Raw genomic sequence first — 72,089 nt, 5'->3', positions numbered from 1 at the left:
AAGTCGGCACACTTTATTCCTATTGTGACTACGTATACTTCAGAGAGGTTAGCCCAGATATATATTCAGGAGATAGCTCGGTTGCACGGTGTGCCAATTTCTATAATATCAGATAGAGGCCCTCCGTTTACTTCATATTTCTGGAGAGTAGTACAGTGTGAATTGGGGACCCGTGTACAGCTCAGCACAACCTTTCATCTGCAGACCGACGGGCAGTCAGAGCGGGTAATTCAGATTTTGGAGGATATGCTCAGGGCATGTGTGATTGACTTTGGAGGTCAGTGGGATCGTTTCTTGCCTTTGGCCGAGTTTGCTTATAATAACAGTTACCAATCCAGCATCGAGATGGCTCCATTTGAGGCTTTGTATGGTCGGCGATGTCGTTCACCCATCGGGTGGTTTGAGCCCGGTGAGGATAAGTTATGTGGTACTGATTTGGTGAAGGATGCCTTGGAAAAGGTAAAGTTGATTCAGGAGCGACTTCGTACAGCACAGTCTAGACAGAAGAGTTACGCAGATCAGAAAGCGCGTGATTTATCCATTATGATGGGTGAAAAGGTTCTCTTGAAAGTTTCGCCGATGAAGGGAATCATGAGATTTGGGGAAAAGGGGAAATTTAGCCCAAGGTTTATAGGCCCATTTGAGGTGTTGAAACGAGTTGGGGAGGTTGCTTATGAGCTTGCATTGCCACCCAGTCTATCGGGAGTTCATCCAATTTTTTATGTATCTATGCTCCGAAAGTATCAGGCTAACCTATCACATGTGTGAGACTTTAGCACAGTCCAGCTAGATAATAGCTTGGGTTATGAAGAGGAGCCAGTTGCCATTGTTGATAAACAGGTTCGGCAGTTGGGGTCCAAGAGGATTTCTGCAGTAAAAGTCTAGTGGAGGGGCCAACCAGTCAAGGAAGCGACTTGGGAGGCTGAGGAAAACATGCGGAGCAGATATCCAAACTTATTCAGCACTTCAGGTATAATTCTAAACCCGTTCGAGGACGAACGCTTGTTTAAGAGGTGGAGAATGTAATGACCTAACGAGTCATTTTGACTTTTAGAACCCCGTTTACTAAAATAAAACTTCCTGTATGTGCTTTTAATGATTTATGACTTGCGGGGATGGTTGGTTCAGGATTTGGAAATATTTGGGTTGAAATCGGAACACTTGGTTCCTTAAGTTGGCTTTAAAAGGCCAAGTTTGACTTCAGTCAACATTTTGAGAAAATGACCCCGGAATAGCGTTTTGACGATTCTAACAGCTCCGTATGGTGATTTTGGACTTAGGAGCGTGTTCGGAATTTTATTTGGAAGTCCGTAGTTAAATTAGGCTCGAAATGGCTAAAATATGAATTTAAGTTTGGAAGTTTGACCGGGGAGTTGACTTTTTGATACCGGAGTCAAAATCCAGTTATGAAAATTTTCATAGCTCCGTTATGTCATTTATGACTTGTGTGCAAAATTTGAGGTCAATCGGATTTGATTTGATAGGTTTCGACATCGAATGTAAAAATTGGAAATTTTAAGTTTCATTAAGCTTGAATTCGAGCATAATTCGAGGTTTTAGCATCGTTTGATGTGATTTGAGGTTTCAAATAGGTTCGTATGATATTTTAGGACGTATTGGTATATTTGGTTGAGGTCCCGAGGGCCTCGGGTGAGTTTTGGATGGTTAACGGATCAAGAATTGAAGCAGGGAGACTGCTGAAGTGAGTTTTGCTGGTTTTTGGCTGATCTGGTTTTTTTCCCCTTTATCTATCAAAAATCAGACTCCATGACCGAGGTACAAAATCGGACTCCAAGGTACAAAATTGGACTCCATGACCGAGGTACAAAATCAGACTCCAAGGTACGAAATCGAACTCCATGACGAAGGTACAAAATCGGATCCATGACCGAGGTCCAGGACTGAGGTCCATGACCGAGGTCTAGGAACGAGCTCCATGATCGAGCTCCATGATCGAGTTCCATGATTGGACTCCATGATCGAGGTCTATGATTGAGGTTAGCCTGGACAGATTTATAAGTTATAAAAACAGGGGACTTCGTCCCATTTGCCATTTTTGACGAATTGGAGCTTAAGGAGAGGCGATTTTGATATATTTGCAAGAAAAAACATTGGGGTAAGTGATTCTAACTCGTATTTGGTCAATATAAAAAAATATATCATTGTTTTCACCATTTAATTAGTGTTTTGAGATTGAAATTTGGGAAATTTTTAGAAATCTCATAGAAACGAATTTTTGAGATTTCGGTATCGATTCGGAGTCGGATTTGAGTGAAACTGGTATGGTGGGACTCATAATTGAATGGGTTGTCGGATTTCATAACTTTCACTAGATTCCGAGATATGGGCCCCACTGACGAATTTTTAATTAATTTCGGGATTTTATTGAAAATGTAGTATTTTTTTATAGAATTGATTCCTATAAATTTTAGTGATTGCATCAAATTATTTTTGGTTAGATTCGAGCCAATCGAAGTTGGATAATCGAGGAAAAAATGCCTACTAGTGGATTAAATTGGAGCAAGACGAGGTAAGTCTCTTGTCTAATCTTATGAGGGGGAAATTACCCCATAAGTGAATAAATTAAATAATTGTTGTTAATTGCGGGGGCTACGTACGCACGAGGTGACGAGAGTCCGTGCGTAGCTACTATTAATGCTAAAGTTCGGGTAGTTTGGGACTCAAAGCATGAATTACTTGTGTAAAGTGTATTCTTTATTTTTTATATATATATATATATATATATATATATATATATATATATATATATATATATATATATTGTGAATTGTTAGGGAAGATATTAAAAAATAGAAATCTCATATGCTTAATTTTATGTTTAAATTAATTAATTGTTAAAAAAAATTATTCATCCTCTCGAATTGATCTCATAATAAATATACTCTCCTTCCGGAGATATATAAGAAAATGTTCTCCTTTCTTGTAGAGCGGGCCGAACGCCTCGGCAGAATATATGCATCTATGGATCGTATCGTACGTCCCCCGGCAGTGTACATGACACTCTGGATCGGGTCGTACGACCTCGGCAGATTCGTGCTTAATAATAATAATTACACGATACTTTGATAGTTTATTGCAGCTTGTGAAGCTAATCGATAAAGTGGAAATCTTTGAAATTTAATGAATTATTATCCCTGCTTGTTAAGGAATTATTGTTATTCCTGTAAATGAGACTAATTGATAAATTGGAAAATTATTGGGAACTGAAGGAATTTAATTAATATATTGAGAATTTTTTAAATTGAAGGAATTTAATTATTTCTGTTGGTCAAATAAATTATTGTTATATTCTGTGAATCATGTTGATTTAGATATTCTAGTTTTATTTCAATTATTATTATTGACCCATAGTGAGTGTCAAAGTCGGTCATCTCGTCTCTACCGATTCGAGATTAGGCTCGATACTAACTGGGTACACGTTGTTTACGTACTCATGCTACACTTGCTGCACTTTTTGTGCAGGATCTGAGACAGATACTAGTGGAGGATCTATTATCGCACATCCTCGTTATCCAGGGGCGTAGTGGTGAGCTGCCTTTCTGAGCCATCCTGCAGCTACCAGTGTCTCTTCTTGTATTTTCAATTCTGTCTATTTTCATTTCAGACAGTATTTGGAGTTTGTATAATCTACTAGATGCTCATACACTTGTGACATCAGGTCTTGGCACACACATTGGTAGAATTTGGTATCTTATTATTTTTCTTGGATTTAATTTTTATCGATATATGTTTAATTTATTAGTTGGCTTGCCTAGCTATAGTGTTGGGCGCCATCACGACCTATAGGTGAAATTGGGTCATGACAAACTCGTTCCTCCAATATATTCATTTCAATCAATTCTGTTGCGGCGTGCAACCCATTCCTCCAATATATTCATTTCAATCAATTCTATTGCGGCGTACAACCCGCTCCTCCAATATATTCATTTCAATCAATTCTTATAAAAAATAATTACTCCAATAAATGCAACAATTAATATGAAATTATAAGACAACATGCATACAATAATTATGATTTATTAGAAATAAGTGATGACAAATAGTAATTAATTGTGAAAATTAAGGATGTAATAGGCAATTTAATATTTAGTATGCTAAATGTCAAGTAGAAATTAAGTCACATAAATCAAATAAGCATGTAGCAATTATAACATGGATTCAAGGTATAATATTGAGCATGGAATATGAGAAAAATAATTAATACAATAATTAATTCATGATTTAAAATAATTTATGATTTTCAAATAATTATACAAACAATTAATTTGATGATGTATCGACACTTGTCACCTCGCCTATACGTCGTTCACATGAATTTCACATAACAAATAATTCAAGGGTTCTATTCCCTCAAGTCAAGGTTAACCACGACACTTACCTCACTTCGCAATCAATTTCAAGATTCCAATAAACCTTTGCATCGCGAATTCGTATCCAAAAGCTTCAAATTTAGTCACAAACAATTCAATATACTCAGCACGAATCGTAGGAATTAATTTCATATGAATTCACTAATTTTTCGGATAAAAGTCTGGAATTCATGTTAAAATTCGACAGTGGGACCCATCTCTCGAATCCCCCAAAAAACTCACAAAATCTGAACACCCGTTCCGATACGAGTTCAACCATATAAAAATTATCGAATTCCGACATCGGATTGACCTTCAAATCTTCATTTTACATTTTGGGAAGATTTTGTAAAAAATTAATTTTTCTTCCATAAATTCATGGATTCATGATATAAATGAGAATGGAATCATGAAATATAATCAATATAGGATAAGGAACACTTACCCCAATATTTTCCCGTGAACATCGCCCAAAAATCGCCTAAATCGAGCTCCCTAAACCCAAAAATGAGTAAAAATGGCTAAACTCCCCGTTTTATGGGATTTTTATGTCCAGGGCGCCACATGTGGCATGGGGCGCTGCCTTTGGCGCCATGTCCAGTACCTCAGATTGTCCCGGAACCAGGGATAGCGCCCCACGCTACCCTGGATGCTGACGACGATGGGAAATATTTCCTAACACGGAGTTGGGCATAACTCTCTCATATGATGTCCAAATTCGACGATTCTTTTTGCTATGTCCCCGAAATTTCGATACGGATCTAATTCTTCAATCAAAACTGAATTTGGAGCTTATTTTCGTAATTTGATACCACTTATTCTTGAAGAAACAACGTCGAAACTACAATTCACTCCTCGATTCAGACTTATGAGTTTCAAACTTTTCACATTACAAAACTCGTGCCGAAACGTATTAAATGATTCTGGAATGATTTCAAATTTGGCACACAAGTCATAAATGATATAACAGAGTTATCCCAACTCTCGAAATCTTAACCTGAGTCCGATATCGATAAGGTCAAATCCGCGGTCAAACTTTGGAAATCTTTAGCCTTTAGATTTTTAGTTTCTGTTAAATGAAGGTCATCACATTCTCCACCTCTAAAACAAACGATCGTCCTCGAACGGAATTAGAAAAATTACGTCGGCTGGTGAAAAGGTGTGGATATCTATTATGCATGTCCGACTCGGACTCCCATGTAGATGCTTCTACAGGCTGACCACTCCATTATACTCAAAGTGATGGATAACTCTTAGACCTCAATTGTCGGACATGCCGGGCAAGAATAGCTACCAGCTCCTCCTCATAAGTCAAATCCTTGTCCAATTGGACTGAGCTAAAATCTAATACATGGGACGGATCACCATGATATTTACGGAGCATAGACACATGAAACACCGGATGAACTGCTGATAAACTAGGTGGTAGTGCAAGTCTGTAGGCTACTTCACCCACCCTTTCAAGAAGGGCCCAATATACCCAGGGCTCAACTTGCCCTTCTTTCCGAATCTCATTACACCTTTCATAGGTGAAACCCGGAGAAATACTCTTTCTCCTTCCATGAATGCAACGCCACGAATTTTATGGTCGGCATAAATCTTTTGCCCAGACTGAGCTGTGCGAAGTCGATCCTAGATAATCTTGACCTTATCCAAGGCATCCTGTACCAAATCAGTACCCAACAACCGAGCCTCTCCTGGTTCAAACCAGCCAACTGGCGAACGACATCGCCTCCCATATAATGCTTCATATGGATCCATCTGAATGATCGACTGGTAGCTATTATTATAGGCAAACTCCGCAAGTAGAAAGAACTGATCCCAAGAACCCTCAAAGTCTATAACACAAGCGCGAAGCATATATTCTAATATCTGAATAGTGCGCTCTGACTGTCCGTCTGTCTGTGGATGAAATGTTATACTCAACTCAACCCGCGTGCCTAACTCATGATGTACAACCTTCCAGAAGTGAGAGGTGTCAGAAATGATAGACACGGGCACACCGTGAAGGCGAACAATCTCGCGAATGTAAATCTCAGATAATCGCTCTAAAGAATAGGTAATGGCCACTGGAATAAAATATGCTGACTTGGTCAACCTGTCCACAAACCCATATTGCATCGAACTTCCTCTGAGTCCATGGGAGCCCAACAACAAAATCCATAGTGATACGCTCCCACTTCCACTCGGAAATTTCTAACTTCTGAAGTAGACCACTAGGTCTCTGATGCTCGTACTTGACTTGTTGACAACTTAGACATCGAGCTACATATGCAACTATATCCTTCTTCATTCTCCTTCACCAATAATGTTGCCGAAAATCTTGATACATTTTGGCGGTACCCGGATGAATAGAATATCGGGAATTATGGGCCTCTTCAAGAATTAATTCACGAAGCCCATCCACATTAGGCACACAAATACGACCATGCATCCATAGAACTCCATCATCCCCCATAACAACCTGCTTGGCACCATCGTGCCTCACCGTGTCCTTAAGGACAAGCAAATGAGGATCGTCATATTGTCGCTCTCTGATACGCTCATACAAGGAAGAGCGAGCGACTGTGTAAGCTAGAATCCGACTGGACTCTGAAACATCTAAACTCATGAAATGATTAGCCAAAGTCTGAACATTTGCAGTTAACGGCCTCTCACCCACCGGAATATATGCAAGGCTGCCCATACTTACAACCTTTCTACTCAAAGCATCGGCCACCACATTGGCCTTTCCGGGGTGATACAAAATGGTGATATCATAGTCTTTCAACAGCTCCAACCATTTTCTCTGCCTTAAATTGAGATCTTTTTGTTTGAACAGATACTCCAGGCTACGATGATCAGTAAATACCTCACACGAGACACCGTAAAGGTAATACCTCCAAATTTTTAGCGCATGAACAATGGCTGCCAATTCTAAGTCATGAACATGATAATTCTTCTTGTGAACTTTCAATTGTCGCAACACGTATGCAATCACCCTGCCATCTTGCATTAATAATGCACCAAGCCCAATGTGAGATGCATCACAATATACCGTATAAGATCCTAAACCTGTGGGCAGTACCAACACTGGCACCGTAGTCAAAGCAGTCTTGAGCTTCTGAAAGCTCAACTCACACTCGTCTAACCATCTGAATAGGACACCTTTCTGGGTCAGTCTAATCAATGGGCTTGCTATTGATAAAAACCCTTCCACGAATCAGCGATAATAACCCGCCAAACCCAGAAAACTTCGTATCTTTGTAACTGAAGTAGGCACCTAGGCCAGTTATGAACTGCCTCAATTTTCTTAGGATCCACCTTTATGCCTTCTGCCGATACAACATGCCCCAAAAAGACAACTGAGTTTAACCAAAACTCGCATTTTAAAATTTTGGCATATAACTGATTATTCTTCAAAGTTTGAAGCACAATCCGAAGATATTGCTCATGCTCCTCTCGACTGCTGGAGTAAAACAAGATGTAATCAATGAATACAACCACAAATGAATCCAGATAGGTCTTGAACACCCGATTCATTAAATCCATAAATGTTGTTGGGGCGTTGGTAAGCTCGAATGACATCACTAAGAATTCATAATGCCCATGCCGGGTCCGAAAATCTGTATTAGGTCAAATAAAAATTAAGTCACATAAATCAAATAAGCATGTAGCAATTATAGCATGGATTCAAGGTATAATATTGAGCAAGGAATATGAGAAAAATAATTAATACAATAATTAATTCATGATTTAAAACAATTTATGATTTTCAAATAATTATACAAACAATTAATTTGACGATTTATAGACACTCGTCACCTCGCATATACGTCGTTCACATGAATTTCACATAATAAATAATTCAAGGGTTCTATTCCCTCAAGTCAAGGTTAACCACGACACTTACCTCGCTTCGCAGCCAATTTTAAGATTCCAATAAACCTTTGCCTCGCGAATTCGTGTCCAAAAGCTTCAAATCTAGTCACAAACAATTCAATATACTCAACACGAATCGTAGGAATTAATTCCATATGAATTTACTAATTTTCCGGATAAAAATCCAAAATTCATGTTAAAATGCAACAGTGGGATCCACGTCTCAAATCCCGAAAAAACTCACAAAATTTGAACACCCGTTTCTTTACGAGTTCAACCATAAAAAATTATCGAATTTCGACATCGGATTGACCTTCAAATCTTTATTTTACATTTTTGGAAGATTTTGTTAAAATCTGATTTTTCTTCCATAAATTCACGGATTCATGATGTAAATGAGTATGAAATCATAAAATATAATCAATATAGGATAAGGAATACTTACCCCAATATTTCCGCGTGAACATCGCCCAAAAATCGCCTAAATCGAGCTCCCCAAACCCAAAAATGAGTGAAAATGGCTAAACTCCTCGTTTTATGGGGTTTTTATGTCCGGGGCGCCACAGGTGGCGTGGGGCGCTGCCTTTGGCGCCATGTCCAGTACCTCAGATTGTCCTGGAACCAGGGATAGTGCCGCACGCTACCATGGACGCTGACGACGATGGGAAATATTTCCAGACACGGAATTGGGCATAACTCTCTCATACGATGTCCAAATTCGACGATTCTTTTTGCTATGGCCCTGATGCCCAAATTAGCTTAATGTGATACCACTTATTCTTGAAGAAATGACATCGAAACTATAATTCACTCCTCGATTCGGACTTATGAGTTTCAAACTTTTCACATTACAAAATTCGTGCCGAAGCATATTAAATGAATCCGGAATGATTTCAAATTTGGCACACAAGTCATAAATAATATAATGGAGCTATCCGAACTCTTGAAATCTCAACCCGAGTCTGATATCGATAAGGTCAAATCCGCGGTCAAACTTTGGAAATCTTTAGCATTTAGATTTCTAGTTTTCGTTAAATGGCGATAATTTGAGCTAGGGACTTCCGAATCTAATTCCAGGCATACGTCCCAAGTCCCAAATCACTATACGGACCTACCGGAACTGTCAAAACATAGATCCAAGTCCGTTTGCTCAAAATGTTCACCAAAGTCAACTTAGTTGAGTTTTAAAGCTCTATTTCACATTTTAATCCATTTTTCACATAAAAACTTTTCGGAACAGTTTACAGACTACCGCACGCAAGTCAAAGAAATTTGAATGGTGCTATTCGAGGTCTCAGATCAAAGAAATGAATGTTAAATTTAAAGATGACCTTTCAGGTCATCACATTCGGCCTTTTGTAAAACTTTTGAACATAAATAAATATAAGGCTTTTCTTACCCTTCTGGTTCTTGTGTTTTTCCTTTGTTTTCTGTATTTTACAAAGGTCGAACATGCCTTAGCTTAAAATTGTGTTCGAGGGTTCGAACAAACCTTTCCTTTATTTCCTTTATGCCTTATAAAATTATGAAGTTGTATTTTAAGGTCCGAGGTTTAGACAATTTGATTGAAACCGAACTAGTATAGCCCTTAGACTTTACGATCGAGTGAGTGCTTGCTCGCACTCGAAGTAAGTTAACCCTTAGGTTTTTTATTTGAGCGAGGATGGTCTCTCGAACTCAAAGCAAAAAAAACAGCCCTGAGGCTTTTGTAAAAATATTGTTTATGGCTTTCTCCCCTTTTCGGCTTAAAAAGGTTTTTTATCATTTCTATTTGCGAAACTTGTAATAACTTAGCATTAAATAAGGATTTGTTCGAGAGTTCGAACAATTTTGTACTCATTAGAGTTTTCGAGGCTTGATATTATCAAAACCTTTTATGATTTTGCTGGGGGTAGCCATTTTGTCCGGTTTATGAAAGGATTCGAAGGCCTGTTTTGTTACGAAATTTGGACGTCTCCGACCCGTGTTAATTCGGTCGTAGCCTTTTTAGTTTGAGATTTTTCCCTTGGGCTTATTTTCCTATTTTACTTCAAGCTTGCCTGAAGTGTCAGTCCCCGAGTGTGGGGGTAATTATCCGAACTCTGGTCGTGGTCGGCCCTTAAGCCTGTTTACATAATAGATCGAGAGTATGAAATTGTAAAGTAGAAAAGTTTTTCTAAGGCATGAGATATCGGTAAAGAAAAATACTTCTCTTTATAAATGATTATACATGCATACATGTTCTGTGCTATGGCTCGAGCAAACTACGCGGGCATGGTTCGTTTGACCGTTTGGCCCTTACAAATTTTTCCTATCGAGACTTTGCTGTCATGAAGCAATTTTCCTATCGAGACTCTGCTGCCATGAAGTAATTTTTCTTATCGAGACTCTGCTGCCATGAAGTAACTTTTCCTATCAAGATTCTGCTGCCATGAAGTCACTTCCTCGCATCAAAGTTGATATTCGAGGGCAATGCCCCCTAGTATTCGAGGTTGATTGTAAAGAGGCCTCGGATACTGTTGAATTGTTCTAAGTTAGCACGACCAATGGTTGCCTCATTAAAAACCTCATTGAAAACCTATTTGGGACAAAACCGGTCTAAGGGAAAAAGAGTGTAACGCGTGCTTTCAGACCTAAAGGCTTCGTGTGGAAGAATCCATCGTTGTTTTCTGGTCGAACACCTGCAAGGATTAGTTTAAAATATAAATGAAAATGGAAGGGACCAAACCTTAGCAGTAGTATCGTTTTAGGTGTGATACGTTCCAATTGTTCGGTAGTTATTCACCATTTATCGTGCCGAGCTTGTAGGATCCTTTTTCCGATGATATCAAGAACTTGGTACGGTCCTTCCCAGTTCGGACCCAGTTTCCCTTCATTCGGATTTCAGGTGTTGGGGGTGACTTTTCTTAGCACAAAGTCCCCGATGTTAAAATGTCGAAGATTGGCTTTTCGATTGTATACCTTTCAATCCGCTATTTTTGGGCGGCCAATCTGACGAGAGCGGCTTCGCGTCTTTCATCCAATAATTCTAGGCTTGTATTCATGGTCTCATTATTCGACTCCTCTGTTGCATATCGAAACCTGATGCTAGGTTCTCCTACCTCTACCGGGATCAGAGCTTCGGCGCCATAAACTAACGAGGACGGTGTTGCTCTGGTACTGGATTTTGATGTTATGCGGTATGCCCATAGAACCTCGGGTAGTATTTCTCTCCATTTTCCTTTAGCGTCGGTCAATCTCTTCTTAAGATTTTGGATGATGGTTTTGTTGGTCGATTCGGCTTGTTCGTTCCCACTGGGATGATAAGGTGTTAATAGGATCCAGACTCCCGAAGATGTACCTGATTTTATCAGTAGTTCCTTTTCAATTTCGGGTACGAAGGACGGCATAAACTCAGCCACGAAGTCCGCCAAGATTTGAGATTTGATGGCGGTTCGGAGTCGATACTCAATATCGTACCCACTGATTTCTATGGCCCATTTGGCCAATCGACCCGAAAGATCGGGTTTGTGCAAAATATTTCAAAGAGGATAAGTTGTTACAACACATATTGGATGACATTGGAAATATGATTTTAGTTTCCTAGAGGCGCTTATTAAAGAAAGCGCTAATTTTTCTGAGTGTGGATATCTGATTTCGGCCTCACCTAAGGTCCGACTGACATAATAAATAGGGAATTGCGTACCTTATTCTTCTCCGACCAGGACTACACTCACCGCTATCTCCGAGACTGCCAAGTACATGTAGAGATGTTCGTCCACTTTAGGGGTATGAAGCAGCAGCGGGCTCGATAAATACCGCTTTAATTCCTCAAAGGCCTGATGGTATTCCGGAGTCCATGCAAAATTGCTCTTCTTCTTACGCAGCGAGAAAAATTGGTGGCTCCTATCTGAGGATCTCGAAATAAATCGTCCTAGGGCAGCTATCCGTCCCATCAGCCTCTGCATGACTTTACATTATCCACTATCGTGATATCCTCGATAGCTTTGATTTTATCTAGGTTGATTTCGATTCCCCGATTAGACACCATGAACCAAGAAACTTACCCGAGCCAACCCCGAATGCACACTTTTTGGGGTTGAGCTTCATATTGTACTCCCTCAGTACATCGAAAGTTTCCTGCAAATGCTTTAAATGGTCCTCTGCTCGTAGGGACTTAACTAACATGTCAATAATATAAACTTCCATTGATTTTCTTATATGTTCTTCAAACATTCGGTTTACTAGGCGTTGATAAGTTACACCAGCATTTTTTAGACCGAATGGCATTACGTTATAACAGTAGGTACCGTACTTTATGATAAACGAGGTCTTGTCCTGATCCTCTGGGTTCATCTGTATCTGCTTGTACCTGGAGTAGGCATCAAGAAAACTGAGAGTCTCGTGGTCGGCCGTGGCATCGATCATACGATCGATATTAGGCAAGGGAAAGAATCCTTGGGGCATGTTCTATTCAGGTCTTTATAATCTACACACATTCAAAGTTTGTTTCCCTTCTTAGGGACTACCACCGTGTTTGCTAACCATTCGGGGTACTTTACTTCCCGAATGGATCCTATTTTGAGAAGTTTGGTTACCTCATCCTTGATGAAGGCATGTTTGATCTCAGACTAGGGCCTTCTTTTTTGCTTCACCGGATGGAATTTCGGATCCAAGCTCAGTCTATGAGTGGTGATTTCCGGTGGGATCCCGGTCATGTCAATATGGGACCAAGCAAAATGATCCATGTTAGCTATAAGAAATTGAATAAGCTTTTTCCCGAGCTCGGGATTTAACCCCATGCCCAAGTATACCTTTCGTTCGGGCAGATGTTCGATTAGTGTGATTTGCTCCAGTTCTTCGACCGTTGATTTGGTAGCGTCGGAATCATCGGGGACCACGAAATCGAGGGATCCCATAATCATCATCTTCGCCAGTCTCCTGCTTTTCTAGTTGGGTCGAGGCTGGCGTTTGTGATTGCTATTTAGTATCCTATTTTTCCTTTGAATTTGACCCCTTTGTCGATGAGAGTGATGATATCAAAATCACTTCGTCGAAGGCAAACATTTCCTTTGCGGCTGGTTGCTCCCTGTATATTATTTTGATTCCCTCTGGTGTTGGGAATTTTAGAACCTGGTGAAGGGTCGAGGGTACTACTCTCATGTTGTGGATCCACGGTGTCCCGAACAGGGCGTTATACCTCATGTCACCCTCGATCATATAGAACTTCATTTCTTGGATGGTCCCGGCCACGTTTACTGGCAGAGTTATCTCGCCCTTAGTAGTTTCACATGCCATGTTGAATCCGTTTAGTACCAGGGCTGCGGGCACGACCTGGTCCTGTAGACCGAGTTGCTCTACGACCCTCGACCGAATGATGTTGGCCGAACTACCTGGATCAATTAATACACGCTTAACTTGAGTTTTATTCATAAGTACAGATATTACCAGTGCATCGTTATGTGGCTGCATGATTCCTTCTGTGTCTTCGTCATTAATGGACAAGGTTCCTTTTGGTATGTAATCCTGAGCTCGAGATCGCTTCTCTCTTACAATCGACACCTTAGTGCGTTTAAACACTGGCCCTTGGGCGACATCGATCCCTCCGATGATCCTGTGGATAATGCATTGCGGCTCTTTTTGTTTGTTTTGTCTATTGAACTCTCTGTTTTGAAGTGATTCTTGGCCCGATCACTTAAAAACTCTCGAAGGTGCCCTTCATTGAATAACCGGTCCACTTCTTCTCTCAACTGCCTGCAATCTTCCGTTCTGTGGCCATGGGTGCCATGATACTTGCACATTTGATTGGGGATTTCTCTGGACTGGATCAATCTGCAGTGGTTGAGGCCATTTAGTATCTTTGATGCGTCCGATAGCCGATACGATGGTAGGTGCATCGATGTTGAATTTATACTATGACAATCATGGTGCTTCCTTAGGTCCGGTATGCCTGTCGAAACCATTCTTGCTCATCAGCCCTCGAGACCCTTGTCCTTGGTCACTTCTACTTTCACCTCGTATGGAGTTGTGCCCTGGTCCGCTGCCCCTACGATATCTATTATACAACTGGTATCGGTCCCTGTTCAACCTCGGTTCTCGGTCAATGTCCCTTTTGGTAACGGATCCAGAAGGGGCCCCCAACTAGTCATCTTCGACTCTAATCTTCGATTGATATCGATTATGTACATCGGCCCAGGTAATAGCCAGGTACTCAATCAAGTTTTGCTTCTACTGCTGTGAAGCCACCAAGCTTCGTTCGTTTAGTCCTTGGGTAAAAGCTTGAACAACCCAATCGTCTGTGACCGGTGTAGATCCATTCATTCCATTTGGAAATGAGATACAAACTCTCTTAGCATCTCATTCTCTTTTTGCCTTTCCTTGAAAAGGTCTGATTTCCTGGTTTCGACCTTTATGGCTCTGGCGTGTGCTTTTACAAAAGAATCTGCAATCATGGCAAAAGAATCGATAGAGTAAGGTGGTAAATTATGATACCATATCATTTCTCCCTTTGACAGGGTTTCCCCGAATTTCTTTAATAATACGGATTCGATCCCGTCATCCTCTAGATCGTTCCCTTTAATGGCACACGTGTAAGAGGTGACATGTTCATTGGGGCCGATCGTTCCATTATATTTAGGAATCTCGGGCATACGGAACTTCTTGGGGATCAATTTTGGAGTTGCGCTCTGGGGGAAAGGCTTTTGTACGAACTTTTTGGAATCCATACCCTTCAATATTGGTGGTGCCCCCGAGATCTGATCAACCTTGGAGTTATAAGTTTCTACTTTCTTGTCGTTTTCTTCAATCCTCTTTTCTCCTCACTCTATCCATTTTGTCAGTTCCTCGAGCGTCTTTATAATTTTGGGGTTAGTCCCCGATTCTTGTTCATTTGACCTTACTATAGCTGGCCCCGTCAGTGGCTGACTTCTTGGGGTGGACTGGGCTCAGGCCTGCTCGGTGCCTAGGTTTGGCTTTGCAACTGAGCTATCGCTACCTGTTGAGCTTGCAACATTTCGAAATTATACGCAGGTTGATCCCGTCCTCTCCAATATTTTGGGTATGTCGAACTGCATATCGAGTTCTAACATGAATGCTATTTTCGGGGCCGGAATGTTGGTTCGCTTCAATGGCCACATGCGAATTTACATCAATTAGACCCATGGCCCGAGTCCCAATGGGGTCAACGGGCGGCCTTTCATCCCCAGGCGTCATGTATTTATTCTCATCTTGATGGCCAGAATCGTTGTCAATAGGTAGAGCCATTAACTGAGAATTTGTCATTCTTAGCCTGAAATCAAAGACACTTCCAAGAGCAAGTGTAAAATAGTGTGTTTTACAGAGATTTGTATCAAACAGCCACTATTATACTTAGCCCCACGGTGGGCGCCAAACTATTTACCTAAAAAAATGGATAGTAATTGAATTTATACGTGGTATAACTTGGTACAAAATGGGAAAAATAAGTACATGAATATCGAAATTAGCTATAAAAGAAATGAATGCAAACCGAATGAATTAGTTAGCCTAAGCCTTCAAGTTTTATCACCTTCAAATTGAATGGAGAGTGACTAATAGAAGAACAATATGATTTAATTATCAAAACCAGGAAAAAAATAGTATTTGCTTTACGTTCTATATATCTCAATGAATCTGTCCCCTTCTATAAATGATAACAACCCTTAATATAGTGGGAAAAATTATATTTTAGATATAATTAAAAATACATAGTGAGGATCTCATGATAGATTAATTAATTAGTCTTTCTTTGATTTGTGCCGTGATTTTCGCCGAGATTCTCTCCCCAATTGCGGATATAACGGCTTTTTGTTTCTTGGCTTGATCTCGATCTTGGCCGATCTCATTCTTGATCGGTCTTTGGGTCTCGAGGTCGGTCTTGGACGATCTCGACATTGATCGGTCTCTTGCCCGATCTCGATATTGATCGGTCTTTTGGCTCGATTTCGATATTGGCCGATCTCGATATTGATCGGTCTCTGGATCTCGAGCTCGGTCTTGACCGATCTCGATATTGATCGGTCTCTGGGGCTCGAGCTCGACAACCTAACTTCGCATCATGGCTCGATATTACAATGATGAACCTCGAACCATCATGTTCCAATCTCGATTAGTCATACGAAGGGCAAACTCGGTTTTAACCGTATACACTCCAGTTTTATAATTTTATTATTTCAAGTTCACAAGTCATCATGCTTCTTTTTTAGTCTCTTGGCCTATTGCGCCAGCCATCTCTCTCTGTCTTTCTTTCTTTCATATTCTTAAAAAATTTCTTAGTTATTTATTTTATTTATTGAGTGTAGTTTTTAAATATTATACGAAAACCCGATGAATAGAAAAGTATTTAAAAAATGAATTTAATATACTGAACAAGAAAAATGAGTAAATGATAATTTTTTTCAATATAAATATATTTTTAAATAGTAAAATATTGGTCAATATTATGCATAGGGGCTTCATGTGTTTATCGAATCAATTAATCTAATAATTGCTTTACACAATTAGATAAATTCATAGTAGATACATGAAATATACTACATATGAAAAAAATGAATTAGTTTTAGAGTCTTTGTATGTAATTATGGACTTGAAACTCATGTTCCTACTCGTAGAGCAAGAGTCTTTTTCTACTATAAACTTCCTAGAACGTATGACCTTTTAATTAGTTAGGATACTTAACAAAAGCATATATTTCTAAGTTTCTTCCTGTCTTTTTATTTCGTTAGAATTAATTCAATCATATTTGTATCACTCTAACTTTCCTAAAATACTTGAAATTTTTAATTAATTAAAATATTTTATTTCCTTGTATGTGAGGGGACATCAATGACTACTCCTAAATAGAAGAAAGTTAATTAAGTGATTAATTATTAAATATTATAAAAATAATCAAATGACTATTTTGTCCAGTGTGAACTATATTTTAAAGGGGCAAAAAAGATGAACGACATTTCACTAAGGGCATTCGTGCTTTTAATATAACTAATATCTATGAACGTGCGTTGCACGATAATAATAACACGGGATAATTTAAATATTTATTTATATGAAGGAGCAATTAAATTTAATTAGTGAGAGAAATTTTATAAATAATAATACGACAATCGTCTAAATACCGAAAATATTACTACATGTCACGACCCAAACTCCCACCACAGGCATTGTGATGACACCTAGTATCTAAGACTAGGTAAGCCGATTTCTATTACATTTTGAGGCCATTTTTTTTAAGACTAGGTAGTACTGAGTCACGAACTCTAACTGAATACATGGAATGATCACGAAAGACCGAATATACAATACTGTTTGATTAAAACTTAACAGTACAATAAAATGAAAAGACTCCAAGGGAGTGCGACGACCAAGCAGGTCTACCTTGAATCCTTACGGTCCAACTTTAACTCTGCTCAAGTCCGATATCTCCAATACCTGGCTCTGCACAAAATGTGCAGAAGTGTAGCATGAGTACACTACGGTCGGTGCCAAGTAAGTATCAAGACTAACCTCAGTGGAGTAGAGACGAGGTACAGTCAAGACACTCACTAGTCTAATAGCATGTGCAATATAATATACAAGATAGTAGAAAACAGATAACAATAAGAACATCATAAAACAACCAGTGATATGCACAGCAAGACAACAAAATACCATTTAATATTGCTCAACAAATAATAAATACAAGTACACCAAATTAAATCATAGTCTTCAAATAAATGTCCTTCACATATAATTCTACCAAATAACTCTCTTTCAAATATAATATTCCTTAAATAAATATCTTTCAAATATAATTCTTTCATATAATACTTTCTAAATAAAAATCCTTCCAAATAAATATTTTGAATATAATTCTTCAATTAAAAAGTCACCATGTGACACCTCATTTCATAATCATAAAAATACGGGTCTCAACCCATTTTCATATCTCCACGATACTCTGTACCCATAATTAAATCATCATATTTTTCCAGCACCTCGTGCCCTCATTTCATATCACAATTGCATGGACAATTCACATGCCAATATCCTTAATGTATCTAAGATCCACATGATCAATTTATTTCCACTAAAGTGAGTTTAGAAATTTTATATCAAGTAAGAAATCAACAAAGAATTGAATTTTTTTTAATCATTTGGGTGAAGAAAATAATATTGCACTTAAATTAAAGCATCTGATAAACTTCTGGTTTGATTGTAAAACTATTTAATTTAAAACATAATAATAATTTTTATTATTTAAATCAACTCAATCATTGAAAATCAGTAAGAAAAACTAGAATTATACTTCTTCAGAATGGGAGCCTTCACATTTAATTTTAAAGAAATTATTTTTCCCGAAATAGCATCCCATGTTTTAGCCATCCTTATCACACTGCATGACTTCTAGTAGTTCCCCTACTAGACACGCGTTTCAAGCCAACCTTATCTCACCGCATGCGTTTTAACACCCTGACCTTATATCATCGCATGACTTCTAGTAGTTCCCCTACTAGCCACGCGTTTCAAGCCACCCTTATCTCACCGCATGTGTATCAATATCACAGTATTTCACAAATCGCACCTCAAGTGCCTAAATATCACAGCATAATACAACTTGCACCTCAAGTGCCCAAGTATTACAACGTTTCACAAATTGCACATCAACTGCTCAAATCTTACAACATATCACAGATTGCACATCAAGTGCTCAAATCTTACAACATATCACAAATTGCACATCAAGTGCTCAAATCTTACAACATATCACAAATTGCACATCAAGTGCCCAAATATTATAACTTGCCACAGAAATCAACAATACATTATTTTCCACAATAAGGAGCTCATGGCTCGACCATAATGTGCACAACACCCAAAAACAATCAACAGAGATAGAAATTACTCAACATAAAGCAAAGTCTTTATTAAATTAAAATTTTCAATAATTATAAAAATACCTCTTCTTAAGCTCATTTAATTAATTATTTGCAGAGGAAAAATCCATAATGAAATTAAATTTCAATAATTATCAAACCAACAAATTCATGAAATTACATAAATAATCAAGTAACAATCACATCAAATTGTCATATAACAACAGATTCAACAATAACAAGAATTTAGACACGACAAATAGATGATTAAATATATACCAACAATTGTCCAATTTATCATACAATATGCTCAAGACTTTAATTCAATAAAATTTACACATATAAGCTCGAGTACGTACTCGTCACCTCGCGTACACGGCTTTTCACATTTCACAAATGGCACATAAGACTCGATGCTTAAGGGGTAATTCCCCCACTCGAGGTTAAGCAAGACACTTATCTTTTTGAAGTTAGGCCGATATTCTAAAATCGCCTTCTTGCTCGAATTGACCTCCGGACCGCTTAAATCTATCCAAATTAATTGCATAACTTTATTAAAATTCATCGGAAACAATTCTGGATAATAATACGTCGACTTAAAAATTTATTCCAAAAAGTCAACAAAAGTCAACGCGGGGCCCGCCTCTCGAACCCGACATAATTTTTACGAAATCCGATCACCCATTCCGATACGAGTTCAACCATACTAAAATTATCATATTCCGATGTCAAATGGATCTACAAAACTTAAATTTGTGGTTTATGAAGTTTCTATAATTTTTCCCAAATTTTCATCTCAAAGTACTAACTAAATGATGAAATCAGTGATAGATTCAAGTATATTAACCAAATCCGAGTTAGAATTACTTACCCCGATGAATTTCTTGAAAAAATCGCAAAAGATTGCCACAAACCGAGCTCCCTAGGTCCAAAATATGAAATAATGCCCTAAACCTCGGATATATAGTACATCCTCTGAACTGAAATTTCGCGGTCAGCAAAATTCCAAGTGCGGTCGCGCCCCAAGTCCCGCGATCGCGAAAATTTGGTGTGGCCGCGAAATTCTTGGGGCTGCACTGCCAGACTTCAGTATTTTGGCCATGACATTCTCTACATATGTCCAAATAATGACCTCTTTACCTTTCTGGAAATTGGACACGATGAGCTACAACTTCCGTTTTTAAATCATCTCAAAATTCCTTGTAGATCAAAAGAAGGCTTCCGAAGTTGGACCAGCGGATCTGCAGAACTTCCTGGAGCGCGGCCGCAAACAGAATTGCGTGCGGCCACGAAATTCTGCTGCTGTTCGCGCCCCTCCTTCGCTTCAACGCCCAAAAATGCGCAGTCCGCGCCCCCAAAAGTGCCAGAACAATATTAGAGTGCCGAAATGCCTGGACTCACTCAAAACTCACCCCGAAACTCATCCGGAACCTCCCGGACACAAACCATATATGAATATCATAAAACACACCACGGACCTGCTCGCGCACTCAAAATACTGGAAAGAGGTCGTCTTGACATGATATTGACCATGGCCAAACTCCCAAATTTCTTAACTTTATTAATCTCTCAACCAATGATCCAAAAATACACCCAAGTCCCTTGGGATCTCAACCAAATATACCAACACATCCCAAAATATAATACGAACTTAGTGGAGGCTTCAAATCTTGTCAAACAACGTCAAAATTATGAATCGCACCTCGAATCGAATTATGAGTTTTCGAATCTCCCAACTTCTATGTTTTGCGCCAAAACATATCAAATCAATCCGGAATGACTTTAAATTTTGCACACAAGTCATAAATGACATAATGTAGGTATTCAAATTTTCAGAATCAGATTCCGACTCCGATATCAAAAAGTCAACTCTCCGGTCATCTATTTTCTTTTAAGTTTCTTAAATAAGAATTGTTCTTTTTATTAAATTCCGAATCTTCCAAAAAATCAAACTCGACCACACCCGCGGGTCATAATACTTATTACGAAGTTGCTCGAGACCTTAAGTCACTGAACGGGGCGTTAATTCTTAAAACGACAAGTCGGGTCGTTACACTACATTAGCATAATACATGAATTTAAAATAAAAAGACATCATCAAAACTTATACAAATAATCAACTTTGTCATGTTAGTTGGATAATTATGTATTATAGTTTAAAAATATTTAATGTGATGGTATCTTAACGAACACTTCTTTGTGTATAATTTTTTTTGTGTACGTTTCCTCCTAATGCATTGATTGCTCTGTCTTAACCAGAACTATTGTTCTCTTGAAAGTGAAACATACAGTTGTTCGTACAAGAAAATATATTGCGGTAAATATAGTTTAATATTTTGGATGTTTGTCCTTGTACTTTATTTATTATATTTGCAAAACATAAACATACTAAAAATTATTTTCACACAAATTTAAAAGGATATTCCTTAGTTTCGGAAGACGAAAGTTGAATTTAGGGATAAGAATATACTTAGAAGCACATTGACCATCATCATAATTTTTGCATGTATGAAATTATTGTCAAAACTTCTATATACCATCTGTGTGATGTTACATAAACAATTTTGCGTATCTATATTTTTCAGTAGCATGACCGGCACATTTTTCTTCAAAATCAACCTATATACAATGGAAGATCAATTTTAACTTAGTCTATTATATAAACGGTGACACTAACATACGTAAGAAATAATAAACTTGACAACAAACATGTATAGTAGAAGGTCACTAGGTATTAAAGTATTTAAGTATTCTACAAAAGTATAGTAGAAGATTATTTGGTATTAAAGTATTTAAGTATTTTTCTTGGTAGTAATTATTGGTATCATTTTCTACCGAGTCAAAAATAGAAAAATATTTTATTTTTACTATAAAATTTTACAATCAACCTTTTATTTAGTTGATCAACATATTCATTTATGCTAGCTAAGATATCTTTTTAATTCTATCATGCGATTTGCATAAACTGTATTTTAATCTAATGATAGAAATATTTCTCTTATTAAATGCACCACTATTACCATTGAGATTGATAACCATGTGTTCAGAAAGAACCAAATCATCTTTTATTGGATGCTCTTCTTCGTTTCTGATACAAAGCAAGAAGACACGGAATACTAGATCTGTTCTTACTTTATATTTCTTGTTAGTTGAATCTTTTTCATTTAAGGCTAGAAATATAATTTTGGTAAGCTAGCTTTTACAGCCTATGCTTTTGTCGATTTTGGAACTACTGGTAGTACTTGACATAAATCACATCCCAACCATTAATTTTTCACCAAACAGTTCATTAATATCTAATATATCTCTAGAACTCTAGGCAATTATTTCTATCATTTGACACTTAGCCATAAGTGCTTCATCCCATATTATCAATTTTGCTTTCCTTATAAATTTAACACCATTGCTCTACATTGATATATTTGTGATGGTTATTTAAGTTGTTTAAAGAGGTATATCAAATCTAAAATGGGTGGCCTCATAATAAAATCGTTGTTGGTACACCACTTGATATTATTGCTAACAATGTCATGGCTCTTGATATGATATTTGCAAGTAATACATGGCATGATAATATTATTTCAATTCCGCTAGAGGCATCTACAAAGAATAATCTCGTTATAGCAGAGTCGACTCTTTATAATATAGTATTGAAAGCTTGTTCTTGTTCATGATTTAGTTTTGATTGTACTTCCTCATACACTTGTATAACATTTTGATTCTTAATAATATACTAACCTTTTTACTTTGTGTTCTAACGCTCTTTTTATGAAATAAATTTATGTACCCTAAGATGTTTTTAAACTTGAATAAGAATTTTACTCATATGATGAATTTAAAAAATAATTGAATTGGATTCTCTTGCTAAATAATTAATAAAAAATTTAATTATTTAGTTTTTACATAAAAAATAATTTATTCTATGTTGATTCAGATCTTAATATTAGTTCATTTCTTGTTTTGAATATTTAATCTTAATTATAATTTTATCCACCATAAATTTTATTTTCAAATAGTACAAGATTTATATGACATTTCACTTTTAGATCTTTATGTTTATAGAATCATTAGTGGTATTGACTCTTACCAACCATTTTTTGTTCTCTTTCTCACACATTTATATTCTTAAGTATTTTATTAGTTATTGTTTAATAATTGGATATTTTTCAATATTACACAAAAAATTAATTAAAAAATATTATTCGAGTAGAAAAATAGTACAAATATAATATAAAAATATATTATCGTGGGAGTATTTTTTTTTTCTCAATTTCAACTCTTTATGTAGTCCATTTAATATTACTTTTATTTTTTCTTAGTATTGGACATTATGGAGTGGTAATGTATTGCCAATACGGAGAATTCTTATGAAATTGGTTTTATTAAACCTTCCTACATATTTTTAATAATAATTTAATAGATAAAATTTTATTAATTTTAAAATATTAAATATTAAAAATTAACATAGAAGGTACTGTAGTCCAAAAATAGGTTATTGCAGTTATGTCCTCTTCCTACGAGTTCTTAGGGCTATTTTGATATATTAATATTATATTTATATTTTTATAATAATATATGCTCTCTTTTTTCAAAATGAATTTGGACAATATAATACATTCTCAAGTTAAATTAGTAATAGGACATTATAATATGTTTTCAAATTAAATTAGTAATAGAAGTTTCTAAGAAGTATATCCTAAAAGTAATAGGATTACATGACTAAAGATATTTACTTGTTCAACTTTAAATGAATTAGATAGCCCGAAAGTAATTATACTAATAGGATTCCTAAAGGTAATCATGTAGGATTCCTAACCTATAGTATTATGTCCTAAAACTAATAGGATTATAAGTCTAAAGGTCTAATATCTAGGATTCCGGTTATGTCCTTTTATTATGAGTTATTATGAGTTATTATGCTTAATATTATTAGGTTATTTCTGTAAACCGACATTGTATTCATACTTTTTATAATAATACTAGTCTTTATGTACGTGCCTCGCACGTGTAACAATAGGCGTGCGTAATAACTAACATAAAATTTGTGAATATACTAATTACCGGGAAAGTGTTAATGTCATGCACCTTAAGATACAAAAAATATTTTTACTATTAGCTAATACATTTTCTTATCACTATACTTTTCTTAATTAAATGGAGAAAATGTATAAGGAAGACTTTCATACATATGCAAAGACTTAATTGATTGAATCATGAAAATTTGATTCGTTTTGTGTCTTTTAACTGTACGAAGGAGGACAAATATTTGGTCTCATATAGTCAATATGTGAAACCTATGTTGCGTGTTTCTTAGATTTTTTTCTTGTTTGTTTCTTGTGTATTGACTTGAATTAATTTGTTTATTACTTTTGGCACGTGTGTCAAAATCCGATTCCATTACACTGCGCGAAATACCTGCAATATATAAGTAAAAGCTACAAAATATTATGTAATAGCTGAAAATTAATATTCTTACACTAACATTAGTTGAAATAACACAAACCATTAATCTCTAAATATATACAATTTAAACATAATACTACGTCAATATAAAGAATGATGATATTCGGGAGAAGGTGCATGTGGCTCCCATTGATGACAAGATGAGGGAAGCGAGGCTTAGATGGTTCGGACATGTTTAGAGGAGAAGCCCAAATGCTCCGGTACGAAGGTGTGAGCAGCTGGTTGTGGAGGGCACGAGAAGAGGTAGAGAGCGGCCTAAGAAGTATTGGGGAGAGGTGATCAGGCAGGATATGGCGAGGCTCCAGATTTCCGAGGACATGACACTTGATAGGAAGATGTGGAGGTCGAATATCAGGGTTGTAGGTTAGGAGGTAGTTGAGTCGTGCCTTACTTCGTACCATTGTGGGACTAGCCATGTAGGGTTTTTGTCTAAGATAGCTAGTGGCAATGTTGTGGCTTACTATTTCGCTTTTCAGTGCATGTCCTATTTACTAGCTATCGCTTTTTCTTTGCATCTTTCTTCTAGATTTCATGGTGTTCCTATTTTTCTTATGATTGTTGTGGTGATACTAATATTTACTAATATTGTCTCCCTTTGCTTTGTATTTTTTTGAGCCGAGGGTCTTTCGAAAATAGTCTCTCTACTCCTTCGGGGTAGGGGTAAGGTCTGCGTACACACTACCCTCCCCAGATCCCATTAGTGGGATTTTACTGGGTTGTTGTTGTTGTTGTTGTTATTGTTGTTATTGTTGTTGTTGTTACTACGTCAATGTAAAAGACTTTGATATCTAAAACTAAAAATCACGCCGAAAAATAAAGAAGTACAACACAAAAACAATTACAATAAAAGTTAAGATGTCATTGTTTTTCTCTCTAATTCATATACATAACCCTAAAGCATTACTCAATTATGAAAAATGGGAACTTACTCAATTACGAAAAACGGGAACAATAGAGAGGAACTAATAATACCTTTGGAGAAAATTGCTTCGTTCTACACCAAAACATTTAGAGAATAATGAACAATGTGGAACAATATCATCTTTTATAGGAATAACTGGCTTATTCTTTTCCTACATGGATTCGTGCAATTAAGCTGAATTCTATGGGAGAAGATTAAATAAGGAAAAATATTGTTGTCAAAAAAGGAAAAGGCTACCAAAAAAAAGTTGGCGGTGAGTAAGTTGAATTCTATGGGAGAAGATTAAATAAGAAAAAATATTGTTGTAAAAAAAGGAAAAGGCTACAAAAAAAAAAGTTGAGCTATGTAGAAACCAAATCGGCCATATATCCAACAAAAAGTAGGATAGAAGAAGTATGCCGCAAAGAAAAAGAATTTGACCCAAAGTCAGCTATGTAGCATTAATGTATGCGTAGTTTAAATGGAAAGAAAAATCAGCCTCAGGTAATTTACAATTATATCCTTAAATTATACGAATAATTAAGGTCATAAAAGTCGATCAATATTTCAAGGTTATTTTAGTCGTTCAACATTTAGCATAAATTATTCGTGTTTTTATAATAATATAGATAAATAATATAGATAGATAGATAGAATGATAGATAGATATAGATATTGATATAGATAGATAGATATAAATATGATTGAATAAATTAAGTATTCCGAAAGTGTCAAGCATTTAGATGAAATTGGAAAAGGGAGAGGAAATACTTTTAGAATTAAACACACCCGTTCTCTAACGAAAATCCTATTATTACTTCTAGACCGTAAGCTTTAATGATAGTCATGGCATTCTATGGTTTCTCCATTAATAATTTGGCTTCCAGGATTCAATGTAGAAATAGCATCATGTAACAACTTTTAGATATAATTAGTTTTAAAATTGGCAAACTTCAGACCCGTGGTTGCTTCTTTTTCTTCTTTTCCCGACCCTCGACCTCGAGTATGAAATTATATGCAATGCGAAAGCTAACTTCCAGCCGAAGGTATGAAAATATGAATTTTCTGGACGCAATTGAAACTTTCATATCCAAGGTTTGAAGTTTGATTCGGGATAAAAAAAATTACAAAAATATGACACTTTTTGGGGGTGATCTTTAACTCTCACTTGCCTTATCGGCAGAATTTTAAAGTCAAAAGTTAAAAGTATTGCACATAGGGCAAGTGAGAGGCCAACACTTATTAAACTTGAAGTGCCTCCCATGGGCAAGCAAAGGATAAAAATCCAAGATTCACTTTGAGGGCTATTTGTGTACTTCACCCATTCTGGATGGCTAAATACTAAATACTTTGTAAATTTTATCTATTCTTTAAATAACTAACTGTCCTAAAAACAAGTAAAAATAGCACGGGTTAACCAGTTTTCGGATTGGTAATTAAAAAATAGCCAGCGTTTGCAAAGTCATTGAAAAATAACAACTATTTTGCTGTAACACGGAAAGTTCCAGTATAATATACCGGAGATTGATGCACATATGTATAAATTTCCAGCATATTATACTGGAACTCCAGCGCACGAAAAGTTCCAGTATAATATACTGGAGATTGGAGCTTCCAGCATATTATGCTGGACCAGTATATTATGCTGGAATTTCGGTATATTATGATGGAGTTATATTGGAACTCCATCATAATATACTGGAGTTTCAGCATAATATACTGGAATTGCAGTATATTATGCTGAAAGGTCACATGTAAAAAATTTGAAGAGTATATTCTGCTGGAATATTTTCCAGATCTTGAATAGTATTTTCGTTCAGATTTATCTTTACATGAAAAGTGGCTAAATTTCGATTACTTTTAAAACTATGGCTATTTTTTAATTTTATAAATCTGGCTATTTTTGAATTTCACCCAAAAAACGGCTTTACATGCATTTCACCCGGTTCAAACCCAAAAGGCCCAAACCCAATAGGAAAACAGTCTTGCTTGGTCTCTCGAAGGATCTTTGTCGTCGTCGTTTTCCCTCCGAGAAGTATCAGAGATCGGATTCTCCTCCCGCGGCCTGCTCTCTCCTCCTCTCTCCTATCAAGGTACTTTCTCTCTCTACAATTTACAACTCCTCACATCACTGAATTTTCTTAAATTTTATGATTTTTTCTTCCCCAGGGATGTCTGATTTTTAGCTTTGATCTAATCTCGAACGTTATTTCATTTTTGTATGGCAGTCTTCTAAAATCCCTTTTGAATTGAGACATAGTTGATTGATTGGTTGCAGTATTATAAAATTGAGAAGAAAATATAGAGAAGAAATGGGGGTGAAGCAAGTTCTAAAAGCCCTGGATGCTTTTCCACGTGCGGAAGATCATTTGTTACAGAAGACTAAATCTGGCGCCTTTGGTATTGTTATAATTATTATTATCTCCATACTCCCTGTATTATTTTTGAATAAGGACTAAAGCTAACTGATCAATGTACATGCATCATATGTTTAACATATAGAGCAGCTTTACCACGGGATACCATGTTAATTGTTAAATGTAAAAGGATTAAATGATAATTACCCCGTAGATATATGGAAAATGTAGGTACCAGGGCCAGTTACGTAACTGAACTTCAGATGCCCGGTATTTCCTTTAGAGTGACTGTCAAGCTATATGCTACAAAATGCTAGGTTGTGTATTCTGAATCGTTTCTGTATTTCTTTAAATGTGTTGTGTCTTTATATCTAAGCTGTGCTAGTTCATGTTTGTGCCGCATATGTTTTCAACTAAACTCCTCATAGTTAGTTGATCATAAACTATATTTAGACCTGCCATGACTTTTGGAGATGTTTTTTTTCTTCATTAAAGTTATTGATGCTACGTCTGGTCATTCCTTGGTTGCTGATTCTATAAACGTTTTCCTGCACTTTTGTCAAAAGTTGCTCCTTGCGCCTAGTCAAGTGCATAGGGAATGTTACTGAATTGCGATGGTTGTTGGTTACTTCAGTTGGCGCTAATTTTGAATTGACATTTAGAAGATATCATGCTTACTCTATTCTGCAATTTTTTCTTTTAGTTTGATTCTTTACTAACTTTACTCCTTTGTTTTCTTCTCTCACAAGTTTCCATTGTGGGGCTGGTTATCATGGCAACACTATTTTTGCATGAACTGAGTTACTATCTTAGCACAAATACAGTTCATCAGGTTTTCCTCCTCTTCAATACTGCTTTTCTATCCCACTTAAGAGTTGTTTAAAGGTTTCTGCTCTGACTTATGCTTTTGCAGATGGCTGTTGACTTGAGACGTGGAGAGACTCTACCCATACACATCAATATGACATTCCCCTCTTTACCTTGTGATGGTAAGGAAAATGATCCCCCTTCTGGTCTTATGTTTGCTTACACTCTTTAAGGTTTCATTTTTTTTGTTGTAAATATCTAGTATCTAAATGCTTCAGACATTGACTAATTTCTTCAACCGTGGTAGTTCTAAGTGTGGATGCAATTGATATGTCGGGGAAGCATGAAGTAGACCTTGATACAAACATATGGAAGGTAACTGGTCTTTTTGAATTGAGAAAGTTTGTGCTCTGCCTTACCTTTAACAAAAAAAAAAGGTGCTTTGCCCATTAAATTGAAAAGAAAGTGACCGTGTTTCGCATGACAAGATGAAGCATAACACCTTAGCTTGTAGTATGTTAACCGTACTTTCACTAGCAACTACTATTAGACTTAATCTGGTAATAATATCTTTCTTAGATTTTTTTCCTTTCCGTGTTTGTTTTAGGGTGGGAGGGATAAGATGCAGCAGTGGTGGGGTATGACAATGAAATCAGTGATTCTGTTTTCACTTAGTAATTCACCCTTGTATCTTCTGCCAGACATGTTTGGCATATTTAAGTTGGCTAGTTGCTTTAGTCACATATTAGCATCTGAAGAGAACTGAACTATTAAAAATATTTTGAGTGTTTATGGTTACAAGTTACACTGAAAACAGTTGGCAATAACAATGGTTTGGATTAAGGCTAGTTGTTTTTGTTTATGACAATCCGATGTTTGTGAGAAATCTTTTTTTCTGGTTAGAGACTTGTATGTCTGTTTAGGATTAGCTGTGAGATTTAGAAAACCTCTAGCTTTTGTGAACCCCTAATTTGCATTAAAAGACAAATACCTAGTATTGGAATGGACCTAATTCTGAATAGGTGCAGAGGATTCATGTAGCCAATCCTACTAACCTGTCATTGATGTGTATTTGTTTCGATTTTATAGTTATAAGTTGCAAATTGCAGTACTATAGGTACCATGCTTTTATGCGAGGCTGAAGATACATTGATCCTATAGTAGTTAGAGCATGATTGGCCAAGCTTCTAAAAACTGCTTATTTTGAGAAGTACTTTTGTCAAAATTGCTTTTCTGAATAGTACTTTTGGGGAGTAGTTTGTGTTTGACCAATTCATTTGAGAAGTGTTTTTTTAGTTTTTGATAAATAGATTTTGTTTGGCCAATCTTTCCAAAAAGTATTTTTGGATGTCAAATTACGAGAAAAGACAATATTAAGCTTCATTTTACAATAAGTATATTTAAATAGAGAAATGATTTAAATATTTTTCATGAAGGACTTTAATTAAGTTTTTATTTTTATTTAGTAAAATTTTAAAATAAAATAAAAAATATATTATTTAATTTTATTTAGTTAAAATCTTAAAAATAAAATAAAAGGCGCATAGCCTTTGCTTAATGGTTGAGAGTTTTTGCAGCTTCGCTTGAATAGTGATGGCCATATTACTGGAACTGAGTATTTGTCAGACCTTGTGGAAAAGGAACATAAACATGGTAATGTCTTCCTGTTCTGCTCTGACTCTCGTATAAACTTTTTGTGACTTCACATTAGTGAAATTTCATTATGCTTTTTGTTGGATAAAAATATACCATATGTTTAATAACATGGTTCTAAGTGACAACTTTAACCAGATGACCACAAAGACCATCATGAAGATTCGGAAAACAAAACCCATCTGCAAGGGTTCGATCAAGATGCTGAAAATATGATTAAGAAGGTTAAGCAAGCATTGGCTAATGGGGAGGGATGCAGAGTATGTGCCTCTTTCATTTTTGGTTTATTATTATATTTGTTATCCTTCTCTCTTCTCCTTTATGCCTCAGAATAAGATTAGGAAAAAGGTTTGGAGATTCATACCTTATCCTTGGAAGTATCAAGCTATACCACTTGGACTAAATAAGCAATTATAATTGTATTGTTTATTGCAGGTCTATGGTGTTTTGGATGTCCAACGCGTTGCTGGGAATTTCCATATATCTGTTCATGGGCTGAATATTTTTGTTGCTCAAATGGTTAGCTCTCGTGGATTCTATGTTCTTTTATGGTGTGATTTTTGCAATGATACTCAACCTGTTAAAAGATATTGACTACTCCATTTAACTTTCTTTTCTATTTATGTATGAAACAGCTATCTTTGGAGGTTTCTAGTTGGAAGATGCTAAAATTATAATAGACTTGAAAATAATGACCTTTAGGAATTAGTTTATTGGAAGTTCTTATATAAATCAGATTTGAAATGTTTCTTGTTTTTTGCTTACTCCTGTTTGTATCTGTTTTTAACTACTGCAGATTTTTGGAGGTTCTACTCATGTCAATGTGAGCCATATCATCCATGACTTATCATTTGGGCCCAAATATCCAGGTATTCACAACCCGCTTGATGGAACAGAACGAATTCTGCGCGGGGCAAGTGGAACATTCAAATATTACATTAAGGTTTGAGTAGTAGCCCTCGTTTGAGATTATAGACATTTATTTGATGTTTAGTTTGAATATGTTGCTACAGTATTTGGACATAGCCATACATCTTTCTCGAACTGATGAAACAAATTGTATAACTGCTCGCTTCAGTTATTTTCTGTACTTGTTTTTTAATATTTTTTTTTAACTTTTTATCACTCGTCTTTCTGGAGTCGTTGTGAAAAGGAGATATGCACACTGAATTTAGGTACCTTTTCCATTGTAATGGGGAGCTCCACTTTTGTGCAATTGATTGTTTATACAGATCATAAATCATACTTTCTCCACATAAGAACGACATTAAATAGAATGACTTGGTAATCGGACCTTAAGTGACTTTTTTTTTGGAAATTATAGTCCCAGAATAACTTAATTAGCTTTTGGGCTGCCTACACAGCTGCACTAAATGGGTGAATGCGGTTCGTGGAGACATGCACTGCGGTGCATGATCTTCATATCCACTTTGAACTGAAAATGAGGAGACTATTTTTTCTGCATCAGGCCATGATTGTCAACAGCGTATATATTTAGCTAAAAAATGATCGTTAACAACATATATTTTCATCTGTGTCGTCTGTCCTGTCCTACTTCCATTTTTAGGCTGTCTCAAGATCATATCCACTTGAAATGAGAACTTTTGTTTATCATTATTAATACTCTTTAATTACTTTAGTATTAAAAAAGGTTAATGTGAGACCTATTTTCACTCTTAACAATATTCAATTTTTTTGAAAGTCAACTTTATCTTCACTTTTGGACCCACTTTAATTTAAATATGATAAATTTCCAACTGTAACCTTAGTAGTCGAGTCGAAACTAAATTTGACACCTGCATTTGGACCGAAGGAGCAGTTTTATAAATACACAGTTCTATAACTGGAGTAGTTTCTGTTTCTGGTACCTGCCACTATCCGCAACCAAATTATCTTTTAAGTATACCATAAAGTGTGAGAAATTTCCATGGATTTATGGTGAGTAATTAACATTTAGCTGAAATGTATGGTCTAGTTAAGTTGTGCGGATCTCATACCAAGTTTTTCTTTGAAGCTAATGTTCTGTTGTTTGGCTATTCTGCATTTTGAAGTTCTGGTTTTTGTCTTGTAGATTGTTCCCACTGAATACAGGTATTTATCAAAAGAAGTTTTGCCAACTAATCAGTTCTCTGTAACAGAATACTTTTCTCCCATCAATGAGTTTGATCGGACATGGCCAGGTGCGTCTCTTAACTCTTAAATACTCAACAGACATTCCTTCTATCAATTGTTGCCTTTTCCCTTTATCTTTTGTTGTACTTTTTTGTTTATTGTCTTTCTCACTTAATGCAGCTGTATATTTCTTATATGATTTGTCACCAATCACTGTGACCATCAGAGAAGAACGTCGCAGTTTTCTACACTTTATTACTCGGCTCTGTGCAGTTCTGGGTGGTACATTTGCCTTGACAGGTTTGTCTCCAACACTTAGCTGTAGCCTGTAGGATTTTTTAAAGTTAAATATTCTCTTATAAGCCAGAAGTCCCTGCTATTATTCTACTCTTCTTTTTGCACATACATTCTTGTCATTTGAAGGTTGAACTTAATGCTCTGCATTTTGTTGTGTGGGAAGAAATTGTAAATCATTTGCTCTGGTGTGTGGAAAATGCTTACAAGTATTTTGGTGCCAGGAAATGTGATACTTAGACTTCTTTATTCTTATTTCTTTCTTGCATATTCAGAATGGAGTGTTAATTGCTGGGGAGATCATCTTCTAAGAGTCTCAACCAATTCTTGGGACATTTTCTCCCGTGTTCTATAATCTTTTTTTCCATGTTTGCAGTTGAGGGATCTCCATTCAATTCGCTGAAATAGCATAGACCTGGCATCTGCCAATGATTTGGAGTTTATATTGTGTCTGTCTAGTTAGATACCGATTTTTTTTATGTGGGGGTTATATTGCAGTCATAGGTTTGGGGAGCGGCCTAATATTGGGAAATTTTTAAACTTTCCCTGGGTAGTCTGTCATAGATTTACCTATGGACGACGTGTTTTCCCCTGATTCGTTTGGCTTCCTCTTAGAATCTTTTTTTCTTTGGAATTTCAGGGATATTCCCCTAAAGCTGTTTCTTGCAGTTAAGAAACTGGACTGTGAAATTAGTAGGAAATCTTTAATCTAATCAGTGATCACACATTCTCACATATTTGCCTAATGTTTTGTGTATAATAGGCATGCTAGATAAATGGATGTACAGGTTCCTTGAAGCAGTTATGAAGAAAAACAGCAGAAGTCTTGTGCGATAATTGAATGTTACCTGGTGACATGTTGCACCTACAAAGTAATATTCAGCTGAGGAAATCCCAAATTCCCAGAGCACTATACGTGGAAGCTTTTAGCGAACAAGGGAGATCGATAAATGAGGCTTGTGTATAATTTATTCCCCGTGTATTTTGTTTTTCTAACTTTCTTTTTATCCTTTAATTTTGATAGCACTTTACACAAATATACCATGGTGTATCCAAGCCATTCTAGCTGTCTGAGAAAAGATTTACTTACTGGTCATTTTAACATAATGTAGTCTTGCTCAATTTTAGTTGAAAAACTTGCTGTAACTGAGAGAGATGGACTTCTATGTGATGCTTCTTTATTATGTAACTCTTGTTTAATGCAGTACCTGGAAAGTAGATCGTCTGGTAGATCTTGTAAATCGGAGTCAACCCTATTTCTTCCTTTTATCGGTTTTGGAAAGATATTAGCTGACCAAATACTTGATGCCTAGAGTGGGCAAGCATGCGTCAATACAAGATTGTTACACAAATAGCAGGCCACACAGTTATACACATACTAATTTCTAGACGCGTGCGATGCACGTGTATCTTATGTAAGAGTGTTTGAATTATTTGGATCGAAATGCAGAAATTGTCATGCCATTTTTTTTTTAATATCTACTTCAATTTATTGGAATTCCATTTAAAAGTTCTCATAAATCATGATCTACATGGCTGTCAGATGCGGATCCGGAATTTAAATTCTATGGGTTCAATCTTTAAGATTCTTGACATAAAATCAATTATATATTTAAAGTTAAGTTCACATCTACTATTTTTATAAATTTAGTAGAATTTTACACATAAATTTATACTCTACCATAAAATTACTGGGTTCAGTTGAACCCGGTAACATTATATTGGATCCACTCCTGATGGTTGAGTAGCTATTTTAGAGGAAGAAAACAATATTAAAACAAATTACACGATAAGTAAGAAGTAAGAAGCAAGAAGCAAAAGAAACTTAAAAGACCATGCTCGAGCTGGGATAACAGTTCTGTGCTCTGTAAACGAAAATAACTCAAACGTGGTACTTGTATTGCTATTTGAATATGCATGTAGTAACTGTTTGGACACACTGATTGAAATCCTCTGCGTTACTTTTATCTACAGGTACGTTATTGCAATGTACACAATACATACTATCTCAACCTTTAGAGTTTATAATGTCAATTAGAAGTTTATTCCTTTTAACTTCCAACAATTATTCAAAAGTCATGAAAAAATTATTTCATTTGTGTTCTAATTACATTCCTATAATAGATTTCACTATTCTAGAGGTCTTCCATAGATCATTGTCTTGAGAGTTGAGATCATAAGGCATTACATACCTCAAACAATTCATAAATAATAATGAGAAAAAACATGCATGCTTCAACTTAGTGTTTATTTAAAAAGTTAATATAAGCATGAAAAATAAAAATGTAATAAGATCATAATTATGAACATTTTAAAATTACAAGAAAATTTTAGGAAAAAACTAATACAAATGGCGATGACAGCATAAATTAGTAGAACACATTTCATAAAATATCAAAAGTACTCAAAATTCCCTGCTTCGAAATACTTTCATGATAAATAACTCCAACGGCTACAAGCCCCCTATACTGGCACATTTTCTATGTGGCCTATTCCTTGTGCAGCTAAGTACCAAGTGAATTTTCATGGTACTACTAAAAGTAGCAGCACAAGATAAGGAATTCCTCAAAATACAAAAATGCTTGACCATTAATCAGCATCACATACTGATTTGACTTCAAACTACTTACCCAATGCTGTGAAAATGTTAGAAGTCAGAGTTAAGAACTCTGAATTCTAATCTCTTGCAGCCCTGGATTCTCTGAATGTCCAACAACAGGATTATGCAATGGTTGGTGGTGGTGTTGCTGACTATTATTATGACGTTGTTGGCGTGAGGTGTTGTCAATGTAGCTATAATATCTTTGATCAGGCAGAACGTGTGGTTGCGTGGCACTGGTTGTCTGTGCAGGGGAAGATCGTAGACGTCTGCTTGCTCTCCACCTCAAATACTCTACAAGGAGCGAGTTGGTACTAATTGCAATACCGAAGCCAGTGAAGGAGGAAAGTAGCACTGATAGGATTGCACTAACATTAAGCTGCACATATAGCAATTATGTAAATCTTTATGTATCTGTTATTTTTGCAGGTGAAAACAACAGCAGCCTTCCCCTATCGATCAAACAAGGAACCCCACTCCCTCCCCTTCCCCCTACCCCGGCTGCCAACATACATAAGAGAGAAGGGCGCCAAGAAATGCAAGAAATTAAAGAGTGAAAGATCACTTACCACTGCATAAAATATATGGGCGAACAGGATAACAATTGCAAACTGAAATGAAGCATAAGCCCATATGTAACTCTTGCTGACTGCAAATGGCCAAAGAATGTGTTATAATTCTTGATAAAAGGATTCATCCCTCCAAGAAAAAAAATCAAAAGTAATGAGTAAAGAGTGAGCTAACAACAAAAGTATTTCGACCCAAACAATATCAAAATGATGTAAAGAACATCGAGGAATGAGCCAATAATAAAAACATGTCTAAAGTTTAAAAGACAGAGCCATTCAGTTACTTTGTCTGTCAGGTCAATTTCATTCTATTCATGGCTATATTGATGAGGTATGTATTACAGCATGACAAGCAGTTTGAGATCTTTTTTCCTTTTTTTTCTTTTACTTAGGACTGATCCTCAAAAGAGAGAGAGTCTCCCTTGCAATAGAGAGGATTTTGTGAAAATGGGATAGCTAAAGTGCGAAACCTGAAAACTTTTACCCAAGCAGGCTCTTGGCTAATGACACGAACTGTTTATCCAAACACGTTAACCATGTTTACTGAAGATCAAAATTCCACTATATATGGCTACTTAACAGTCGTGTGTAAGTCACTAAATCCTATAATATAAAGTTCATTTCCAGTTAAGAAATGGTGAAATTGAATAGATTGTGATTTGATAGTTCTTAGATAACTTGATTTCTAAGAGACAAAATCCAACAAACATGCAGCGGATTAACAGCCCCCTTTGTCTCTCTAGCCATAATATATATGAAAGTATTCAATTAAGTTAAAGGAAAAGACCAAGAAGTAGAAGTGTTATATGTGGAATCATTTCAGAGATGACATCGGATGAGAAGAAAATAGAGAAGGGAAAACAATCATACCCATTGTAGAAGCTATCATAGAAGAAAGGAGACCTAAAACACAAGAGAAAGGTAAAGAGATAGCAAGAGCACGAGCGCCTAAGTCAGTCACCTGTCACGATACAAGAAAAGAAAATGATAAACATAATGTCCTACATTAGACAGAAATGTGAATGCTATATGAAATATGATCAAAGAAATGCCAATGTTCCATCTAGGCAGAAGTGTGCAAATTTATATCAGTCTTTTTGATGCTTAACACCTATATTCATTCAAATATTATTTCTTGAAGTAATAACAAGCATCAATTCTCCAACATCTTCCCCTTACCTTCACACAAATTTAGGACGTTTTAATATAGTGCTAATAATCATTTTATTTTAACAATATTGATGATAACGTTTATTTCTTTTTATCTTTCAAGTCCTCAAATTTCCACACAAAAAGAAATGTATAAATGAATATGGTTTTGGAACTCTCAAATGGCTGATCAACAGGAAGTACATAAATTTTGCCAGGGGCGGAGCTACAGTAGAGGGTGCGGGTTCGAGCGAACCCAGTGACTTTTTCCGGAACCCTGTACTTGTATTGAAATATTTACTAAATCTATATAAATATATACTGCCGAACCCAGTAACAAAAGGGGTCTTGGTTCAATGGTAAGGGCTGTGGGTTCGCTGGGAAAGATGGGGGTTCGATTCCCGCTGAAAGCAGTGTTTTATTTTAAAATTTAGAACCCACACACTTCAAATCCTAGCTCCGCCTCTGATTATTTTGCCGTCAAAAGGTAATGTCGTTAGAGGAAGTCTTAGTTTAGCAATTCTTTTAGAAAGTTGGTATTATGTGCACAGACCAAAAAAGTAGGACAAGAAATGCACAAACCCTATAAAATAAGTACAAAAATGCACATTCCGGAACAATAGGACAGAAATGCACCAGCTTAGAAACTACGCACTAAAAAATGCAATTTGGCCCAAAATAAATTGAAATATACTGGATTCCAAAAACTTGTTACGGCCAAACACACTCACGCAAGTATACGTGGTCGTCAAGTAATAAAGTAGTGAATAAAGTATCGTCCCCACGAAAACTTATGATTAACTTTGACTAATTCAAACTCGAATAGCTTATTGATTCAAGATATTTCTAACAAAATATATAATTTTCTAACTTACTACCTGCGGACGATCAAATAATGAATCGCTACGAATTCAACACAACACTTAAATAGTTTTGTTCAACAATCAATAGGATATAATATTCCAGGGTCACGGGTCATCTAACATTCATGTTGCATTCGTATTTTAAAATAGCTAATTGATTTATCTGAATTGTTGATTCACAGGGTTAATTTCACTCGTAAGAATCTGTCGAGTTCTTACTCGCATGCTCAAGTTAACTTAATACCTATATGTCTATGGAATTAAGTTTAACAAGAACTCATTTACAATTCCTGTATTTTAACCGAGTAAGGCAATTAGGTATATGTCTATCCTAATCGCGAATCCTTTCCCCGATGCCCGGGTTTTGAAAACTTACTCTATTTACTTCTATATGCAATCTAGGGTTCCCACTTTCGAGTTCAACTCTAGATTCGTAGATAGTATTTCACTGTTAATTACTCAGCAAAATAATTAGAAACAGAATTAAATAAACAACCCAATATGATAAACCCAACGTCGTCAAATTAAACTTCAAACATCAACATTCATGTATACCCATGACCCTAGAATAATAGGGTTCTTAGCCACTCATATTCAGGCAATCATCCCAAATTTCATAAGATTGCATAAAAATCAATAAAAGAAAGAAAGGATAAAACTCCAGACGAATTCCGTGGTCTTTGAACTTGGTTATAGCCTTTTTTCTTCTCTTCCCCCGTCTCTCCTCTACAAGAGGCGTTTTAAAGCTTATATATTGCGTCCAAAAGTTGTAATCTAGAGTTCTCCTAACTCTAGTCCAAATCGGCTTCAGGGGTTGATGCTAAGGCGGATGCGACGCATCCACCTCGTCCTCCATTTCTTAACTTTGCATGTGAGGGTAGACGCGACGCATCCAGCCTTCTCTTCTACTTCCCAGTTTCGCACGCGATGGCGAACGCTATGGCCCAACTTCACTGCTAAGGTTGCACGCAGGATGATGTTTTCCTATGTTGGATGCGACGCATCCAACCCTTCTTCCTCTGGCTAAACCACCTTTTCTTCATATTTTGCACTCCGAACACCTTAAATCGTCACACATAACTTAATTAGTCATCAAACCAATAATTACACCATGTTGGGAGTTTTAAAGATTAAATAACATCAAGAAGTGGTTAAAACATGGGTAAAGTAACATCAACACATATCGAAATATGCCAAACATCACTACCCCACACTTAAACCTTTGTTCGTCCTCGAACAAACCATCACTATAGTAAACAAAATAAAATTAAGCTCTTATCATTCAAAGCACACTACATCTATGACCATGGTTATTTGCTACAATTAGGCTCTAGACTATGCATCAACACACTTCCCTTTTCTTATGCCCTTCTTTAAACATATTCGAACAAAGACAACATGCTCACAACAATCCTAACCTCAAAAACCGACTCAATGTCACAATGCACTCATGGCTTGAACAACCAACATCATAGAGAAGTCTAATAACGTTACCTATCCCTCGTGAAACCATGTGCCCTCACAACAAAAGCAGAGAGAGTAAAATCAATCCACACATTCGAATCTCATGCTCACAAAGAAAATTGCTCACTCTCACAAAAGAAGTCACATGCATGTAATTGGTACCATAGGCTTGCCCTTAATGTAAATCTCTACTAATGTAAGCTCGCTCGATCTAAAATCAATTAGGACTTTTTCATGGTTGTAATGTGGGCTAAGGGACGGGTAGGATATATTTAAGGAATAGTGACTCACCCTCCTAAGCACTTTAACACATCATCAAATAACTTAAGCGCGAATTCTTCAACACCCTTTCAATTTCACCAATAATATCACTCCAAACAATATTTCCTCTTTCTTTAAGCACTACTTTAATTCATACCCACTAGCAAGAACAAGACAACAATTTATTCATTTATATTTTTCTTTCTTTTTTTTCCAGATTTTTCTCTTTTTTTTTTTTTTCTTTCACTTTCCGCTAGTGGTGTATTATTTTACAAAATAAGTGCACCCTTCTTTCTTTCATTGGTTCCACTCAAAAGTCACCCCACACTTAGTCCCTTCTTACTTCTTTTAGCGCTCATCTAACAATTAAAGTGCTTTAAGAGGTAAAAGGATCAAAACAATGTCAATTAAGAATAAAAAGGGTATAGGCTTGTAATGTGGGTACCAAATAAAAGGTCTACAGGCTCAAAAGGGTTAACTAGGGATAGATTTTATTTGTGATAAGCAATAAGCTCAAAAAGATCAAAGAAAGCCTAAAATCATTTTTCAAACCGAGCATCACCTAAAATTTCGCTTCAACTCACATACCGGGCAAGTTCTAGACACAAGTACACTACATGGACTACACAAAAACCTTACCACACATGGCACATGACTCATTAAGGACGGTCACATTCCGACTCTCAAACAATGCAAGTATTCACGGAGCAACGAGATATTAAGCATTAAGCGCAAAGTGAACACAAGTCAAGAAAATGAGAAATAGGCGCCACAAAACATGCTATCCATTTTAACAAGGCATCATCAATAATTTCAGAGTGAGAAGGGAAGATATTACATATGTAAAAGCCTAAATATGCCATTATCAACCAAGTCAAGGTCACCTAGGTTCATCATTCTTCCTCCTTTTATTCCCTACATTCCTACTCTACTCTAAAAAGAAAACAAAATTACCCGGTTCAAACTACATCCCATGGAAAAGAACCGAGGCACAAAGAAAAACCACAGGGGATTATTACTATCTACAAAGATACTATATATATATATATATATATATATATATTTTTTTTATTTTTTTTTATTTTTTATTTTTTATTTTTTTTTGATAATGATAAACTGATAGTTACTCCATATAGATGAATTTACTGCTATTTTATGCCATTAATCCAGTGAATATTTTAGTACATTCATCCATACATCAAAACATGAATCACCCCCCACCCCACACTTAGGACTGTGCGTTGTCCCCAACGCACACAAACAAGGTAAAGTAGGGTGAGAAGAACTCCCTCAAGTCAAGGTGGAGGGCTCATCCGCAGTCTGTGGAGGAGCATCTGCATCCATAGCATTCCTATCATCAACAACTGGTGCTGATTCTGTATCAGGTGTTACAGCGACCTCAGTAGGCCTGTTGAGTGGAGCCTCAGTGACTATGGGAGGAACAGGAGTGGATGGTCCGGCAGTGGATGATGCAATCAGCTGGGAGATGTCTGTACCTGCACATTGAACCAGAGCTCTGAGGAGTAATGATATCTCCTTCATCATCGTGGCCTGCTCGGTCTGAACTCGGCTTAGATCCGCACGAGTCTGTCTCAACTCATCCCTGGTGGCACTCAACTCGACACGAGTCGCTATCAGCTCAGCCCTGTTCTCTTGCATATCTGCTTGCATTTGCTCAAATAATTGTTGAATGGTGAGCTTAGAAGACCTTCCCTTGTTCGGCTCTAGAACATGAGTGACATCATATGGTCCTGGAGCTTTAGCCTCAATGTCGTCATTCTCCTTGTCCCATAGTACTCCCATCTCTGTCAAAAAAGCCGTTAGGGTATTAGCAAAGAACAGCCTCCACTTGTAATTCATCCTGGTTCGCTGCATTTGATCATGCATGATGGCTCCTAAGTTGAGTGGTATCCCCTCTAATAAAGCATATAATACGAGTGCGCGGTAACGAGGGACATCAGTTTTATGTTGGCATGGCATCAGGCGGTTACATATGAAATTTAGAGCCACACGTGCTAACGCACTCATGAATTCCTTGGCTATAGAGTGGTACTCCATACTCCCATGCTTCCATTCTGCATCCTTCCTGGTAGGGCATAGGACAGACTTAATGTGTGCATAATCTGGTGTTTTGCATATGGAGTCAAACCTATCTGTAAGTGTGTGTGGCACCCTTAAGAAGTTATTCAGAGCTTCAGCTGACACATTAATATCTACCCCTCTTACTCGCACAATGTTTCCCCTGGCGTGACGCCAATTGGCGTAGAGCTCTCTAACAATGGTGAGGTTGGCTTTGCCGTGACCTTTCAAGATGGGTCCCCATTTTTGCACCTCTCGAATTGACTTTAGAAACTCTGAGTACTTTGTCTTAAGTGGTCCGATGTTTATCGGCTTTTCCGGAATATACTTCTTTGAAACCAGTATCTTCTTATAGGCTCGGAATGCCTTCTCATTAACAAAGTATTTCTCCCAATCAACTCGGTCTATGGGTTCACCCTCGTCTTCATCACTCATGTTGACATGTAGGTGGTCATTGTCCGAATCGGAATCGGATTCAGATTCTGTAGTAATCTTCTCCTTCCCTTTATCAGTCGGATCACTCATTTTCGAAGCTTTTCTTTGGTATGTCACAGGCTCTCTTATCTCTATTCCTTTGCTTGGTGTAATACCCTTCTTCACTGTCCTCCTGACTAATGTTTCCTCCTCCTCTTGCTCTGAATCATCACTTAACTGCCTAGGCAGCAGTTCCATTTCCTTCTCCGTCCGCTTCCTTTTTTTCTGTGGATTTGGACCGCCCGCTGCCCTTCCGGTAGGCTTTTTGGGCGGTTGCTTGTCACCATCTTTGTCTTGTTGCTTGGATGGTTTACTCACTGCTGTCATTTTACGAATCTAAGTACCTGCAATGCAAAGAATTCAACAATTAGCAGATGAAACAGCGAAGTTCAGCTTGAAAGCAATTGCAACAGCTTGCCCTTCCAATTATTCGTAAAGTCATGCCATTCACTACTTCATGGAATCGTAGCTCATGACTTTCAGCAAGTATGTGATAACTCTCTTCAAAAATTCAATTTCACATAGCCCCTCACTCGACCCCACACTTATTCTCAAGCATACACCAATGTTGCTCGGTTACTCAGACTTCACCGACGCCTAAATTTTCCTCAGGGACAATTCGTCGAACATGTGGTATGCAACAAGTGTGCCTAGTTCATTCTATCAGTTGAGCAATGCAACTACCCTCCCAAAGTTTGACGAGATGAAGGGAATTATAGTTTATCATCTCGCAACCATTACAACGACCAAGAACGACAGCCCTAAAAAATTTTGAAATTGCAAAACCTACTTGTTGCTACCATTGAGGGAGGGAAGAGAGAAGAATTAGGAGAGAAGCCAACGGAAGAACGAAGAGGATGATGCGTACCTGTCGCGTTTGTATGCGTTGCAATTTCGATTAAAGAAATCCGTTCTGCGTTCGTAGGCGTCGCAAAAAGAGACGAGTGGATGCGTCGCAAGAAGAGTTTTTTAACGAATTCGTTATCTTAAGATGTGTTAAAATATATAGTACTTACCTGTGCGTGCGAGCTTTGACGCGACGCATCCCCTTGTCTTCCTTCAAAAAAATTTCGGACGCGATAGGCAGACTTCACTGCCTTGAGCAATTGGCCCGTCAAAAATTTTTTTTTGCTGAGGGGGATGCGACGCATCCGCCTCGTTTTCTCATATCTGGGGAACTTTTTTTTTTTTTTTTTTTTTTTTACGTCCTACAAAAAAAAAATAAATAAATAAACTAACTAACTTGGGTGGCCTCCCAAGAAGCGCCTGATTTAACGTCGCGGCACGACGCAACATGTTCTTCATGCCTCCACTAAATCCATTGTGGTCTTGTGACGTGCAATGTCACCACCCCAATAGTGTTTTACTCTTTGGCCATTTACCAAGAATGTCGTATTGGACCCCTTATCACACAATTCTATCGCACCATGAGGTTTCACACTAACCACTTCAAACGGACCCGACCATCGAGATTTAAGCTTTCCTGGAAAAAGCTTTAGCCTTGAATTAAACAGTAGAATTTCTTGACCTGGTTCAAACTCACGATGTTGGATATGCTTATCATGCCATCTTTTGGTCTTCTCTTTATACAATTTGGCATTTTCATACGCATGCAATCGAAACTCATCAAGCTCGTTGAGTTGTAGCAATCTCTTCTCACCGGCCAAGTCCATCTCCATATTTAGCTTTTTAATCGCCCAATATGCTTTGTGTTCAAGCTCGACGGGCAGATGGCAGGCCTTCCCATAAACCAACCTGTACGGAGAAGTGCCTATTGGGGTCTTGTACGCAGTGCGATATGCCCATAATGCGTCATCCAGCTTCCCGGCCCAGTCCTTTCTATTCATACTTACTGTCTTTTCCAAAATCTGCTTGACCTCTCTGTTGGAAACTTCTACTTGACCACTCGTTTGGGGATGATAGGCAGTGGAAACTTTGTGCTTGACTCCGTATTTTGCAAGAATATTATTCAGCAGTTTGTTACAAAAGTGAGTTCCCCCGTCGCTTATCAACACTCTTGGGGTCCCAAAACGTGTGAAGATGTGCTTCTTTACAAAGCCTACCACAACCTTTGCGTCGTTAGTAGGAAGAGCAATGGCCTCTACCCACTTAGAAACATAGTCGACCGCCACCAAGATGTATCTGTGCCCGTTAGAATATGGGAATGGTCCCATAAAATCAATCCCCCAAACATCAAAAAGTTCTACCGCCAGAATATTTTGCAAGGGCATCTCGTGCTTCCTCGTGATAGTTCCAGTTCTTTGGCATCTATCACAATTTTTAACGAAGGCATGTGCATCCTTAAACAATTTTGGCCAATAAAAACCTGATTGTAGCACTTTTTGGGCGGTTCTATCCCCGCCGTGATGACCTCCATATGGTGACGCATGGCAGTCATGTAGTATAGCCTTCATCTCTTCCTCAGGAACACACCTTCTCACCAACTGATCTGCACACTGCCTATATAGGAATGGCTCATCCCACACGTAGAACCTTACATCATGTAAGAATCTTCTTCTATTGTCAGCTGTCCATTCTAGTGGCGTCACCCCACTTGCGATAAAATTCACATAATCTGCATACCATGGGGCTTCACCTGAGGTGACTGCTAATATTTGCTCATCCGGAAATGTTTCTTTAATTGACCCTCCTTCAGCTACATGGTCCCGACTTTCTAATCTGGACAAATGATCGGCCACTTGATTTTCTGTCCCTTTTCGATCTCGGATCTCTAAGTCAAATTCTTGCAAGAGGAGGACCCAACGAATCAGCCTCGGCTTGGCGTCTTTCTTTTCAAATAAGTATCTGATAGCTGAATGATCTGTGTAGACGATGACTTTGGTTCCCACTAGATAGGATCTGAACTTGTCAAACGCCCACACCACTGCAAGCAACTCCTTTTCAGTCACTGTATAATTCATCTGAGCTGGATTCATAGTTTTGCTTGCATAATAAATGGAGTGAAAGATTTTATCCCTCCTTTGCCCCAACACCGCTCCAATTGCTATGTCACTTGCATCGCACATCAACTCAAATGGTTGTGCCCAATCGGGGCCAATGATAATTGGTGCAGTCACCAATCTTCCTTTCAGCTCCTCAAATGCTTTCAGACATGCATTATCAAACTTGAAGGTAACATCTTTCTCTAGAAGCCTGCACAAAGGGGAAGAAATTTTCGAAAAATCTTTAATGAAACGACGATAAAAACCTGCATGACCCAAGAAACTGCGAATGCCTTTGATGGATGTCGGCGGGGGCAATTTTTCAATCGTCTCCACCTTTGCTTTATCCACCTGTAGACCATCTTTTGAAACCTTGTGCCCCAAAACTATACCTTCACGTACCATGAAATGGCACTTTTCCCAGTTTAGCACCAAGTTCGTCTCTTCACACCTAGCTAGCACTTTATCAAGGTTCATCAAACAACTATCAAAAGAACATCCAAACACAGAAAAATCGTCCATGAATACTTCTACAAATCTTTCAACCATGTCAGTGAAAATAGCCATCATACACCTTTGAAAAGTCGCAGGTGCATTACAAAGACCGAAGGGCATTCTCTTGAACGCATACGTGCCATAAGGACATGTAAATGTAGTTTTCTCTTGGTCTTCTGGGGCTATAGCAATCTGATTATACCCCGAATAACCGTCCAGGAAACAGTAGTATTCCTGGCCAGCTAATCTATCAAGCATTTGGTCAATAAAAGGAAGGGGAAAGTGGTCTTTCCGGGTGGCATTGTTCAGTTTTCTGTAATCTATGCAAATTCTCCATCCAGTGACAGTTCTTGTAGGAATTAAGTCATTATTTTCATTAACTACTACGGTTATCCCCCCTTTCTTCGGCACACATTGAACGGGGCTTACCCATTTACTATCAGAGATTGGAAATACAATACCTGCATCAAGCCACTTAATCACTTCTTTTCTTACCACTTCTTTCATGATTGGATTTAGTCGGCGTTGGTGTTCTACACTTGGCTTGTGTCCGTCCTCCATGAGGATTTTGTGCATGCAGAAAGCTGGACTAATGCCTTTAATGTCAGACATTGTCCACCCAATTGCTCGCTTGTGCTCACGTAGCACCCTTAATAGCTTTTCTTCCTGTAATTTAGACAAGTGAGCAGAAATAATAACAGGTAAAGTGTCAGAACTTCCCAAATAAGCATATTGAAGGTGAGGGGGTAGGGGTTTAAGTTCCAAATTTGGAGCTTTTTCAATTGACGGCTTTGGTGGGGGGCCACTTGGCCTATTCAGGGGCTCAAACGGGATTATTCCTTGCATGTAACCACATGATGTATCTAGGATATGCATCATCTCCTCAACCTCATCATCCATCTCCAAGCTATCAAACATCATGATTGCTTTTTCTAAACAGTCGTCTAGATATACACTCGTGTCAAGAAGTTTCTCATCCACCTCCACCACAGATATCATAGAGAGCTCCTCATAGTGGCGGGGAAGTTGGATTGCTTTGTAGACATTGAAGACTGCTTCCTCGTTGTCCACTCTCATAATCATTTTCCCTTCTCTCACTTTAATTATTGCATCGCCAGTAGCCAAGAGAGGTCGTCCCAATATGATTGGAACTTGTTCATCAGCCTCGAAGTCTAGAATAATGAAGTCAGCTGGGAAGATGAATTTTCCAATTTGCAGCAGCACATCTTCAATCACTCCTTCGGGGTAGGCTATGGACCTATCAGCTAATTGCAACATCACGGTGGTTGGTCTCGGAGCTCCCAGACCTAATTGCTTAAACAAGGATAAAGGCATCAGATTTATGCTTGCACCCAAATCACACAGAGCACGTCCCACGTCAATATTACCGATTTGTACTGGAATGGTGAAGCTGCCAGGATCCTTAAGCTTTTGGGGAAGCTTGTTTTGGACCCTTGATGTGCACTCCTCAGTAAGTGCAACCGTCTCGAACTCAGTCAATTTCCTCTTATGAGCCACTATGTCTTTTATGTACTTAGCGTACTTTGGAATTTCACGAAGTACATCCACTAATGGAATATTTAATTGAACCTGACTCAACATGGAGAGAAATTTGTTGAACATGCGATCGTCATTCCTTTTCTGCAATCTTTGGGGGAAAGGTGGTGGTGGCCTTGTAACCTCCATTCGCTCTGAACTTGCATCATCTTCCTTTGACTCTTGTGTTGCCTTAGGTGTCAACTCCCCCCAGGTATAGGTTTTTCTTTTATCTTCCTTGGCACTTCCTCTAGTTCCCTCCCGTTTCTAAGTGTAACTGCATTAACTTGAGGGTTCTTCTCTGTATCACTGGGAAGTGAGCCTGTAGGTCTAGTATTTTGGTTTGCTGCTAACTGCCCCATTTGCCTCTCAAGATTTCTGAAATCGGTCCTGAGCTGTTGATTGTCTAGCAACAACTTTTTCAGCAAGTCATTCGTACTTTCTTCCATTTGTTGGGGTGGCTTCTGAGGTTGAGTAAAATTCCCTTGAGGCCTATACTGATTCTGTTGACTTCCGCCCCATGAGAAGTTAGGATGATTCCTCCAGTTTGGGTTGTAAGTGTTCCCATATTGCGCATGTTGATTCATAGGACCTCTGTTTTGTTGCCCCACATAGTATATAGATTCAGGATTCGTGGGGCACATGTCAATCATATGACTGTCTCCGCATAGTTCGCAACAAATAGACATCTGTTGTACATGTTGCATTTGTTGTGTTGTCATTCTATTCATCTGATTTGCCAATTTTGCTATATCGGCTCTCATGGCGGAAAAGTCATCAAGCTCAATCAAACCGGCGGCCTTCTGTTTAATTCCCCTTCGTGAATCCCCCTCTCCTTGCCAATTATGGTCATTAGCAGTGAAATTATTTAGCAAGAGTTGTATTTCACTATACGGTCTTGCCATGCAACTACCCCCACAAGCTGAGTCAAGATTCATCTTTGATGCTTCATCTAACCCATCAACAAAAGTGTGACCCAATACCTCATCAGTTTGACAATGATGCGGGCAGTCTCTGAGTAGCTTCTTGTATCTTTCCCAAGCTTGACGAAGTGTCTCGCCATCCCGTTGTTGGAACCCAAGAATTTGGCTCCTCAGCGACTTTGTCTTCTTAGTTGGGAAAAACTTGATCAGGAATTTCCTTGCTAGATCATCCCAAGTGTGGATAGAGTTCGCGGGCTCCTTTTGCAACCATTCTTTAGCTTCCCCCAACAGTGAAAAAGGGAATAGTGTCAGCCTGACATAGTCCTTGGAGACGTTCGGATAATTGTAAGTGTCCGTGATTTCCAAGAAGTTCTGAATATGCCTCTGCGGGTCCTCATGAGATAGACCCACATATTGTCCTGTGGACTGAATCAGCTGTACCATGTACTGTTTGAGTTCAAAATGCCCAGTGATATCAGGCTTCACAATAGCCTGAGTCATATTCGCAAGATTGGGCCTTGCGGCTTCAATTACCGGACGCTCTTCATTGCCTGCCATATCTATTGGCTGTGGTTGGACTGCGATGTCCAACTCTCTTTCTATTCTCGTTCTAGCTTCGTGTTCCCTTCTCACTCTATGTAGTGTTCGTTCGATTTCTGGATCAAGAGGAATGAGGTTGTTTGCACTTCTACTCCTCTGCATTCGAGAGAAGACCCTGCGTTGACACAAACCAGGCAAACTGAAAATTAAAACTTGAAAACAAATATCTAATAAAAGCTTAACTTAGTCACGTAGCTAATTTCTAAGTCCCCGGCAACGGCGCCAAAAACTTGTTACGGCCAAACACACTCACGCAAGTATACGTGGTCGTCAAGTAATAAAGTAGTGAATAAAGTATCGTTCCCACGAAGACTTATGATTAACTTTGACTAATTCAAACTCGAATAGCTTATTGATTCAAGATATTTCTAACAAAATATATAATTTTCTAACTTACTACCTACGGACGATCAAATAATGAATCGCTACGAATTCAACACAACACTTAAATAGTTTTGTTCAACAATCAATAGGATATAATATTCCAGGGTCACGGGTCATCTAACATTCATGTTGCATTCGTATTTTAAAATAGCTAATTGATTTATCTGAATTGTTGATTCACAGGGTTAATTTCACTCGTAAGAATCTGTCGAGTTCTTACTCGCATGCTCAAGTTAACTTAATACCTATATGTCTATGGAATTAAGTTTAACAAGAACTCATTTACAATTCCTGTATTTTAACCGAGTAAGGCAATTAGGTATATGTCTATCCTAATCGCGAATCCTTTCCCCGATGCCCGGGTTTTGAAAACTTACTCTATTTACTTCTATATGCAATCTAGGGTTCCCACTTTCGAGTTCAACTCTAGATTCGTAGATAGTATTTCACTGTTAATTACTCAGCAAAATAATTAGAAACAGAATTAAATAAACAACCCAATATGATAAACCCAACGTCGTCAAATTAAACTTCAAACATCAACATTCATGTATACCCATGACCCTAGAATAATAGGGTTCTTAGCCACTCATATTCAGGCAATCATCCCAAATTTCATAAGATTGCATAAAAATCAATAAAAGAAAGAAAGGATAAAACTCCAGACGAATTCCGTGGTCTTTGAACTTGGTTATAGCCTTTTTTCTTCTCTTCCCCCGTCTCTCCTCTACAAGAGGCGTTTTAAAGCTTATATATTGCGTCCAAAAGTTGTAATCTAGAGTTCTCCTAACTCTAGTCCAAATCGGCTTCAGGGGTTGATGCTAAGGCGGATGCGACGCATCCACCTCGTCCTCCATTTCTTAACTTTGCATGTGAGGGTAGACGCGACGCATCCAGCCTTCTCTTCTACTTCCCAGTTTCGCACGCGATGGCGAACGCTATGGCCCAACTTCACTGCTAAGGTTGCACGCAGGATGATGTTTTCCTATGTTGGATGCGACGCATCCAACCCTTCTTCCTCTGGCTAAACCACCTTTTCTTCATATTTTGCACTCCGAACACCTTAAATCGTCACACATAACTTAATTAGTCATCAAACCAATAATTACACCATGTTGGGAGTTTTAAAGATTAAATAACATCAAGAAGTGGTTAAAACATGGGTAAAGTAACATCAACACATATCGAAATATGCCAAACATCAATTATATTAGCACTTTAACTCACATCGGAAGCTATATAACCATGAAGAAACAAAAGGAAAGTACCAGAAGCTGCTCCAGAAAGCAAAAGTAGGCAAGCATGCTGACCATGACAAGGATAGGTACGTCTTGCCAGACTCTGTTGATAGTAAAAGAAGAGAGAAACACCCAAATAAGTTGACAAAACCAATTTCCATGTGACATTCGTTAACATTTAGATTAACCTGGTTAAAAGTATCACCAAATAAATGAGAAACTATTGACACCAGTTAGGCAATTATCATGGTATAAAAACTGACAAGACACCAAACAAGTGAAAGTAAAGTTTTAGGTTGATGATTTATATGTATAATCTTCAGAAATCTGAGGGTCTAAATCTTTCTTCACTTTGTCAGATCTTCTACTGATTGAATTTCCTTCCTCAATCTTAATTTATTACTAAATAGCTTTAATTTTTTGGTGTGCACTTTTCACTCTGCTGCCCAAAGCAACACCGAAAAAGGTGCCAAATTTTGTGACCACAACGTTCTCTTCTCTCCCCCTTCCTCATCTTCAAGCATTTTATACACAAGATAGACGGAAACTAATTAGTTTAATCTCATTTTAAAATATGTTCTACACTTGTGAAGAAAACTAGTAATGCTTATCAAGATCCAGGGCATTCATGAGTTCAATATTTGGGAAGGATTCAAGCTAAAGTAAAGGAAGCCGTAAAACTTTATTAGCTGAACTTGCCTGTAGCGAGGCACTTCCCTCTGCTGTGTAACAGTTTGGGACCTTCTGGCAGCAGTTGGAGGATTTTGAATTTTTAATAATGTTACGGGGAGGTTTCGCACTTCCTGCTTGCAAACGTCACAAATCTTGTTACCCTTAATACTAAACCACTTCAAAGTGCACTCCTTGTGAGCAAGTGCAAGCTCTCCTTTGCAGCTGCATTCCATTTTAAACGTTTCACTTTCTTCACCAAGTTCAACAAAACAAATTCTACAAACAGCCTCTTCCTCAGGAATATCTTCACCAGTATTATCCGTGGCTGCAGATAGCGTAGGACAAAAAGCCATTATAGTCACCAAAAGATAATCAGCGAAGATGTCATAGGAAGTACTGGAACAAGGAAAGGAGACAGCATAGGTCATGTCCTTTACTCTTAACTATTGCCTATGATGAAGTATCTACTATCCTACTCGATTCAAGCATTCTGTCTACTCCAATGAGCCAAAAAAAGCGAACATGACCAAATAGAAATTAGTAAATTGCGATAATTAAGAAACATTCACCATTCAGTATTCTTAATCCTCGTAAAGGACTTCCAGTTTAACAGAACCAATTCTATTCCTTACTAACTTAAAGCTCGTTTTTACCAAACTTGTTGGGATAAAGAGCTCTTTAATTGAAAATGTGATCTACAAATGATACTACCTTGACTTGACATTGAGACCAAAATATGACTTATGTATGATGTTAGTGGTAGTGCAACAAAATACTAAAGTAACGGTTGAAATGTTAGTCTTATCACATCAAAATTTCAAAAATTTTAAGTTAATTGAATTTGAATTCTTTAAGTTGTAGAAAACAATAATATTTTTGGATTGGTGTAAAAAAGTTTGGCATGTACCAAATGGAAAGAGCGTCATGTAAATTGGGATTGAGGGAGTAAAACATGAGCAAATAAAAGAAGCTCTAACCATAAAAGGTTGTTTCAGTATAACTTGCCACAAGAGGAACTAAATCATAAATGGATATAAATATCAACAAGCAGAGACATACATATATTTAACATCTCAATAGACAGAAACAGACACGTAAAACAGTTAGTGTTGTAGGCTTGTACCAAGAACCTTTTTAGTCCAGAAAATGATCAAAAGAGATTTTCACATATGCACTATTAAATACACTCGTGAAGAATTAGCAAACTGGAGCAGCTAGTGACGAGTATAAGATTTATAAGAGCCAGGACGAGACAAAATTGGACATACCATTTTCTGTTTCCTGTGGTATGTCTGCTGAGGCATCAGAATCCGTAGTTGGCCGAACAGTTTTGGAAATGACACGGATGAGACTGCCACTAGTATCTGTTCTCCTTAAGCTTCTGCTTTTAACATGTATAGGCACTGAAAATGATCGCTTCATATGCTGTTGAGCTTCAGGTTTCTGTCAGTAAATATATCAATGGTACAAAAAGGAAAAAGTAAGAAAGAGTACACACAAAAATTGCATCCAAATAAAGTAAATATTAGGATATATGACATACAATTAACTCTAACTGAGCACCCAAATGATTGTCCTCTGCAGGCTTTACCAAAGTTCCCATTGGTGTCTCCGGTAAAGAGCGGATTGATCTTGTCGTCGAAGAGAACAAAACTTTATTCAGAGAAAACGATCTTGAAGTTGAAGGCTTATCTGAAAGTGGCGTGTCTGGGATAATGAGAACTGTCTTTTCGCCATCGTGGGTTACATTTTTTGTCCTAGTGCTCTTCTGTGGAATCAGATTCTTCATAGATGACATGAACTTAGCAGAGTGGGGCCTCGGGGGCAACCCTGATCGGGCAGAGTTAGGACTTGGAACATCTATTCTTGTAAAACTGGATAATGCATTTTCCAAAGATCTTGTAGGTATTTGCAGAGAGGAGAGATTTGGCCGTCTTGTTGACTGTTGCCGCACTAAAGTGGCTTCCTCTCTCTCTCCTTTCTATTAACACAAAAGTAAAAATTCAGAACACAAAAGCAACAACCACAAAAGCAAGGAATAATCAGCATGTTTAACTTATATAGCAGCACAAACTGATCCGCCACGAGCGGTTTGAGAACCATAGATCATAATAAGTTGACAAACTGGTGTTATCTAATGACAAATTCATTTATAAGCAAAAAGTTGCAACTTTGTCTAGAACCTTTACTTCTGAAGAACAGTGGATTAAGTAAAACTAAAATCTTAATATAGGTCAGCAAAAATGAGACTCTAGGCCTTCTTGGCATACATTACTCTGATTCTTTCTTTCCCTATATTTCTCTACTTATAAAACGAACAACAACAACAACAACAACAACAACAACAACAACAACAACAACAACAACGACAACCAAAAAAAAAACCACTATAAACCCACAAGTGAGGTCTGGGGCCGTAGTGAGTACGCGGACCTTACCCAAGGACATAAAAGGAAGAAATGCCCGAAAAAAAAACATTGAAGCACCAAATAAGTAATTCCATAAAAATCTCAAACCAGCTAATTCATCAACATTCGAACTCACTTATCAGAAAGGTTTAAAAAAATCAAATCTTTCACATTCCGGCTTCCACCACTACCAAAAATTCCACATCTTTCTTCCTCCAACCACCAAAAACATTAAATTCAAGAAAACCCCACTACAGAAAAAGAAGAAAAATAATTTCTTTATCATTCCTTTAGCAACCCTCTTTACACAAACACACTCACCAACCCTTACAAAAAGGAGATGAAAAACATAACAAGATAAACAGTAAATAAGAAGCATAATATAAAGAAAAGAAAAAAGAAAAAAGAAAAATAGAGAGAGACTTACAAGATTAGAATGAGCAGAAGAATCAAATTCAGCTGAAGGTGGTAGATGCATTTCTTGAACAGAAACAACCACAGAATTTTCCATTTTACAGTCAATGAACAAGTAGCTGCAGTAATAGAAGAAGAATCAAGAACCCCAGATCATAAAATCATTTGGATTTGGTGATTTCCTAAATTTTAATTCTATATTAACAAAGAGAAGCAAAACTGCTCCAAATTTCTGAGACAGTAATGATGAAAACAAGAAAAGAAAACAAAAGAAAAAGAAAAGTTACCTTTTATTTTTAATACTATAGTAATATTTTTGTGTTCATCACCAAAAACTGTCTAGCTTTGTAAGCAAAACAAAACATTTTTACCTTTTCAACAACTTAAAAACAACTTATATTTTTGTATCGATTGTATTATTACCCGCCAACCTTATTTGGTTTTGCCAGCTGAGTTCAGATTCCTTCTTATTTCTTGAGTTTTGTTTTAAATTCTAATATTTGTCCTGTTATTATACTTTTCTTTTGTAGCTTTTTTTCTTATATTATTTGCTTTTGGGTTTTATTGTCCTTTTATTATTTGCTTTTGTTTGACTGTTCTTGACTAGATTACTAGAATTAGTTGCCACTCACTTTTTGCAAATCCATGCATCTTTTTTTTTTTTTTTTTTTGGTTTAATAAAATCAGTGCTGAGGTTGAGAGAACTAAAATATAAAGGCCAAAAAGGAACGTCTACTAAAAATAGAAAATTTACATTTTTAGAATGGAATTCTTAATTTATTTTATTTTTTCTACTTTTTTGGTGGGCATGAGAACTTGTTGTATTAATATTGATCTAATCTTGAAAGTTTTGAATTAATATCAAAATTATCTCTCATAATTACGATTATCACATGCACTGGCAGGGGTTAATCTGCTAATTGAAAATTAATATCTTTTACTGTTAACTTTACTTCAAATTTAAGATTCTCACTTTACTTCATTAGTGTAATAATTAGGCAATTGCACCCCCCTCCCCCCCCCCCCCCCCCACACACACACATCCTCCCTCTTTTCCCAAACTCTCTTTTACTGTCTAGCAAATAAGTTTCAAATTTAGTCAACATACGTTTTTCTTTTTTCATGAGAATCTCAATCTAGATTTTAAAATTATCCACATTGAGTTGAATTTTGAAGATAGTAAAAGCAATCCAAGATAAAATGAGAAATCCTATTAAACACTCAAACCAAATTTGTTAATTCTGGTGGATCCAACACTTGAAATTTATGGGTCAAGTAATATAAAATAATAATTGAGTTTACGTTTAAATATTTATTAATATTTAATAAATTTAAAAATACATATATAAGATACGGACAACAAAAAATTATTGGATTCACGTGAAATCATTACTCTTAAGCTAGGTCTTCATCTCTTAATTTCTCCCTATAAAATGGCATGTGTCAAGCCATATGCAAGCATATACTATTTTAAAAAATTAACTTAAAAACCAACCAAAAGGCATGAATTCTTGATTAGTTGCATTAACCTACTTATTTGTTCGTTTTAGGATTAAAAATGGTTTAATTGTGAAGAATTGCATTACATGCCAACTACTTTCTCTAGATAATGTTCTGACCAAATTCAAATAAATGAATATTTGGTATATAATGTCATTTAATCTGTCCATCTTCGTTCACTATGTCCACTGCTACGAGGTAATTCAAATTGTTAAGTTGTAGTGTTGTGAGGGTTAAAGAAACATTTGTACTCGGCATTTACATCAGATCATATTAATTTATCATAATTAAATAATAAACTAATATCAAATGTGTACTAATTAATGATAATATTGTATATAAAGATACATTGCATGTCGGTTTGAAGTAAATATTTGGTATAATTAAATTTTTCCTGTATTGTGACCGTAAAATATGAATTCTCCAATTTATATTCTTTTTTATTTTTTATTTTTGAAAAAACAAAAGCTATATGACTGAACAGGGAAAATAGATATTAAATTTAAGGCAGACAAATAGTTCCTTTTTGTTATGAAAATGTTCAATATAAGATTTCAAAACATCCGAATGTACATAATTAATTAGACAAACTGTAATAAGAAAATATAAAACCTAAGAGACTTTATAATTTTAGTTTTTCTCTACAAATGACAGGCAAACCTGCCGACCAGCCGAACAGACCTTTGGGACAAGAAGCATATTTTCTGGCAAGTGTTTTTTAATTAGTTTTGGATTAAAATCTTGCTTCATATATTGCCAATAATAATACAATAAACTATATCGTATTCGCACTGTATTTTGATACAGATTTTTTTTTAAAACGCCAAACTATCTCAAGACAATAGCAATAGCAACAAACCCAATGTGGTTTCACAGGTGGGACCTGAGGAGGGTGAGAACGTTTCCAATAAACCCACGGCTCAAGAAAAACATATAAAAAGAAGAATCTATGTACTTAATACAATTACCTAGTGTAACTATTTTTTTCCTTTTGTAAGGACTCTGAACCAGAAAAAACTTACTCGCACTCAATCCGTGGTCGAAACGAGTAAACATACGACATTTGTCTTTCACATAAAGTTTATCACACAATCATAGTTAATTAATATGTACTCTCACCTAATTTTATCAATTAACCAATCTGTATTAATATGCTTTAGCGCATACACATTAAGTTATTTTTAACTCCATAGTTCTGTCTAAAATAAGAGTATCGAAAAATATTGGTTTTGGAAGCGAAAACGCTCACTACTCTGTACATATCGATGCTATAATTCAAAACTGGAAATGCGGCAATATCTCAAAGTGGCCACCTTTAAGGAGACGAATGTAGTAAAGGGCAGCCCGGTGCAAAAAATATCTTGCATCCATTAGGACGTCTATCATGATGCAAGTATCAATAATTAATTTTATGGCTCAGACGCCATGACCAGACAGTTGTTACAAGGAGGCAAATGTAGTGTTTTGTTAACAATAAAATGAAACCATATGCAATGGAAACAAAAGCTGTTTATTTTGGCTTCTAAAATTAACTACTACACTTGACACTTTGTATTCGACGAATTAACCAACGTCAATCAAATGTAAACACTCACTCACCAACAAAGTTTTCCTGACGCACCTTTATCTCATCCTGGAATGAGAAATCCAAGCATCCTTTGTACATTTGGTATAATAATCCGAAAGGAAATAATGATACATAGTTTTTAGAAATTGAGAGTAGAACATCTAAACTGTCTCTACATACTGCAGGATATCAATCAACCGCTCGGATAACACAAGTTAATATCAAGCTTGAGAACAAAAAACTGTTAAACAATATAATAGTAGGCAAGAGAAACACTTTCTCGATAGCTATAGATTACATATAGGTGTTACCAAGTGGATATAAAATGGTTATTCTTATGAAATTCTAAGTATAGCAATTGAGTTATAAAATCTGAAGCTACAGCAACTCTAAACACGGAGCCTGGCAATCAACACAGATGCTTCACAAATTGGACATAAGTCGCGCATTCGTTTCTTTATGGTCATTCCCAAATAGCCATATTCACAGAGTCCACGCCTGTTAAACAAACCAGTGTTCATTACATCAAAACATAGTCCTAGGGGCAAATCCTGAAGAGCCTTCTACAGTGGACATAATAGGATAAAATGCAGCATTTCATTCAAACACGGACAAAGGAAATTATACTATGATTGGCTAACCCCTCCCCCCTTATTTTCTTGAGTAGCAGTTAGCATGGAACAAAATAGGTAAAATAACCACAAGTAACATCTGAGTATGGCTACAGTTGCAGCACATCCACAGAAACTGGTTTAAACTCTTCTCATTTTATATCTGGAAGACAATTGCGAGTTAACCATACTATACTTTTTTAACACTATCACTCTATTCTAAGATGTTTTATGACCTTTTGACAACAGGAACCTTTAGAAAGCTTTTATAGCTGGAACTGTTTCAAATACAAACAACCATTCTTAGAAGGGGCAAATGATTTAAAAGTCATGCATGCCCACCTATACAGACCAGCCTCACGTGCTTGATATATCAGAGACTCACTCTTCTATTTCCACTTTTCCAACTTCTGTGTCCAGTTGTTATTGTTGTTATGATTATTATATTATTATTGTTGTTGAAATAGTAAGTCCTGCTTAACAATTTTTTATACAAGTAGGAACAAGTGGAGAATTATCGATCACCATATGGATGGAAGTATCAAATTCATCAGTGGAGAACAAGGAACTTGCCTTACAGAAAGAACTAGAAAAATTTCCTCCCAAAACCTTGGTCACCACTAGCCTTGCCATCTCCAAAGTCATCAGAACGGCTTGAACGATTTTCATTATCAGAACGGAAACCACCAAATCCACTAGAGCGGCCTGAACCAAATCCTCCAAAACCAGTTGAGCGATCTGAACTCTCGGAATTTCCAAAGCCACCAGTCCGATTTGAACTTCCAAAGCTTCCGAAACCACCACCACGATCTGAACCACCAAAATTACCGAAATCTCCGTGACGATTGGAGCCTCCAAAATTCCCTGAGCGGCCGGAGCTCGGTCCACCATAGCTACCCCCTGATCGTCCAGAATCAGATCCACCAAATCCACCTGTTCGACCAGAAAATCCGCCTTGCCCGCCAAACCTGCCGCCAAAATTTCCATAGCCACCAGAACGACCTGAACCCGAATCACCAAAGCGACCACTTCCCGTGCCTCCATAAGAGCCAAAGCGACCACCACTTCTGCCCATGTCACCGAACATGTCTGCTGCTCCAGCCTCCACTTCTATCCTTGGAAGCTTTTTTCAGCAAATACATGGAAACAAGATAATTTGAAGAAAATAAGAAAATAACCTTGGTTACCACTTTACAATTATCCTAATTTGGCCAAGCAAGAACAGGAGTAATATTTCGCAAGATCTGAAAATTGCTGGACACAGCAGTAAGTGCTTCATTTTCAGCTCTATTCCAGTCTGTATACTCTCGTGTTCAATATCATTGAATAAAATACCCATTGGACTGCCCCCAAGGCTTTGGTCTAGTGGTAAAGCGCAGCATGTGATGTATGGGTTAGACGCACGTGCGTCTAACCCGGCAGCGGACAGAAGGCTGGTATTTAAATGGAGAAGGATAGAGGGATGGGCTCATTATCCAATGAGTTTCAAACCACGTGCTACCGTCCATCAGGATTTCTCGAATATAAAAAAAAGGTAACCATCTAGACCAATGAAGATAGTGATAGAAGCAGCAAATCACTTAATTTGAACCTCACAAAGAAATAAAGATTCAGTCCTGCTTCTCAGACTCTCAACAAAAGGGCAAGAACAGAAGATATAGAGAGTGGGAAATCGTGCTCCATGAAGTAAATGACACAAGAACCTGAACTACTTCAAAGGTCTACATGAAATTTCGTACAAATTTTAGATTGTCTACACTAGCATTCAAATAATTGCACACCACATCTCCCTCACATAGTTTGCATGCCAATGAAGTACTAGATCTAACTACCTTCATTTACAATATGTCCCATCGACACTATCCCCAACATCCCATTTTCTGTGACATTATTTCACTTGGAACCCAAGGTAAAGATATCTGTCTGAGTTACTACATTGAAATCATCAAGAGATATTTCAAAAGTAATAGTAACAGTAACCTTGCCACAAACAAAATCGTAGCATTTAAGCGGAGAAGTGTAGAGGAACGGTCCCATTATCCACCAAGTTTCAAACCTTGGTGCTAATGGTCCTCGGAGATTTCAAAAACATTATAGTAACAGCAAGTGAAAAGAACGTTGAATATGCCTTAAAGATTAAAGTAAAACAATGCATTACGCTATTTCACTGCAATCATAATACATTTGGCAGCAAGAACTTTTGATCTTTATTACTCCCTCAGTCCAAATTTATGTGATGGTGTTTGACTGGGCACAAAGTTTAAGAAAGAAAGAAAGACTTTTGAAACTTGTATTTTAAAACAAGCCATAGACATTTGTGTGACTGTCAATCATCTCATTGAGGGTAAATTGAAAATTTTAAACTTAAATTATTTAAAGTATAGAAAGATGTCATTCTTTTCGAAACCGACTAGAAAGGAAGGAGTATCACATAAATGGGAACATGGAGTAAAACAAGTCAACTTTTTGGACCCCATGAGAAAGAAGGCTTGCAGAGCTACTAACAGTTACAGCAGCCACAACTCATGTGACAATTGTAGTCTTTTACTGCATACAGCTGTTTTCTCCAACTTTTACCATATAAGGTTCACATTCACCAGTGTCATCATAGGTGACAATGAGGGTAAAATATGATTGGAGGACATCAAAGAGTAAGAGCATCAGAGATATTAGCAGTCTAACCTCGACAAATCTGCATCCCACATCGCGTTCAATGCCTTTCACATCCCTATGTTGGCTTGAAGAATATATCAGAATTGCACTTCCTTTCTTCCCAGCACGCCCAGTTCGCCCGGATCGATGAACAAAGATCTCTGATGAGTTTGGAAGCTCATAATGTACCACCTGAGCAGCAAAATATCTACTTTAACTTCAGAAAGAAAAAGACAAAAAGCAGACTGCAATTGAAGAGACTCAATACCATCAGCAGAAGCTTCTCATGACACCTAATTGGTTTCACGCATACAGAGCAGAGATGTCCTCAGAAGCATCTTACATACTCTTGGCAGCATCCTATTTCATTTAATAATTTATCCTCCAGTATGCAATTTTTTTTAAGAAAAGGTATTATCCTCTAATATTCATTATTTTCCTGGTATACACAGCAGACTCAATGCACTGGCCAAATATTGATTTCAAGTTTTTGTTCCTTTTCCCCTAGAAAGTTTCAGAGGACATATTGTAGGAGAAAGCTATGCACACAGAATAACTCGCTCAATAATATGAAGATGGGGTGCAGCTGCTGGGAACAAAAATATAGGAAAGGGAACTGGAGAAATTGCTTAGTTAGCATACAAGTGAAGTTGTACTCAGTTCTGAAATGACGTTTAAACCTTTAAAATGTAAAAGATCAGGCAAGGTTTGATACTTTAATATGCAACTTCCACCTAACGCCTTCTATTACTGGTATCTTTGTTGGGTTGTTTATCAACAGCTCTAACATAAGGTTTTCTGATTATGCTCTCTCTCTTTGTCAGAAAGTGCAGATGAAGAAAAAGAATCCAGGATTATTATAACGTAGCATCGCAAGTAGGAGAATAAAGGACCAACCAGATCAACATTAGGTACATCAAGTCCTCGAGCAGCAACATCAGTGGCCACCAACACATTGAATTGACCTTGGCGAAAACCTGATAGGGTTCTCTCCCTTTGGCTTTGTGAGATGTCCCCATGTAAAGCTTCACATCTGAAACTCTTTTGCATTACATAAGCCAGTCTATCAGCATCACGTTTAGTTTGAGTGAAAACAATGCACTTCCCTTCCTTTGCGTGCTCCTGCATAACAAATGAAATGCTCAATTAGTTTCACAGATTAAAGATTGTCAAAAAAGTAGAAAGCAGAAAGACCATTATCTTTATGGTGGTGGCAAAAAAAATAGAGAACAGTCTAGAACAATATGTTGGACATAAAGTAGGACAGAGAGGAGACTGAAGGTTTATATCCATACAGTTATCAGAGGACCAAGAACTGCTGGTTTTTGATGCATCTCACAAGCAATTGAAAACAAGGAAATGCCATCAGCCAATTTCTGATCAGAATCTCCTACCTGGGATATGCATTTACACACAAATTATTTGAATAATTAGCATCCAGGGTTCTTACAAATTAAGAAGGAAATTTGTATTAAAATGTTGAGCATTTGGCCTCACAAGATCAATGTGAATAGGATTCTTCAGGAACTTGTTGGTAATCTTTAGTATCCAACTTGGCATTGTGGCTGAAAACATCATCGTCTGATGTTTCTGTCGAACATTTTCTAAAATGGTCTCAACATCCTCCGCAAACCCCACATTAAGCATTTGATCAGCTTCATCTAGAACAACAAACTGGATCTCTGACAAATTCAAAGCACCCCTCTTCAGCAGATCAATAACCCGACCTGGTGTGCCCACAATAATATCTACTCCTCTATCAAGGGAACTCATCTGGCGTGAAATGGGGACACCACCATAAACACACAGTGTATCCAGACCAGGAGCGGATTCAAAAAATTCTTTATCCACTTGTTTTGCAAGTTCTCTTGTAGGCGCCAAGACTATAGCCAATGGGTTCCTTCCACGTCTGCACAATTAAAAATAAGCAGAATTTCTCAAGTGTAACAAGTTCCATATTCTCGAGAAATATTCAGAATCATTCTTTAATAACACTTCCCAAACCTAGCAGATGACAAATCTATATATTATGCTGCTAGCACATTTATACTATTAATATATAAACCCAGAAGAGAAAGCAGACTGAACAAACCCATGCTTCTCGTTGAAGCGAATGATCTTATCCATGATGGGAATGCCAAAAGCTAGTGTCTTCCCAGTTCCAGTTCTAGCTCGACCAATCATGTCAGATCCTTGCATTGCTGGTTCCAGAACAGCTCTCTGTACAACCCAAAAAGAATTAAAGTCTGCATCTCTCTTTGAAGACCAAGGTTAAAATCCTAACAGAGACCAAAAAAGAAATACGTGATATCTTCACCTCTGCCTAAGCTGGTGCAAAGTAACCAAGTACCTGTGCTGGTAGGGTGTCGTCTACTAAGTGGAATAATCAAGGTTTATTAAAATAAATATTACGTGTACCTAGTGGAATAGTTAAGTGCCATTATTGAAATAATGGTTAAGTGTTTTACAAATAATGGTTAAGTGTTTTACTATAAAAACTAAAAAAGCCACCCCATGAGAGTACACCATACAACTCTAAGTTACTCATCCCTAGATAATATTTTTAACTTCATTAATAGAAAGACAAGCAAAAAGACACATTAAGGGTTTGTTTGGTAATGGCAAAAATGTTTTCTCCAATGAACTTATATCATGTCGAAGACAAAATTAGATAAATAAAAAAAAAGTAGTCTCTCTAACAACTTAAGCTTATAGACGACGAAATAATCACAGACATATTCAACCAATAAAGGGAAAATGGGCATCATTCACTTTACATCATTATATATCCATATTTTTCTTTCTTTTTCTTTTTTTGTGCACCTCAACTATGTTATTTATTACCAACTCCTAACTCATATAACTTGATACAATCAACACATAGACTTTGTCGTCAACTTCAATACAATTACCGTAACATTTCCACAAAAGCTAAAAGAAGGTAAAAAATTTTGGGGGTCAAAACCTGAATAGGGAAGAGTTTAGTAATTCCTTTTTTTGCCAAAGCAGAAGTGATCTCCTGAGAAATACCAAGTTTAGATATCTCAAGGCCTTCATCATCCTCAGGCAAATCCGCCACAGCATATCCAGCATGTAATTTACCACTAGAGTGAAACCCTCTTACAGAAAACCCAAATTTACCATCAACCCATTTCTCAGTTACTGAAGTAGTAGCAGTGGTAAAGCTGTTAAATTGAGAAGTCGGGAGGGCATTTCCGGAAATAAACTTGTCGCCGGACGACGTTGACGGCGATAATAATAGATGAGTAAGGGCATTAAGAGCAACCCTTTTTGAGGTATTTAAAGAAGATGAAGACTTTTTCAACACAAAAAGACTATTCATTTTTTTCAAAATATGCCAAGAGAGTAAGATCCTGATGTTATAGAGAGGGTTTTATTAGGGTTTATGAAAAAGGAGGGAAGAACTGATTTACCCAAAATGTGAAGGCGGTTGGAGATCTTTGGGTAGAGATATTTTTTTGAGCTATAAAGAGGTTTTGGGGAGCAAGAGAAAGGGGTTTTTGCTGTATCATAACAAATTGTGAAGGGTTTAAGAAGGGTATCTTTACACAAATAGCCGGTCATATTCATTGTTTACTTTTTTAGCCATATATATAGATTATACATTAATTATACATATATAATACATAAATTATGCATATATTATACCTTTACCGGCTATTTCTAGTTTAATTTATTGGGTAGACGACTATTTGAGTTAATTCTTACTTTAAGAAGAGTATGAAAACTAACTAGATTTAGGGTCCAAATAAGATGGGCTGAGGTTTGTTTGCCTTAGAATGGTAAGTTGTGAGGCCTGGCCCACTAGATAAGGCCTGGATTGATTGGAAAAGTTGGGCTTGGAAATGTTTGCAGAAAGATTAGGTGAGCGACTATTTGGTTAATTCTTCAAAGATAATGATGTTTACTTTATCTATACTTGGTGGGTGATTTGCGCAAAAAAGGATGATTTGAGGCTACTATTTATATTTTGTCCTCATTAAGGAAGTTTTGGCAAAAAGGACGAGGCTACATAATCGGAAGAATGAAAAATGTACGCTTGTTTAGTTGTTCATAATATAGAATTTGGTATTGCGATATTTATTTTACCTATTTTGTTAAATTGTTCACAAGTTTTACCAAATAAACAAATCTTGCTTGTATTATCACGAATAAAACTTGATATTATATTTACTGCACTTATTTTAATAAATTTAGTAAAAACAATTGAGGTTACTAATATGCATATTCCTATGTTGTTATAAGTTATAACATAAAATATATAACACATATTTTCATACATGTTGTATATTTATTGTTTTACGTAGTTTTATACTGAAAAAGATAAAATAATATTGTATTTGTAATTTTTTATATTCAGACCAGTAACAAGAATAATTACCAAAGGGTGTGACGATATGGATTTGAATTCCTAGATTTTACGGCATGTGATTTTTGAGGCTTGGTGTTTAACTTTCCTCTCCTTGTTCTTTTGCTTCTTTTCATTCTTCTTCTTATCCTCTGTCTTCCCCATTTTCTTCATACATGTTGTAAAAAAAAAATTAAAACTTATTGCTTATTTGTGATTGGCTTGGATTGATTTTAGTTGAAGAAACTTAAAAATCACTGTTGTTGAATTTTGTTGAGTTTAATCATTAAAGAAGATGAAGCAGATCTATTGATTTTTGAAGGTTTGGACTGAATCTAACCATTAGAAATTAATAGTAAGCTGTTGGATATTTAATTTGGAGTCATTTAAAGTTGAATTGAACTAATTTGGATCAACTTTGAAGGAAAAGAAATGTTGGTGAAACTTCTCGGAAACTCATGGTGATACGCTAGAATTTGTGAATAATTTGTGTTCGCAATAAATTTTTGTAGTACGAAAAATAAACTGCAACAAAAATAATATGAAGAAGAGATTTTATTGATAAATATTTGTGAGTATAATTCTTTGTATTCCTTGATTCTCCTCTATGAAATTCTCCCTGATTCGAGAGCTTGAGAAGCGTCTTTCTCGAATGTAGGACGATTTAGACCTCCTTGTGATGTATTTAATCGTCAAGAACGTCGAGCAAGACTTTGTTGTTCACCAATTGCGGAATGCTCTTCTCCAACTTTGAATGTCCCTATAGCGTTATGTAAACCCTCTATTTATAATGGTAGAGGATGGACAATCCAACTACATATGAACTCTCTTGCTTGATTCTGATTAGCTCGTGTGAGTCATCAAATTTATCACTTAAGCTATGTGATAAGCTTGCTTGTGATTGGCCAAGATATGTCATCTTAGACACTTGGCAACTCTTGATTGGTCACTGTTTTAGACTGGGATTGCCACATCATTTCATGCGTGGCATTATCTTGTTGGCTTTGAGTTTGACCAGATATGCCATGTCACTTGACACATGGCATGAGTCTGGGCTTTAGGACGAAATGGACCTTGGGCTTGAAAATAATAAAAAATGGACTAATTTAATTTGTAAAGTCCAAATTAATTATTTAACTCAATTGAATTAAGATTCAATCCATGGATTAAACTCAATAAATGTTATATGTCTACAGATGCCCCGTACTTCAAAGTTTATCGTAATATGGCTTACCGAGACTTGAAGACAAAACTTGAAGTACTAGTAAATATAACATACTTTTTCTCGAGCAGAGTTAACGTTTTTCATCCAAGCAAGGACCTTTTGTTGGACGAGTTTAACCTGGGATATGGTGTTTTATACTCCAAAAAGAAAACGAAAAATGGTCTTCAATTCAAAGCGTGGCAATTGCCAATTGGCAGTAAGCCAACTTAATTTCAAGGAAACTATCAACTATATACATTTATAAGTAGTTTATTATAAAAAGTGGTCAGTTCACAAAATATTACTAATATTTATTAATTACTGTAGCCAAAAAAATATTAAATTTTTGCTTTCTTTTGAGTGAGTGTCATTAGAATAGATTGGGTATATCTTAATGGGCTTGAATTTCAATTTTGAGATGATTTGATGGAGTTTTGAGTTGGTTTGAATTGAAAATCCAAAGTAGAGAACATGAAAAAATGACATGTGTATCATATATGTATCATATTTATATCAAATGTGTATCACGTATATATTCGTGTATACCTATGTGTGAGATACATGCATGATACATGTTTGATACAAGTATCACTGAAGAATTTTTTGAACTCGATTTTAACTACGACTTTTGATGCCAAATCAGTCCAAATCACTTCTAATATTCCTCAACATTTGTATATTGACTCATCTATATGTTTTCAATGAATTTCAATCGTACCCATTGAAAAAAGGTCCCTTTTTTTCCTTAGATTTTTGAAATCTTATATATATATATATATACATATGATATATCCTTATATATATATATATATATATATATATATATATACATATTTGTATTTCATCAACTTGTTTGCTATCTCATCCATGAAATTTTCTTTCTGTATTGCATCTAATGTTGCTGATCACGATTTAAAATATGGAAGGAAATTTTTGTGTGTGATTCTTGAAGAGAAAGAATCTTATTTATTTGAGTTTTTCAATTTTTATATGTGTTTGGTTAGTTTTAGTAAGTTTATGATTAATGGCTAGAAGTTGGTAAGTTAGAACTTATTTGGGACATTTATATAAGATTCCCTTTGAAATTTTGTTGGAATTTTCTATTGACACCACCTTGGCTTCCACTTTGGGCCATATTTGAAAATTTTATATTTATCTCCTATTGACGTGTAGTAATAGGATAAAATATTGGAGAAAAAACATATGTAGACAATATTTAAGATTTTTTTTCAAATACCTAGCATCATTAGGTATTTTACATAACAGGCAGCTTAATAAATACATCCTTTAGCAGGAAGCTATAAATATGGACCAAGAATCACATTTAAAAAGAAGACCAGAGCATTTAATTCCTTAAAAAAAGGTCCAAAGCAGTTCAATTTCTTTTCAATTCTTTCCTTAAGTCTTCCTAAATTAGCGCCAGAAATGAGGAGATAGCTCGCGAAGAAGTTGAATTTCACCTAAATTGGTAACTAGCTATGCTTTTCTCTTTGCGTACGTTCATATATGAGATTTTTTTTTAATTGCATAGAATAAGTATATACATGACATTATAATAGTATATAATTACATACGAAATTTGTTCTGTTGGTATAAAGTTTTATTTTTAATTGTATATCAACATCAATTTTAACACAGTAAATTATGTATGAGATTTATTCTGTTGGTATAAGGTGTTATTTTTAACTGTATATCAACATAAATTGTTACATAGTATAATGATGGTATTAAATAGTTATAAATTATAATGATATTTTTAGTATATTAGTATACATAGTATAGTAAATCCTTCAGCCGTTGTATAGATTGTGTTCTAACGTAAAAATTATAGATAATTAAATATATACATAGAATAAGTATATACATGATAATATAATAGTATATAATTATATTCGGTATAATATATGTATAAATAGTATACATGATATATTTTATTTATACCATTCATATAAATAGATTCAGAGTTCAGAGAATATTTGAATGCTAATTTAAGAGACAGAAATTTAGAATAGAGAGAGAGATTTAAATGTTAGATCAAGCAACTAAAATTTAGATAACTAAAGATAAAATTGATCCCGTAATTCGTGTTACTCATTTATTGTGCATATGACCTTTGTAATATGCTAGTATCGTAAAAGAATCCGCTATATATGGAATAAACCAAAAATGATATTATTTTTTAAAATACTTTTCAAAAGATGCTCCGTCATGTATTTTTCTCTAAAATTAAAATATTCCACTTTAAATTCTCAGCATCAGTAGGATTGCTTGCCAAATCCAAATTAAGGCCGATGTCATGCGTTTTGGGACTTTGACATCGGTGTTATAAAATAAAGACTATAAAGTAAATAAACCAAAGACAAGTATAGAGAGAGATTGATATATTATTCAAACTTCAAACTTATGTACATAATGAACTGAAAACTCCTCTATTTATAGAAGAAATGAAGCAATTGCGAGGCTTTTCAGGAAGCAGCTGCAAGGCTTTTCTTTAGCTGCTTGTAAGCTATCTGCATGAGCTGCTTGCAACCTGCCTGTTTAATAAGAAGCTGCTGCAAATCACTTCATTGAGTTGCTTGCAACCTGCCTGCATCAGCTGCTTGTAAGCTGTCTGCATGAGCGGCTTGTAACCTGCTTATTTAATAAGAAGTTGTTGCAAATTATTTCATTGAGTTGCTTGCAACCTGCCTGCATCAACTGCTTATAGATAAATTTCAACAGAGTACTAAATGGATAATCTTCTTCAGGAAGATTATCTTTAGCGGAGTAATGAATGGACATCCACAATATAATATTTTTATAACACTCCCCCTGGGATGTTCATTAAAAGATAATGTGCCTCGTTAAAACCTTACTAAGAAAAACCTAGTAGAAAAAATCATAGTGAAGGAAAAAGAGTACACATATTTAGTAATACGCATTTCTAGTTGCCTCATTAAAAACTTTATAAGGAAAATCCTGTGGGAAAAAACCTTAGTAAGGAAAAAAGAGTACATCGCATATTTTACTCCCTCTGATGAAAACCTTGTTTGAGTCTCCGCATTCCAATCTTGTATACCAACTTCTCAAAAGTTGAAGTTGGCAAAAATTTAGTGAATAAATCTGCTGGATTGTCACTTGAACGGATTTGTTGCACATCAATATCACTATTTTTCTGAAGATCATGTGTGTAGAATAATTTTGGTGAAATGTGCTTCGTTCTATCTCCTTTTATAAATCCTCCCTTTCATTGGGCTATGCATGCAACATTGTCTTCGTATAAAATTATGGATCTTTTATCACATTTCAAATCATATTTTTCTCGAATGAACTGAATCACTGATCTCAACCATACGCATTCCCGACTTGCTTCATGAATAGTTATTATCTCAGTATGATTTGAAGAAGTAGCAACAATTGACTGCTTTGTGTAGCACCATGATATGACAGTACCCCCACATGTAAATACGTACCCGGTTTGAGATCGAGCTTTGGGGATCAGATAAATAACTTGTATTTGCATAACCAACAAGATCTGTACTACATTTGTTAGCATAAAACAAACTCATATCAAGAGTTCCCTTTAAATATCGCAATATATATTTAATCCTATTCCAATGTCTCCGTGTAGGAGAAGAGCTATATCTTACTAGTAAATTAATAGAAAATGCTATGTCAGGCATTGTAACATTAGCAAGATACATAAGTGCACCAATTGCACTGAGATAGGATGTTTCAGGACCAAGGAGTTTCTCATCCTCTTCTGGAGGTCGGAACGGGTCCTTATTCACATCAAGTGATCGAACAATCATTGGTGTACTCAATAGGTGCGCTTTGTCCATGTAAAAGCATTTTAAGACCCTTTATGTATAGGCAGATTGATGGATAAAGATCCCGTCTGCTAAATAAACAGCAAGTATAACAAATTCTGATGCCATTTTCTTTATAAAAATACATGGACAAATAACATCATTTATGTAACCTTCTTTCAATAAATATTCACGAAGGCGATTATACCACATGTGCCCAGATTGCTTTAAACCGTACAAAGATCTTTGTAATCTGATTGAATATATTTCTCGAGATTTTGAATTTGCTTCAGGCATTTTAAATCCTTCAGGGATCTTCATATAGAATTAATCAAATGAGTCATATAGGTTATGACTTACATTTAAATGGCATGGCATCTTCAGGTGTCTGGACTACAGGTATGATTCCCACAATCTTTTATAATATTGTGCATTATATTGTATCAAATATATCATCGACGATCATTTCGTATCAGTTCGCAAGCGACATAACTTGTTGAGATCTCATCACTTTCTTTATTTTCAGGTACTTGAACGTCATCTGGAGTTTCATGAAATGTTATGTCGTGGGCTCTTCCAGAGCTTATTTCATCCTTATTATGATCATTTTGATCATTTGCTCCTATTCTTTTCAAGGATTGTTACCTTTGGAACCGATTGGTCTACCACGCTTCATGCGTACAGTAAACTCTATCCTTCAGGGACTTTAATTTTAATAGAAGCATTTGCAGCTGAAATATGATATTTAATTTTGGATCAGCAAATGCTTCTGACATTTGACTTGAATGATCTTCTAAGCGAGGATCATATTAATGATAATTCGATTCATATAGCATATTTTCCAGTTGTTTTATTCCATCCCTCAAATGTTAGAAAAACTAACTCATATCCCCAATCTTCTTTGGGAAACATATCTTTGTGCATTGTGGTAGAGAAATTAATTATATACCACACATCAAAAGTTATTAGATAGTAAAAATATTTAGTTTTTGATTCTAAACCAATTGTGAAGAGAGGACTTATCATATTTTGTTGGTCTGATGCATACAAGTGCTGCTGTATGCAATTTAGAAAATCTTAGACCAACACATGAGGCTTTGTTCTCATAAGCAATAGTTTAGCCATTAATAGGAGGTATTCAATGCTAAACTAGCTTGGATATAAACCGGCATCATCAAAATGAACTATCTTGATTTCATAATTTGAAAATTATGCTCTTAATTGAGAAAGACAATTTCAAATGCCAAACTGCAGGTTAACAATAAACATACATGTAACCATCTTATATATGCATCTATAAGTGGTTCACATGATAGGTGAATGGGCCCATATTTACCTTTTATATATTCTAGAATTCGGGAATTTTAGTCCCAACTTTAGCTGGTATAATCAAGTTATTATAAGAACAAGCAACACAAGAGAATTCTTGAAGAATCTTCTAGTTCTTCAGTATATGCTTATCTGAATTCTCAAATAGCTCATTTAAAAATGGATTCAAGTTTATCATGGCATGTGTTATCTCTAAGTAAACTTCTAGTTTACTATGGCATAAACTTTTGCATCAGTAAACTTCTGATTTACTGTGGCTACTTTTGTATCAGTAAATTTCTGATTTACTGTGACTGCTTTTGCATTAGTAAACTTATGGTATATTGTGATACATGATGTAGTACAATTTTGAAGAATGAGGCATGTATCTTCTTACATACATATTTACCTCATATAATTGTGGAGACATGAAGATTTTCAATCTTTCAATCATTTGTAGTCTCAGTATGATAGTCATATGTATTAGTAAACTTCGGTTTATCATAACATATGTTTTGACCACAATAATGACAAATAAGCTCTTCGGGTGCCTTCCATTTATTGTCCACAATCAAATATTATTTAGACACTACTTGTGTCATGTGTCTTCTAGACAAACAGTTAGCTCTTCAGGAGCTTTTGTTGTACTACCAAATATTGCTCATATACTTCTGGTGTCATGAGATAAAACCATAATCAAATGAACAATATAAAGCTAATTCTAAATTTATAAATGACGAAAATTAAGAATATTAATATTTCTACAACTAACTTTGCGACAAATATCTCCTTCAAGGAGATATATCATTAACATCTAAATATTTTGTATCAATACGACAACCACATAGTCATTACATCTTTTAAGGAAAGATACACGAGTTGTTATTTCCTTCGGGGAACTCAATAAGTAATCATAATATATTAATGTGGTTGTAGTAGAAAGCATTCTACAAGAATGCTTTTGCCTTAGAATGATACTTAATAAAATTATCCAAGATGATTTATGTACAACAAGTACGTGTGGCAATGATCTTTATGCTACAAAAATAATATTTATATCATCTATTATTCTACCTCTTCAGAAGGTGAGTTGTGGTATTTCTTCATTCACTCCAAGGAATGAAAATGTACTTCAAAAATAACTTTGAATAACTCATTATTTTGTTTAAGCACATAAAGATACTGCTTCAAAATATTTTCCTACTTCAGGAGGAAATTTCAATTGTGTTACTTCTTCAGGAGCAAATTTAAAATATGAAATATTGAGTATGTATTCTCTCAATCATATTAACTCTTATGGAGGTGAATTGTAATATATTTATAATAAGAGCGCGTTCATATTTACGACTTTATTAATATTATCACATTCACTTCAG

At 36.4% G+C, this 72,089-nt stretch overlaps 3 protein-coding genes across 6 annotated transcripts; 1 reads left to right on the top strand and 2 right to left on the bottom strand.

Moving 5' to 3' along the window:
- The first annotated feature begins 27,361 nt into the window (after positions 1–27,361).
- Positions 27,362–33,848, top strand: LOC104088231 (uncharacterized). The gene is made up of 12 exons (XM_009592874.4): positions 27,362–27,514; positions 27,700–27,821; positions 28,528–28,610; positions 28,692–28,767; positions 28,893–28,960; positions 30,163–30,238; positions 30,377–30,498; positions 30,674–30,757; positions 31,035–31,181; positions 32,310–32,418; positions 32,531–32,650; positions 33,408–33,848. The coding sequence occupies exons 2-12, from the start codon at positions 27,734–27,736 to the stop codon at positions 33,479–33,481; spliced, it is 1,047 nt and encodes a 348-aa protein (XP_009591169.1). The 5' UTR covers positions 27,362–27,514; positions 27,700–27,733; the 3' UTR covers positions 33,482–33,848.
- A 1,255-nt stretch (positions 33,849–35,103) lies between these two features.
- Positions 35,104–54,197, bottom strand: LOC104088228 (uncharacterized). 4 transcript variants are annotated; one of them, XM_009592870.4, is made up of 9 exons: positions 54,086–54,197; positions 53,728–53,833; positions 52,436–52,873; positions 52,161–52,335; positions 50,920–51,217; positions 50,251–50,323; positions 36,683–36,773; positions 35,813–35,892; positions 35,104–35,622 (listed from the first exon to the last, which is right to left on the bottom strand). In XM_009592870.4, exons 2-9 carry the CDS (start codon positions 53,809–53,811, stop codon positions 35,305–35,307), a joined length of 1,557 nt encoding a protein of 518 aa, XP_009591165.1. In that variant the 5' UTR covers positions 53,812–53,833; positions 54,086–54,197; the 3' UTR covers positions 35,104–35,304. The 4 variants fall into 4 exon arrangements, with proteins under 4 accessions (XP_009591165.1, XP_033509873.1, XP_033509872.1 ...); XM_033653982.2 differs by having other exon boundaries at positions 54,146–54,164; XM_033653981.2 differs by having other exon boundaries at positions 54,138–54,156.
- A 2,790-nt stretch (positions 54,198–56,987) lies between these two features.
- On the bottom strand, positions 56,988–63,542 carry LOC104088230 (DEAD-box ATP-dependent RNA helicase 53, mitochondrial-like). Its single transcript, XM_009592873.4, has 8 exons — positions 63,010–63,542; positions 62,137–62,264; positions 61,542–61,953; positions 61,340–61,438; positions 60,942–61,166; positions 60,075–60,236; positions 57,966–58,515; positions 56,988–57,279 (listed from the first exon to the last, which is right to left on the bottom strand). The coding sequence occupies exons 1-7, from the start codon at positions 63,385–63,387 to the stop codon at positions 57,979–57,981; spliced, it is 1,941 nt and encodes a 646-aa protein (XP_009591168.1). The 5' UTR covers positions 63,388–63,542; the 3' UTR covers positions 56,988–57,279; positions 57,966–57,978.
- Between the last annotated feature and the right edge of the window lie 8,547 nt (positions 63,543–72,089).

Source organism: Nicotiana tomentosiformis, chromosome 7 (assembly GCF_000390325.3).
Source record: "Nicotiana tomentosiformis chromosome 7, ASM39032v3, whole genome shotgun sequence".
Classification (NCBI taxonomy): Eukaryota; Viridiplantae; Streptophyta; class Magnoliopsida; order Solanales; family Solanaceae; genus Nicotiana; species Nicotiana tomentosiformis.
This window is presented reverse-complemented; position numbering and strand designations above follow the sequence as displayed.

Excerpts from the sequence above, each read along its gene's own strand:
- LOC104088231 (XM_009592874.4), top strand. The coding sequence starts at position 27,734 with ATGGGGGTGAAGCAAGTTCTAAAAGCCCTGGATGCTTTTCCACGTGCG. Across the intron at positions 28,611-28,691 it reads GCACAAATACAGTTCATCAG|ATGGCTGTTGACTTGAGACG; the intron begins GTTTTCCTCCTC and ends ATGCTTTTGCAG. Across the intron at positions 31,182-32,309 it reads CATTCAAATATTACATTAAG|ATTGTTCCCACTGAATACAG; the intron begins GTTTGAGTAGTA and ends TTTGTCTTGTAG.
- LOC104088228 (XM_009592870.4), bottom strand. The coding sequence starts at position 53,811 with ATGGAAAATTCTGTGGTTGTTTCTGTTCAAGAAATGCATCTACCACCT. Across the intron at positions 51,218-52,160 it reads ACCACAGGAAACAGAAAATG|CCACGGATAATACTGGTGAA; the intron begins GTATGTCCAATT and ends CGCTATCTGCAG. Across the intron at positions 35,623-35,812 it reads CCCATATATTTTATGCAGTG|CTTAATGTTAGTGCAATCCT; the intron begins GTAAGTGATCTT and ends CTATATGTGCAG.
- LOC104088230 (XM_009592873.4), bottom strand. The coding sequence starts at position 63,387 with ATGAATAGTCTTTTTGTGTTGAAAAAGTCTTCATCTTCTTTAAATACC. Across the intron at positions 62,265-63,009 it reads CTAAACTCTTCCCTATTCAG|AGAGCTGTTCTGGAACCAGC; the intron begins GTTTTGACCCCC and ends TGGGTTGTACAG. Across the intron at positions 61,954-62,136 it reads CGCTTCAACGAGAAGCATGG|ACGTGGAAGGAACCCATTGG; the intron begins GTTTGTTCAGTC and ends TTAATTGTGCAG.